The sequence below is a fragment of the Poromitra crassiceps genome (assembly GCF_964638095.1).
Source record: "Poromitra crassiceps genome assembly, chromosome: 21".
Taxonomy (NCBI): domain Eukaryota; kingdom Metazoa; phylum Chordata; class Actinopteri; order Beryciformes; family Melamphaidae; genus Poromitra; species Poromitra crassiceps.
The window spans coordinates 17994478-18064360 of record NC_139638.1 but is presented as its reverse complement, the minus strand read 5'-3'; the positions used below and the strand labels follow the sequence as shown (position 1 = coordinate 18064360).

General features: G+C 42.8%; 4 protein-coding genes across 5 annotated transcripts in view; 3 read left to right on the top strand and 1 right to left on the bottom strand.

Moving 5' to 3' along the window:
* The window catches only part of LOC310795594 (calsenilin-like), a gene marked incomplete at both ends in the record, with an annotated part of 12526 nt that extends 1196 nt beyond the window's left edge, over positions 1-11330 (top strand). Inside the window, 8 exons of one of the 2 annotated variants that reach the window (XM_083657661.1) lie at positions 4429-4531; positions 5884-6008; positions 6955-7024; positions 8661-8731; positions 8916-9023; positions 10007-10111; positions 10247-10309; positions 11283-11330. In XM_083657661.1, the coding sequence (XP_083513787.1) occupies positions 4429-4531; positions 5884-6008; positions 6955-7024; positions 8661-8731; positions 8916-9023; positions 10007-10111; positions 10247-10309; positions 11283-11330 (693 nt within the window). Of the gene's footprint in view, positions 1-4428; positions 4532-5883; positions 6009-6954; positions 7025-8660; positions 8732-8915; positions 9024-10006; positions 10112-10246; positions 10310-11282 lie in introns of those variants that run through there. The other variant, XM_083657662.1, reaches the window with a different exon arrangement.
* Positions 11331-21732: 10402 nt separating this feature from the next.
* LOC310795476 (uncharacterized protein) lies at positions 21733-28387 on the bottom strand. The gene is made up of 3 exons (XM_083657528.1): positions 28314-28387; positions 26934-27400; positions 21733-23502 (listed from the first exon to the last, which is right to left on the bottom strand). The coding sequence occupies exons 2-3, from the start codon at positions 27391-27393 to the stop codon at positions 22598-22600; spliced, it is 1365 nt and encodes a 454-aa protein (XP_083513654.1). The 5' UTR covers positions 27394-27400; positions 28314-28387; the 3' UTR covers positions 21733-22597.
* An 818-nt stretch (positions 28388-29205) lies between these two features.
* On the top strand, positions 29206-48747 carry LOC310795648 (protein phosphatase PTC7 homolog). The gene is made up of 6 exons (XM_083657735.1): positions 29206-29697; positions 34162-34341; positions 37748-37946; positions 43467-43590; positions 43705-43834; positions 44502-48747. The coding sequence occupies exons 1-6, from the start codon at positions 29496-29498 to the stop codon at positions 44558-44560; spliced, it is 894 nt and encodes a 297-aa protein (XP_083513861.1). The 5' UTR covers positions 29206-29495; the 3' UTR covers positions 44561-48747.
* A 1552-nt stretch (positions 48748-50299) lies between these two features.
* Positions 50300-69883, top strand: part of LOC310795463 (TBC1 domain family member 10A-like) — a 20848-nt gene continuing 1264 nt past the window's right edge. Inside the window, 8 exon segments of the mRNA XM_083657514.1 lie at positions 50300-50798; positions 53892-53991; positions 55551-55658; positions 58075-58181; positions 58346-58460; positions 62309-62374; positions 62655-62844; positions 65873-66027. Of these exon segments, the coding sequence (XP_083513640.1) occupies positions 50593-50798; positions 53892-53991; positions 55551-55658; positions 58075-58181; positions 58346-58460; positions 62309-62374; positions 62655-62844; positions 65873-66027 (1047 nt within the window). The 5' untranslated portion in view covers positions 50300-50592.

Here is a 69883-nt window from a genome sequence, read left to right as displayed (position 1 = left end):
CTCTCTCTCACACACACACACACACACACACACACACACACACACACAACTGCTCTTGATTTTCCCTCGATCACGTGCACCTCCTGAAAATGAGAAGACCAACAATTAGGTGTTAAGTTGAGAGCATAATTGTATGGTCTCTGGTCTCAACGTAACACCTTAATTGCTGGTCTCCTCATTGCTCTGCTGTGTGGGAGCTTTAACGACAGCCAGGCCCATTTCGTTTTCCGTTCATCATGTTTATACACGGTATCATATAAGGAGAAGCGGCCCATCCTTGAGATGGAGGAACAGAGTGCAGCTAGTGTCTGCGATGGACTATACCCCCCTGGTATGCCCCCATTTCCTTGGTTCCTCTAAATTATTGAGATTGCTCTTCTGTGCGTGCAGACAGTGCAGACACACTGTGTGCATGATGCACTTGACTGGAGAGACCTCCATTCCTCAATCTAGCCCAGCAGCAACATCATGCTCCTGAGACTCAAGCTAATGTGCCAACAACCTCCTTCTGTTAGCTTGATCAACCTTCATGCAGTGGAAAGCAAGAGTGAGGCCTGTCCTCCATGATCTCCAGGCATCACTTGCAGTTGACTGATTCATCCTCCACACCCTGATTGAGTTCACTGCTGACCTGAACATCGCTCTGGGCTCAGAGACAGATGGTCCGTCTAGCTCAGCCAGGACACTGTGGCAAATGTGATAGAAGACGAGTGAAATGATTTGCTGGTTGAAGATTGGATTTTGATCAGAACATTTCTACATTAGTCAATATACTGTAAATACATCTGAGGCATCATCTGTCCCATCCCTAAATTAATCTCACATTGCATGGGTGCGTGCGTCTGGGTAGTGTAGAGAGGTACAAGCACTCATCTATGGAGACCCGGGTTCAATTCCCAGCAGCGGTACCTCCGGCTTGGCCAGACGCTCCTACAGACACAATTGGCCGTGTCTGTGGGTGGGAAGCCGGTGAGGCATGTGTCCTGGTCGCCGCACTAGCGCCTCCTCTGGCCGCTCAGGGCGACTGTTGGGGGGGGGGAGGGGAACGACCACGCCACACACCACATCCTGCCTGTGAAACTCCTCGCTGTCGGGTGAAAAAGAAGTGGCTGGCGACTGCACATGTATCGGAGGAAGCATGTACGGCTCTTCTGGGGGAATTGGCCAAGTACAATTGGGGAGAAAGTGGGAAAGAAAAAACAGAGAAGAAAAGACAACCATTGTATGAAATCGCTAAAGGGAGATAATCTGGTCCTTATCTCTCATTTAAGAGGCTTTTAACGACAGAGCAATACCACGGGATATAAAGAATTTAATCTCTTTTAAAAGACAAGTCTACAATCTTTAATTCAAGAGACCAATGACAGCGCTGCATTCATATGAACTCAAACACAGCTTTAGATCTCACGAGGTATTTCCATGAGAATTGTTGAACTGCTTAATAATAACATGAGTCCATGACTGTAAGCATCTCCTGCACTTTAAATGAGGTCAGTTGAAGGCCCTGATAACTGTACAAGTCAAGGACGCCATCTACTGGTCAATAGACGTTATGATTTCTCCAGCCGCTCTGTCTTGACACAGCAGACTGGTCCCACACTCATCTAGGTGTATTCTTATTGGGGTGAAAATGTGTGGTGGGAGTGGTGATGGTGCCATAAAGCTGAATCAAATCAGATTTGAACAGCAACGATTCACATTGTGAATCATTAAATACAGCAATTAATCAAACTTTTCCAAGGGCATTCTCGCTCTCGCTCTCGCTCTCTCTCTCTCTCTCTCTCTCTCTCTCTCTCTCTCTCTCTCTCTCTCTCTCTCTCGATGACACAGAGGCTTCATCAGCAGATAAAAATCAAATCCTGTTGCCGTTTTTCATCTGGATTGATTTTGATGTGTAACTACTTTTTTATTTCTTATTTCCGTTTCTGAAAAGAAATTTTTTATTTAAAAAAAAATCAAAACATGGACCATGAGGCTGATTAGGCTACTTTCGCAATGTAGTCAAATCAAAAAATCTTAAGATCTGGTGCTGTTGATGATAATAAGAGCTCGGGGAAATGTTCGGCCCCCGGGCCCCTAGCTTTCTGACTGTGGCCCCCTGAAGATATAGTTGAAAAGCCCTAATTGTTTGCCAATAACTGAAAACAATGAAAGAGATAAATAAGTGAGTTAAGAGAAAGGTTATATTAGGGTGTTTCATGGTAGGAGAACTCGTTATATTAATATTATATATATATATATATATATATATATATATATATATATATATATATATATATATATATATATATATATATATATATATATATATATATATATATATTGTTGTATTGTCTGATTGGTATGGCTCTAAACTATAATGTTGCTCTTACCACAGTCATCAAGCTTGATGGTGAGATTGATGGTTGCACTGCACTGCGTCTCCACACTTATTAAGCCACCTCAGTCTTGTCTGTATTTAACAACTATAGGACCTATCAGCACTTAGGGTGCATCAAACAACAACGTCATGTAGTATTTTTCATGGTGGAGGAGTTACCGCATGAGCTCACACCTCTTATACTGTAGCTTCAAATGTGATTGATTCTTATATTATAGGCAGAATTATAGGCTATAATCCACCCTCACATCAGAAATATTACAAAAATCCACATTAATGCATTAATCGAAACTTGATTCGATTTCTAATTGGACGGTAAAAAAAACTATTTTTTATCACTTCCCTTGGACCCCACATTAATCTCACTGTGTCTTTTTGAGACATTATTTAAGCCATTGTTTGACTGGGACATTAAAGGAACACTCCGCCCATTTTCAACCAGCTTTGTATCATTAGAACATCAGTAGTATATCAGCAAACTGTAAACTGTTTTGAAGTCTGTCATTTAATTTGACAGTTATTGAGTGTTCAAGTGTGGACCAGTGACATCACTGGTCCACACTAACTCAAATTAATAACTCATTAACTCAAATCAACTCTCAATAACTGTCAAACTAGATGACGGTTTTGAAGTAATTCATCTAGTTTGACAGTTATTGAGAGTTGATTTGAGTTCATGAGTTATTAATTTGAGTTAGTGTGGACCAGTGATGTCACTGGTCCACACTTTAACACTCAATAACTGTCAAATTAAATGACAGACTTCAAAACAGTTTACAGTTTTCTGATATACTACTGATGTTCTAATGATACAAAGCTGGTTGAAAATGGGCAGAGTGTTCCTTTAAGGAGCAGTTGTCTCCAACATACATTATCTACATTGTATACACCCTCCTGTGCACTGAGATGCATCTCTGGCCCACTATCACTCCCTGTTCTGAGGCCAATGCTTTACCCCTCAACAATTGATTGATCGTCCAGCAGTCCATTATGGTGTGCCGAGTCATCAGTTGTGAACTATTATACGCTGCTCATCGTCTGTCAGCACGTTTCATCTCTCCCCTCTCTCACGCACTATATTAGCTATACAGATACATTTACAGAAGCTCAACTCCGACCTGTGCAGAGTAGATTATTTGAATTTGAAACTCACCTACACCTATGCATTACTAGTACAATGTGATCAATTAAGTAGCGTTTGCAGGCGGTGAGCGGTGCTATTGTCTTTGTGCTCTGGAGTCCATCTGAGTGACTGACTGTGTCTAGCTCTGACCCGGGCAGACACAAGGCAGCGCCACAACTGGGCTGGGCCGGGGCTCCTTCGTGGCTCTAAGTGCTGTTCATATTCCAGCCATCAGCGGATGTGGATCAATGCTTGGTTTACAGCTTTACATCCTTGGCAAATAAGGGAATGCTTAGACTGTCAATCAGAGACTCTTAGGAAAGAAACTCCTCCGGTAACCTCCCACACACACACACACACACACACACACAGAGAGAGTGGGTGGGGTGGTGGGGGTGGAGCCCCTGAGGTGATGGAGTTGAGAGTGAGAGATCCTAAGGCTGAACATCCCGGGACGTGACGGAGTGGGGATGCGACCTGTACCAGAGATGGACCCACTGGGACTAGCTTTGGATCATTTTGGGGGATTAAGACTCTACCTCTATGAATGTGGTACTTCTTTGCAAGAACACACGGTGGACTTTTTGGACCTATTTTCTTCTATCTGTTAGCTGTTTTCTAAAGGGTTAGTTAAGTGTTTTGAGTCAGAGGTTAAGTTAAGTGAAGCATGAATATATTTGCTGATGCTTGTATAAACAGCTGAGTGGGGGTGGAGGAGGAGGAGAGGGCTGAGGATGCAATGTAAGATTGGCAGCAGTTGGTGTTGATGGGTACAGGTTGCTCTATCAGATCCAGGATCAGTTTAGGTTGGGTTAGCCTACACACATCAGAGAAGCATCTTAGGTCAACTACATCACCAAAGCCTTTTTTTTAAACGGAAGTAGAAAAGGGTCTGTTGCAGAGCCAGTCTAATGAGACCACGATCATGGGTCTGGACGGCATGGAAGTGTTTGCCGTGGCTGTCGTCATTAGCCTGTTTGTAGTCGTGCTCAAACAGTTTGGTATCTGGGAGCCCTTGTCCATGGAAGGTAAGACATGAGAGTGAGATCGGGAACATGCACGTCACCAGTGTGTTTGCAGGAGGTTCAAAGCATGTCTGCACGTCACCAGTGTGTTTGCAGGAGGTTCAGAGCATGTCTTTTCTATGGAGGATTCCTGCTTACTGCGGTTAATATAACATGGCTAGGTACAATTGAAGTCATATGTTATGAAGACCAGACTGTATAGAAAATGAATAGTCTAAAGAAATGGTCGTGTGTAGATTTATTTTAACTGTGTGTTTGAATTTGTTTTCTCCTTCTCATTTCTTCAACACCCTTCCTGACTCTCGTCAAACCATCTTGTCTGTGTTTTGCTCTTGTAAAGATGGTGAGTATAAACCTAGTTTAATTTTGTTTCAGCCATTTCTGCATACCTGCTCCCACCTGTGTTGTGTTGTATTGAACTGGCTTTGTCTTGATTGTCCTGGTGATTCTATCTTTATTTAAATGTGCTTTGATAATAAATAAATAAAGTAACTCAATTTGTAACTTGTTACTTGACAAAGTAACTGGTAAAATATTGCTGAAATCCCATTGCTAATAAGTTATATTACTGAGTTACTGGTAAAAGTAATATATTGCATGTAATATGTTACTTTTGTAATGAGTTACCCCCAACACTGTTAACACAACACACTCCGCAGTCCCACTTGCTTTCATCCATCAATAACTATCTATTTGTGTCCTTCTATAATCACCCGCATTTCTTTACAACACTATGGCCCTGATTTACGAAAGCTGCAAAAACTTTTAGCATGTGCAAAACCAATGACATAACCTCTGATTGGTCAAGAAAATTGACTTGCACCTATCACAACCCCTAGTGCCCGCTTTGAACATTGCAAAGGTTTCTGTGGCCACTAAAGGTTTTTGGTAAATCTGGCCATGTCTCTCCAAGCTGCAACTTCCACTTGTTCATAATTTTTACCACTCCAAATCACATTATTCTTCCCATCTATTTCATTCTTAACCTCTTTCACCTCCTTTTCTCTCTCACTAACACCCTTCTCTGTCTTTTTCAAACTGTTTTGTTCCTGTTAAGATGGTGAGCATTTTTTTGTTAAATCCCCTATATGTGCAGTTTAGTTTCATTTCAGTGCACCCACTATATGTTTTCCCGTCTATTTCATTTTCTTTCTTTCTTTCTTTCTTTCTTTCTTTCTTTCTTTCTTTCTTTCTTTCTTTCTTTCTTTCTTTCTTTCTTTCTTTCTTTCTTTCTTTCTTTCTTTCTTTCTTTCTTTCTTACGGTTCTTCCCTTCCCTATCCCCCTCTTGTCCTCCTCCCTCCTCCCTGGCTCCCTCTGTTCCCGCCTGCCCCCCTCCTCTGTTCCTCTGTAACAGACAGTTGTGACACTGAACTGGAGCTGTCCATGGTGCGCCACCAGCCCGAAGGCCTGGAACAGCTCCAAGCCCAGACCAAGTTCACCAGGAAGGAGCTCCAGTCTCTTTATAGAGGCTTCAAAAATGTATGATGCCCGCTGCTCTGTCCAATTAACCTCTCCACTGGTTTTGATTGGACAGAGTGAAAGGAATTTGTCTGGTTTCACAGCCAATTTTCCACTGTTAATAAGCATTGATTGGACTTCAATATATTGCTATATAAACACTGGCATGTGTGACATAATTTGGAAGAAGCATTGTTTTATTACTACCTCCGCCAAGGAGGTTCTTTTTTCGGTGCTGTTTGTCTGTTTAGGCTAAACCCTAAACTTTAGGGTTTATTAGACCATGCTCAGACTAGGAGGCCAAATCTGATTTGTGAACTTTAATGACCTATTAAATTATTCTATCCAGATTCGTTTCATGAGTCTGGACGCTCCAAGTCTGATTTGTGTCACTTGTCCCAAACCACATGGAGGTCTGGACACACAGATCCGACTTGAACACTTGCCCAAATCAGATTTGTGGCAGTGCGGACACACTCCCAAATCAGATTTGAGAAACCAATCAAGATAATGATGATTAACTCAAGTATTAGGTTGAATCGCTGCTGTCCGCAATACTACATACTATAAATGAGTCTGTGCCACTTCACAGCCCGTGCTGCTGGTTTGAGGGCGGGTCTAAGGGTCCAAATTTAATGAATGACAGGTCGTACTACCAATAGGAGTGTGGTTCATTTTCAAAAGTCAACAGGTTTGGAGAGGTGCCCCAGAGCAGACCCAGAGAGCTCTGCAGCATGCAGTAACGTAGTGTATCAGTGTAAGAACTCTCATGGCTCTGGCATTAAGACTATAGGGTGTTTAGTGACTGTAACATTAAACTGCTTGTAAATACAAAGAAGATACATAATACAGTAAGTCACTATTTTGACAAAGACTACACTGCTCTACATCACAAAGGAAAATCTAATTTGAGCATGTTGGCAACTTCACAAATCTTTGTAAATTGTTTTGATTTTCCTTTCGACAGGAATGTCCCAGTGGGCTGGTGGACGAAGAGACTTTCAAGACCATCTACTCACAGTTCTTCCCTCAAGGAGGTAGAGTATGTGACTGACAGCACCAAGTCTGATTATTACTCTATATAAACATATGGAGGTAGAGTATGTGACTGACAGCACCAAGTCTGATTATTACTCTATATAAACATATGGAGGTAGAGTATGTGACTGACAGCACCAAGTCTGATTATTACTCTATATAAACATATGGAGGTAGAGTATGTGACTGACAGCATCAAGTCTGATTATTACTCTATATAAACATATGGAGGTAGAGTATGTGACTGACAGCACCAAGTCTGATTATTACTCTATATAAACATATGGAGGTAGAGTATGTGACTGACAGCACCAAGTCTGATTATTACTCTATATAAACATATGGAGGTAGAGTATGTGACTGACAGCACCAAGTCTGATTATTACTCTATATAAACATATGGAGGTAGAGTATGTGACTGACAGCACCAAGTCTGATTATTACTCTATATAAACATATGGAGGTAGAGTATGTAACTGACAGCACCAAGTCTGATTATTACTCTATATAAACATATGGAGGTAGAGTATGTGACTGACAGCACCAAGTCTGATTATTACTCTATATAAACATATGGAGGTAGAGTATGTGACTGACAGCACCAAGTCTGATTATTACTCTATATAAACATATGGAGGTAGAGTATGTGACTGACAGCACCAAGTCTGATTATTACTCTATATAAACATATGGAGGTAGAGTATGTGACTGACAGCACCAAGTCTGATTATTACTCTATATAAACATATGGAGGTAGAGTATGTGACTGACAGCACCAAGTCTGATTATTACTCTATATAAACATATGGAGGTAGAGTATGTGACTGACAGCACCAAGTCTGATTATTACTCTATATAAACATATGGAGGTAGAGTATGTGACTGACAGCACCAAGTCTGATTATTACTCTATATAAACATATGGAGGTAGAGTATGTGACTGACAGCACCAAGTCTGATTATTACTCTATATAAACATATGGAGGTAGAGTATGTAACTGACAGCACCAAGTCTGATTATTACTCTATATAAACATATGGAGGTAGAGTATGTGACTGACAGCATCAAGTCTGATTATTACTCTATATAAACATATGGAGGTAGAGTATGTGACTGACAGCACCAAGTCTGATTATTACTCTATATAAACATATGGAGGTAGAGTATGTGACTGACAGCACCAAGTCTGATTATTACTCTATATAAACATATGGAGGTAGAGTATGTGACTGACAGCACCAAGTCTGATTATTACTCTATATAAACATATGGAGGTAGAGTATGTGACTGACAGCACCAAGTCTGATTATTACTCTATATAAACATGGAGGTAGAGTATGTAACTGACAGCATCAAGTCTGATTATTACTCTATATAAACATATTCAATTAATACATTTCAGATCTGTCAACTAGAAATTACTTGTATATCTGCCGGCAAAGCACCCTCATCAGTCAAGTTGATTTCAAAAACAAATTGATTTGTCTATCACCCAGGAGAGGTGGAAGACAAAACCCAAGCTAATCACGACCCACAATAAAACCAGTATAAATAGTTTTAAATAGGTATATAGCAAATCAACCAAAGTCAATTCCTATTTAGATCCAACCCTGTACATCCGTTATTTGTTTCAGATGCCACCACTTATGCGCATTTCTTGTTCAACGCATTTGACATGGACAGAAATGGCTCGATCCGGTTTGAGGTAAGCCAACCAAGGTGCAGATATAGCACAATGTACAATGACATGATGACAATGTTCTCCAAAGTGATGCTCCTCTAAGCTCCTGCAGTCATTTACCAGGGCTGTCAGGGATTTAGTTTTTAAATATAAATGGCATTCCTTTAATAATGAATGCTAGTAATAAATGTCACAATGATGTTTCCAGGACTTTGTGATAGGACTGTCTCTGCTGCTGAGAGGATCTGTCACAGAGAAACTGCGATGGGCCTTCAACCTATACGATATCAACAAGGACGGCTACATTACTAAAGAGGTGCGCGCAGACAATTCACATTTTTGAGAATGTGAGACAATATATCAAGAAACATTTGTTGAATGAATGAATGAATGAGCTTTATTTGTCATTGTCACAAAACAAGTTTTAAGAACAACGAAATTGAAGCAATCCCCTATGTGCGTTTAGACAAGACAATAAGTTAGGTAATAAAGATAATGGTATAAAAGTAACGAGGTAATAAAGGGTAAAAGTGTCTAGTGTATCACAGTATGAGGTAATAAAATAAAAAATAAAAGTAAAAAGTGTAAAAAGTGTCTAGTGCAGGGGTGCCCAATACGTCGGTCGATCGCGAAGGTAGTGTGGTCGATCGCATGGCATTGAGGGAGAGATTTTTTTTTTTTTTTTTTTTTTTTTTTACTGTTTTTCCACTGTTTCCACTGTTTTTCCACTGTTTCCACTGTTTTTCCACTGTTCCACTGTTTTCCACTGTATACTCAGTGTGTATATATATATAAATAAATATGTTTGGTAGATCACTTTGACTTGGTCATTTTAAAAGTAGCTCCCAAGCTGAAAAAGTGTGGGCACCCCTGGTCTAGTGTCAGGTTTGTTCTGTGTACACTCTATATACATTCCACTTACATTCCCCTTAGCATCTTGCACAGTCCTATATACAGTACGTTAAGCATCGACATTGAACTTGGTTCTGTGTGTGCATTCTTGAACATTCTCTATGTACATATTCTTATTATTATTATGTATATTTTATATATATATATATATATATATATATATATATATATATATATATATATATATATATATATATATATATATATATATATATATATATATATATAATCTAATATATAATCTATATCTAATATATATAATCTAATATATATATATAATCTAATAATATAATATTTATATATATATATATTCTATACATATATGATTGCGATGTCGTTATCTCTGTGTGTGGACGCATCTCTCTCTCTCTCTCTGCTTTCTTACAGGAGATGATGGCTATAATGACGTCCATTTACGACATGATGGGCAGGTATACCTCACCCAGTGTACGAGACGATGACCCCTTTCAGCATGTGGAGAAGTTCTTCCAGGTAGGCCTATATGTCCCTTCTGCACCCACCAAACTACACACGCCAACCCCTCAGGTGTCTCAATATGTTGAATTGCCTACAACTACAGAGTCTCCATATGATTTGGTCTAACAAATTTCTATTGACCTTTTTCAGAAGATGGATCGGAACAGAGATGGAGTGGTGACTATTGATGAATTCATAGAAACTTGTCAGAAGGTAAACACCTAAAACATGTTATCAATTAATTTGATTTCACAATTTCATTGCGAGAGCCAACCACTTCAAACCAATCATATACCTTGGAAATGGGGAGAGAGAGAGAGAGAGAGAGAGAGAGAGAGAGAGAGAGAGAGAGAGAGAGAGAGAGAGGCAGTGAACCCTAACCAATCACCTTGGAAATGGGGGGGTATTGTGATTTTGCTGTTGAACATTCTGACATTTTAAGGTGTAAAAATGGCAGGGAAATGTAAAAGTGAGCGCACAATATGAAGACTAACACAGGACGTTTTTAGAAGATTGTGAGGATTTTATATGTTTATGTTGAATGCAACGGCAAGCCATTCTGCCTGGTATGAATCAGAATCAGAATCAGAATCACTTTTATTGCCACAGTATGCAAGTTACATACGAGGAATTTGTCTTGCCAGACATCATTAGCACATTTCAAGGTTTTAAATATAGCGCCAATTCAGCTCACTCTCACATCGAGCAGAAAATTAAACACCTTGAAAAGTCAAGCAGAAAAAACAGACTCAGGTGTTCAGAGAATTCGCCAAGTTCTCACAGACAGTGATGCTGGCATCATATCAAGTGGCATGGTGCAGTGCCCGTGATAATGAGCCAGGTTAGGGTTATGGTTATGGTTATGGTTAGGGTTATGGTTTGGGGTTAAATAGGTTAAAATGTAGACTGTGAACACACCAGGACGTGAACTGCAGTCTCTGTCAGGAGAGGTGAGTGTTTAGTACGAACTCGTGTGGCTCTTTGCAGTACTACAGCCATTTTTGTGGCTCTTACTGTCTGACTGGTTGGCTACCCCTGCTTTACACCCTGCAGTGACTATGATGAACCAATCACAGCCATGCACATGCAGTATGCAAATCTCTGTAACGTATTGAAGCAACACTTGTCCATGGTCAGAGTTATGTCTGAAAATAATCATACGTATTCTTTTTTTCTCTCTCAACAGGATGAAAATATAATGTCCTCGATGCAGCTTTTTGAGAATGTCATCTAGGGCCAAACAGGGACTGTTTCCAGTGCTTCCAGTTACAAGCTTCTTGGCCAAATATAATTTCCATATTCATCCTGAAACACAGAGATGAACAGCGGACAAGGATCTTCTGGTTCTATTTGAGCAGTTTGAAAACAAAGTGGAAACACTTATTTTACAGGAAACGTGTTCTATGCAGAGAAATATGCAGAATTCATCAAATCACTTGAATGGAAATCCTTCTTTGCATGACCGTTTTCTTTTGCACACATCAATTAGAACACAAACAAACTAATGGCTCATTTGTCACTGCCAGATGAGCAAGTATGTATGTTTGCCTGACACTTATAAGCATGTGCAGTCTGTAAACCACATACAATTATGGATTTTGTTGTAAATCACTTAAAAAAGGGGGGATTGCTGCGATGATAATTTCTTACTGTATTATACTGTAAAGAAAACAAGTATGTTTCTGTAAAGGTGATACCCAGTCACATTTGTGGTGTTGAACGTCTCACCTAATGTAAATTACTTATTTGATAGTGACCTACTAAAATAAATGTTTACCTACACACAGTTATGCTTGTTTGCAACTTCTCTGGATTATATTAAGGTGCACAAAGACGGCAATAAATACTATTCTGTTCCTGATTTACCCAGAGGGATCAATAGCAAACGTTTGATCTGATCTTAAAATAAATATGTCTTATTTTGTGTGCCCAAAGATGATGTAATTTGCTAGATTTTTTTTAATCCCACACATCCTATGTGTCTTTATTTTCACTGGGAGAGCGCACACGGTTGGGGTCTGTGGACGTCAATCTCAAATGATCTCCAAGAAGAATAAAATGAGAGTGAAACTTGCACAGAATTTGAATATGATATCTGAGCCTTTTTTGTGTGCAAATAACTGGAGATTTACATTTATATTCCAGTGGGTCCTTTTATGAATTTTCCATGGTGGTCCATTTATAAAATAACTGTCTACACCTACTATTTTTGTTTATAACTCAATAGTCTCGCTGGCCAGCCTCCCCTCCCTGAGGCTGGCCAGCGAGACTAATAAGTCAATGACATCAGTGCAAGCATAAATGTGTCAATAACTCCTGTTCAGTATTATGTCTTACTTTGTGTGAAGTAAGCCGTAGTCGAGAGCCCTGTCGGAGAGACTACAGTATTCAGAATGTGGCCTTACTACAATTTAGCATGTGTCTCAAATGAAAAGTAGGTGGACACACAGGGGCAATTAACCAAAATTAATTTGGAAAGCAAATTCCAGTTGTTGTAGATCTATGTGAATATGTGTGTTAATGTAATTCCTCTTGTGAAAAAGAAGAAACCACACACTCTGGATGCACACGTTTAAAATGTAATGGACAATGTTTCGGCCTGGTGCCCTTTGCCATGTCATATCAAACAGCGGCCACCAGGCTGAAAACGTTGTCCATTAAATTTTAAACGTCTTTGCATCTAAGAGTCTGAGTGTGTGGTTTCTTCTTTTTCGTGGGATTTACCGGCAGCACCTCACTGAGACTCCACTTTGATCATGTCATTCTTCTTGACCATTTACTATTATTGGCTTTATCACTGCATGGTGTTGTGCTCAGGAGTGAACTTCAAAATGAAGCAATACTTCTCAACATTTATGGGCTAAATGTGTGGAATGTATTCTTCCATCAGTAGGCCTATAAACTGATTTGGAATACTGTATAACCTAGTGATTCAGTAGGTTAGGTGCACTTGGAAATCTCTGCGGTTTCCGTATCTGCTTGAAAAGTGATGGAGGGAATATCACGAAGAAATTGTGATCTGTAGTTTTTAAACCTGATATTTGTAAGAAGAAGAGGATTCTTGTAGTCATTATTGCACAACTGTAGGCTAAATAACTTTTCATTCTCAGTATTCTCCACAGTTCAGTTTTGTTGTCTTGGGTGACACCTATGGCGAGCGACGAGTGGTAATTGCAGGTGAGATCCATGGTGGCTCAGTGGTTAGCGCTGTTGCCTCACAGCAAGAAGGTCCCGGGTTCGAACCCCGGTCCGTCCCAGGTCCTTTCTGTGTGGAGTTTGCATGTTCTCCCCATGTTCGTGTGGGTTTTCTCCGGGTGCTCCGGTTTCCTCCCACCATCAAAGACTAGCCTGGGTGAACCCAGCCTCCACGTGACCTGCTCTCAGACCTGTTCTCAGTCACTACAGTGACTGGGAACTCTGAGAGCAGATCACGTGGGGGCTGGCTTTACCTAGGCTAATCAAAGACATGTTAGGGTTAATACTCCTGCCGGTGCACCTGACCAAGGCACTGGCAAAAGAACTGGAGTTGGTCCCCGGGCGCTGCACTATGGCTGCCCACTGCTCCTAGTTCTAGGAAGGTTCCTAGTAGAGGATGGGTCAAATGCAGAGGATGAATTTCCCCATGGGGATAAATAAAGGATAACTTAACTTCACTTAACTGTTCGGCCATAGCTACCACCCATAATGCTAACAGAGACCGGAATAAGGTAGCTTGTTATCCTACTTTGCACGAGTTGTCGGGGGACCCTGTGCCAAGTTAATGCTGCAATACTGAAAATGCAAAGGCTTCCATCACCATTGGGTTAACTCCATATCAATCAGATGTATAGATAGGAACATAACAGATATTTATTTAGGCCTACATGAAAATATTTGAGATTATAACTTTAAGAATAACAATTAAATGATTATATATTAGCTTTTGATCACATCTATACACATCTATCATTTATTTTCATGTTCCTGGGGGGGGGGGGGGCTTAAAAGAATTACAGACCTATATGGTGGAGAGTTGGCAAAGACCTATGGAAAATAACAAGACAATGCAGAAAGCACTTTCTGACAATAACAGTCAGCCATTGCATTTGCTGCTGAATAATAGGAGTCTCCCATCTGTGTGTGTGAAATACAAACATCAGCAAAATCATTCAGCTATACTGTACTATTGATCTGGAACCAATGGCAGAGGGGGCTTTGTTTTGGGGAGGAGCTGTGCTGGGCTGGTTCCCATGGCTGGTTCACTGGGTGCTGGTAAGGAACCAACATGCTGTGCTGCTGAGCTGGAGGTGACATGGTGTGGAAAAAGACAGTTACTCCACAGGCTCTTCTCGGTGTCAGAAAGGTAAAAGATTTTAAAAATATTTATATTACATTTATCTATTATTATTCTTATAAAAAAGTTATTAATTGTAAGAAAGAATTTCTATGAGATGTGTCCTGTATGATTTAAGACGTATAAATGATCTATTTCCAAATTCACTGCAATATCCTATATGTGTAATTGCATTTCCAACACATTTTGATGGTATGTTTGTCCATTGTTTTGAAGTGGCCAGTAAATGTGTAACAAATGCACTATGACAGGGCAGGATAAGCATTGCACACAAAATGCCTGGCTAATCCTAGTGTTGGCAGAGCATGGGGATAGTTCTAGACAGTTTGTTTTGTTACCGCTGGTGAGCATGTGACTTTTGATGTGGGCTGTATCAAAAGACTTAAAGGAACACTCCGCCCATTTTCAACCAGCTTTGTATCATTAGAACATCAGTAGTATATCAGAAAACTGTAAACGGTTTTGAAGTCTGTCATTTAATTTGACAGTTATTGAGTGTTAAAGTGTGGACCAGTGATGTCACTGGTCCACACTTTAAGCTTTAAGCTGGTTGAAAATGGGCGGAGTGTTCCTTTAATGAATGACAGACAACTGATGCTGAGGTGCTGTTGTTCCCTTCATCAACAACAACAACAACAACAAACAACTAATAAACATTAAACTAGAGTGGAAAAAGTCCAATATTAAGTTTGGTAACTCAAGCAATAAACATTTAGGATATTCACCCTCACCATTGCCCTAATAGATTTGTTTTTGCAGGACACAAATCTGCAGTTATGATTGGCCGGCAGAAGCTTCTCATCCTGTGGGTGTGGCTGTTGCTAATGGCAACGCTGTGCCCGGGTGCACAGGGCAAGAGCGGAGGTTTCTTCCGGGGCAAAGGAAAGAAGGACAAGGAGGACAAGGAGGACAAGGATCACAAGGATCACAAAGCGCCCGCGTCCAAGGGGGGTGGTGGTGGCCTCTCCAAGCAGGGCCTGAAGCTGGCAGGAGCGGCAGCAGCAGCCGGCGCCCTGGGCCTGGGGGGCGCTGCCAGCAGGTTCGGCCTCGGTAAGCCGAAGCATGGCTATCACCACGGGCACGGCCAGAAGACACATTCGTCCTCGCAGCAAGATCAACGACTTCACAACCACCAGTCTCCTCACTGGCGACCGAAGAACGCAGCGGCCCACGCTCCCACGAGTAACATCTTCCTCACACTTGGACCTGCGGTGCTCTTCTCCGTCGTAGCCTTTATAAGGGTTTAGTTGAACCTGTTACCCCTTGAATAACAAGTAAGGAGAGAGGGAGAGGCCAATACATCCATGTTATTGAATCCTGTGTGTCAGTGGCATGGATCGGCCATGACAGTCAGCAATAATAATTTAAAAAATCATCTTAAAGAGGAGGCTGAAACTATCAAAAACAGAGACTGTTGTACACTTGGACCTGCAGTGATTTCCTTCATCGTAACCTGTCCTGGACAAGGGACATTTGGTTTAACCTTTTACCACTTTAATAACAAGTGAAGAGAGATGAAGAGCCCAAGAAATTAATTGTTTTTCAAAATAAAAGTGAATTTAAATGAAATGATTGTTCTTCTTGTAGTCCTTTATTGTTTGTTTGGACTAATAGGACAATGATGATTGTGTTGATCCTCCTAACTAAATATGAATAAGTTTGGGGTCCCCTGCTGGAATTGCTTCCTCCGTGACCCCACCTCGGATAGGCGTTGATGATGGATGACTGCATGTTGTGTCATGTGGCAGAGGAAACTCCAGAAAGACACAACATGGAGAGTCCATGACAGCAATAACAAAGAAGATAATATTAACAGAGAGGAGGCTGCTGGCAGGTTGGGAATTTCACGGACACCATATGGTAGCTGTGCCCTGCTACCCACCTGTTTAAAAGCATCAGTGCTCTCAGTGTCAGGTAGCCTATATTATGCAACGATGTGTAATTGTCTCTTTTTAAAAACGCATCTAGAAAAATCGCCCTTCACATTGTCAATAGAGCAGCAGGGGCCTTTGTGCCCTGACATGTGGCCTTGTGTCCTAAAACATTTGTGACACCGAAGGCCAAATGCCCCTTGCCCCTAAAATGATGAAATGCCCACCCTGACTGCTAGCCTATATATACTGCAACTACAGTACTGTATCTGCTGAGGTTAGGCCTTTTCTGAGCAACAGATGTCTTTGAAAGGTGAATGTACAACTTTTGTATTTTAAGCCTGATGGTAGAATTTGAAAATTGATAACTTGGACTCAGTAACTTGGTGGCTCAGTGGTGAGTGCTGTTGCCTCACAGCAAGAAGGTCCCGGGTTCGAACCCCGGTCCATCCCAGGTCCTTTCTGTGTGGAGTTTGCATGTTCTCTCCGTGTTCGTGTGGGTTTTCTCTCCGGGTGCTCTGGTTTCCTCCCACCACCAAAAGACATGTATGTTAGGGTTAATACTCCTGTCAGTGGCCCCTGACCAAGGCACTGGCAAAAAGAACTGGAGTTGGTCCGCTGCACTGTGGCTGCCCACTGCTCCTAGTTCTAGGAAGGTTCCTAGTAGAGGATGGGTCAAATGCAGAGGATGAATTTCCCCATGGGGATAAATAAAGGATAACTTAACTTACTAACTAACTTAACTTAACTTTGGCGTCCCCCTTGAGTCACTGGAAGTGTTTGACATCACTGTCACAAAGATGACTCGCTGCTTGTCCCATGAATGATCCAAGGGGGGCGCTAGAAATGCAGGGAGGGGCCAGGACTGTTGTCAACAACAGGTGATGCTGCACACAGGTAGGCACTGGCTGTGCGAGTGGAGCATCTGTGTAGGCCAGTGGTTCTCACATTGCTTTCACATGAAGGACCCCTAAACTGACAAAGATTAGGCCACGGACCCCCATTTGATAGGATTTTGTCCCACGGTCCCCCCGATAATAAGATTGATGCTTTTAGATGTTTTATTACAGAAAGTGTATAAAACTCACCATGACCAAAATAGTCATTGTGTTACTTATGAATGGAATTATAGTTAAAATAAATTACCCCCCTTTTGGCTGGGGACCCCCTGCAACCCCCTCAAGGACCCCTGGGGGTCCAGGGACCCCCCATTTGAGAACCACTGGTGCAGGCTATTTGTTCGCCTATGAGCAAGTAGATCTGGAGCAGTCATCTTCCTGTTTTGATTGATGCTCCTCCTTTGTGCCTAAAGTCAGTCCTGCACATTTTGTGCCAAACAATATAAATAAACACATAAAAAAGCAACACATATACACAATTGTCTTTTTCTAAAGCCATTACACTGACTATGCTATCAAAATCAATTTGAAATTTAAGAGAATTACGGCCACATGAAAAAGTTAGTCTTTTTGACTTCTGAGATGATCTCGGAATACGGACTTTAAATTTCAAATGATAGCCTATTGAGGTAAATATTCAACACATAGGGGCTTTAAAGGAGATACTGAACAAGAAGAATAGGCTATATGATGATATTTATTTGTGTTCTAACATTATTTAGGCATGAAAAACATCGGTTGTTTGACTTTACAAACTAAACATCCATGACAAACCAGTTACTTGTTAGTTAATTGATATATGAGAATCACAAAAATGTTTACAATTATATGTCAGAACCAATAAATCTAGAAAGATGTCTACATTCCCAACAAAGCACAATGACACAGTCACAGAATATCCAATCTTAGAGAAATAAGTGCACTTTACAGATATTCTACAGCCTATTGTAGGGTTGGGCATCAAAATCCAATTACAAACTAAATCAATTTCTATTTGGATTGCAGGGGGAAGTACCAGAATCAAAATAATTAACAAGCAGATGATCTTCTGTCATTATGGACCATTACAGATGTATACTGCTTTTGTATGTTATAGACAAAAGTCAATCTCTATTAGTTTGTGTTCACACGTAAAGATACTTTGAAAGAGCTAAAGGTAATGAAGTCTAATATTTTTTGAACAAAAAATAAAAAGAGATAAAAAGAAAATGTAATTTTCTTTTATAAAATAATCAAAACTCCCATCAAAATGACCCTGAACAATCTACTGAAATGTGAAGTGGCAGGAAAATCTGAGTTCTTGAGTAGCTAATTATTTTATACTTAAATTATACAATAAAATAACCTAAAACAGAATTGTGTTAGAACTGTGATCAGTACCACATATGGCTCTTGAAATAATAAAAGTCCAATACCCAACCCTACCACATGGTGGAGTATGAAAATACATTTACTGATAGATCAAAATAACATAAAAGAGAAATGTAAGTAAGGGTCAACAAATTAAGAACAATTCAATAGCTGGAACATATTTACAATTTTCACAAGTGCATGGACAGTAATAAATTTTCTTTAAAAATAATCAATATATAGCCTAAACATGCAATGATTTCTTTATATCTGCAATCTAGAAACATTGCCACAACGCTACAGTTGTAAAGCTCTGTTGCAGGAAAGATACATTAAAATGCAAAAGGCTATAGAAGCTGAAAATAAGATGCGAGTGTAATCGAATGTATGGTCATGTTTAACAGCATACTACAATACAACCGTATACTGTCCAAATACTTTTAGCAGACTTAAACTGGATACAATGAATAAAACTGGCAGTCATTTTCTTTTCCCCCTTTAACTTTTTCCCATCTGGTTTTGCTGAAAATCCCTTGAAAATGACATTGACAGCTGCACTGTCTAACCTCATTAAAACAGTCATCCATTGTGTTCGGTGAACGATTGGAGCAAAACCAAAAAAGTTACAGTCACCGACTGTAATGGTCATACAAAGAGAACTCTTATCAATGTGAAGTAAACAAGCTCTGATATCATTATTACTGAGCCGATCAAGCACAGATAGCAGGAAGATGCAAGCAGACAGAGCAATTTACAATGCCACCAGAGAGACAGTCAGAAGACTCGGAACCAGTCAAGAAGATTTATTGTGGTCAAATGCACCAACAAACCGTTTCATTCATGAGATGTGATGGTGCCGCATCATGGGAAGATGCAGTAAGAGGGAGAGGCTGGGAGAAGCTGACCTCGAGCTCAAGACCGGACAGAAGGGCTGCAAAGCCAGAAAACCCCCCATGGGGAAGTTGCAGATGTGTCTCTCCTACACTGATTCACAAGAGCATTCAGCGGCTACAGTGAGCAGCCGTTAGTACAGAGGTTCTCAAATGTTTTCCAGCCAAGGACCCCTTACAAGATAGAAAATATACCGGGGACCCCCCTCATTCTGATTTGTGATTTTGGGCTAAGCTTAATTGTTTTCCACGGTAACGTGCTTGACTTTTAAATTGATAGGTCTGTTAGATTAGAATGTAATCCATGAACCATTTTAGATTTAAAGCATAAAATAATGTTGTTGAACGATGAAGCTTTTGCAACAACAAAAAGTCAACATTAAAGTCTTTCTGATTCTGATTCTGATTCTGATCTGATTCGGAAAAGTTTTTATTTTTATTTTCCTGAAAACTTTTCGCGGACCCCCTGGCAAAGTGCCACGGACCCCTGGGGGGTCCCCGGACCCCCATTTGAGAACCACTGCTTTAGTATACCATAGTGTAGCCATATAGCACGGGTGTCAACTCATGCAACTGTACCTCCTGCTGTAATGATCTGGTCATGCTTTATTTGCTTATGCGATGCAGCAAACTGTTTCACACCAGCTAGCATCCCCTCGAGCATGCTTGTAGGGACAGTGCGGTTTCTGAACTGCCGAGCGCCGGGCAATTTCAAGTCAGAAAGATCGGTTGAGGTTGAGAATGATTGGTTGAGACACTGAATGCTAAAGGTAAGTGGAGGTGTGTTAGTAGGCTGTACAGTATGTGTGATGTAACGTTACAGGAGAGATACACCACGGTAAAGACATTGTACATGCAGGTTGCTCTGGGATCCTATCATTTATGGTGGAAGCCTCAACTTGTTTGGGGTCTAATTCAATCAAATTGCTAGCTGTGCAGAACCCACATGAAATACTGACTCTCACGCACCCCCCTTTGCTCTGACATCCAAGCCAGGTTTGTACAGGTGGTGTTGAACAAAATAACAGAAACCATGTAGCTATGGAGTGGGTCCAGTGGGATCCACCCTTTGCCTTCAGAGCAACTTCAATCCCCCCTTGAGGATTTCCACAAGTCCTGAACTGTTTGTTGTGGGATCTGAGATCTTGTGAGATCTTCAATAAGGAAGATCTCCAGTTCTTTGAGGGATGCAGAAGGTGAAATCTACTTCTGCGCTTCAGAGCTTTCCATAAAGGTTGAATGGTGTTTAGATAAGGTAACAGGGGAGGCCATAGAAGAGAGTATGAGAACATCATACGGGATGTTTTCACCATAAGGGGATCCAATCCTGTAAAATGGCCGACTTATTCCTTGGCCATTATGCGACCACACGGAGCAATCATCAAAACCAATGAGATGGTTGCCAATACCATTACAAATCCATTACCATGTTTAATAGCTGCCAACCCATACTGTGGGTGGACTTGAGTGCATCCGTTTGGGCTTTCTCAAAATGTAAACCAGTCCAAATGTAGACAAAATGGCGTTTGAGTTGAGCTACGAGGTTTCTGAATGGCAGCTCTGTGTCACATAGTTAGCTTGGGGTAAACCCCGCCTCCACGTGACCTCCATGTACTAACAGTCACATAAGACTTTAAAAAACCTACGCTTGACGTCACGTTGAAGGCTGGGTTCAGCCAGGCTATCACAGAGATGCTGATTTGATTTTGTGGTCATTTTTGGGACTGTTGGTTTGTTTGTTTGTTTAGCAACTATATGCTGTAAAATGGTCTTTGACTTATCATGCCCACTGTTCCTCTTTGCAGATACAGTTGGTGCATGTTGCCACATTTGAAAGTTACGGTGATTGTTTGATGTCTTTTTAATCGGACACAATTCTGATTGGTATTCAACTTAATACGACTCGTATAGCTGCCTTTAATTGTGATTTAGTTAGTTCAAGCCCTTAAAAAAATTATAATAATAATTTTCATTTGATGGTTCCATTGAGTTGTCCACCCCTGTTTATAGATGCTCACACAAGTTGAATAGTGTGATCCTGATTGTTAACTTTTGGATGGTACCTGATGAAAATAGAATTCTCCTTTGAGTAGATCAGGGGTATTGAACAAAAGGAAAAAAGAAAGGGGGAAAAAAGAGAAGAAAAAGAAAAGAAATGTAACCTAATGCTATAACATTAATTAATTAATCACATTAAAACGATTTAACTTTCTGTACATACTTAAAACTTAGTGTCTATATCGTGCATTACACACAATACACAGGGACAAACTTTGAAATATATTGACAAAAAAAGAAACACCATGCACTAGCATGAACCTGTTTTTTTACGCATTTAATGCTCCATCATGTGCAGTAGGAATCGTAAAAAGTGCATGAGGTGCAAAATAAAATTCTATCAAAATTAATCAGGAATGTGACTTAGAACACAAAGAAGAGCCAACAGTAGATTAAAAAGAATGACTCCTTCAATTACTATAGCATACACGTTTCTTTACCTTTTGTTTGCTTGTTTTGTGCAGTGTTAATCTTGAGGTTAATTATGGACGAAAGAACGGATAAGAATATTATTACATCATGTTCTGTGTAGACTATATATCAGCAGTATATGGAATGAGTGCAGAGTAATATATAACACTAATATGGCAGTCCCTCCAGGAAATTGTGATTTTGTGATCATCTCAACCATCAATTCAACCAATGACCATCAATTCATCATTAAACCATCAATTCAACCAATCACTATGAATCAACCATCAATTCAACCAATCAACATGGGACTTGCAATTTTTCTAAATTCCCACGATTTCTCAGCAAAAACAGCAAAACGGGTTCCTCAATTTGCGATTTTTGCCAGATCTGTAATTTTACCGAAAAAAAGAAAAAAAATCCCCAATTGCAATGCAATTCTTCAGAAAAGTTGCCATTAGGTAGTAGTTAGGGGGGGAACCATTTTCCCCCTTGCAATTTTTTATCAATTCCCACAATTTGACCGCAAAAAAATCACATAAGGCGAATTGCATTGCAATTTCTGAGGGGGGAAAAACACTGCAAAATCAAGCATTTTTGATCGCCACAATCACACAAAAAAACTCTCCGAAATCCTGGAGGGACTGATGGAGCGTCTGGGACATGATGGTGGACGGTGGACGTTGCTCTCACTGGAGCAGGAGCATGCTACTGAGGAGCGTGAGGATGGAAGTGAGGAGCTGCATCGGCCCGCAGCTCAGAGGGCTGCTGCGGCCGGGGATCTGCTGCTGCTCGGCCGTCTGCTTCTGCAGGAAGCGCTCCGAGTAATTCATGTAGAGCTCGACGCATCGCCGCGACTTCACCTGCTCGATTAGCTCCGGGTAGCCGATCTCCTCGATGCTGACCGTGTCGTCTTCGCCACCGCCCACGGCGTCAGGAGCTGGGGTCAGACTCTGGTCTTTCTGGGGCTCGGTCTTGTTCATACAGTTGTCCATGAAGCTGTCGTAAGACTGCGCCCGTGGCGGAGGGTTGTAGGTGTAGTCGCGGCCGTAGTCGTTCTCGTCCGTGGAACGGGTGCCGTATTTACGGTACATGTAGCTGTTGTAATGTTGCTCCTCTTCGGGGTTGCGGAAGTTGAAGTGTGGTCGAGGGAAGCGCCCCAGTCCGTAGCCTATGGCCATACCTGCCACGGCCCCGACACCTGCGGCCATCATGGCTTTCTTTGCAAAACCCTGCGACTGGGCAGAGGGGTTGTATCCCATAGCGCCAACAGAACGTGAGAAAGGAGAACCTCCTCCCATCCCGTAACCACCCTGTCCATAGCCACCCTGTCCATAGCCACCCTGTCCATAGCCACCATGTCCATAGCCTCCTCCACCGTAGCCAGGACTGAGGATCTTATTGTTTGGGTTCTGGTTGGGGTAACCTCCCATCCCTCCGCCTGGGTAACCGCCAGCGCCAGGCTGACCCCAGCCCTGTCCTCCCCTGCCCGGATACTGGTTAGGGTAGCCACCTGCAGCTGGATAGCCACCTGCTGCCGGGTAGCCCCCACCAGCGGGGTAATTCCCTCTCCCTGGTTGGTTAGGATACCCACCTGCAGAGGTTAATAATATTATGCCTGTGATACACTAGAAGACTTTGAAAATCTTAAGCGATTATGAAAAGACAGGGGAGTTTACACTACAAGACTGGTTCATTAAGATTTTTTTTTATCACAACTGAAAAAACTGACTGAAATGCACTACACAACTGACTCAGATGAGGCAGTACACACTACAAGACTTTTCACTTTGAAATTCAAACATGTTTGATATAATCTTTGTGGCTCCGACTGGCGTCGGGAGGCAGTTTACACTTGAAGACTGGAGGAAGTTTACACTGACAGATTAGAAATCTGTACCCAGTATACACTGCCAGGCGAGTTGTAATATATTGTCATTGTCATGGTGTTTTGGGGTCATTAATAAACGAGATTGATTCTGTTATTTTTCAATAATTCTCTGGGGTAGTGCTATTTTACATTGAAGTCAACGGGGAAAGGCTTGTGTTTTCGCCCTAAAAGGGCAGACAACAACAACAACTGCAGACTAGAGTCAACAAAGACAGACTGAGCCCAACTGGAAATCCCGTGTAAAATCAGGGGGAAAGTCTTGTAGTGTAAACTAGGCATAAGATTTTACTATTAAGATTTGTGATATATGGTCTGTATTGTATGTCATGTTATTTTCGTTGTGATAAGTACCTCATAGTAATGTTGTAAATGTTGTTGTCATGGTGGTAGGTGAACAGTGATGCTTGCCAGGTATGTTACTTGCATTATGATATATGAATGCCAATTATATGATGATGGTGATATTTGTCCAATAAGGTGTTATCCTTATGATGGGAGGGAGGGTCATATGATAGCAGCAATGTATGAATGTAATGTGATGTTTGCCCTATAGAGACACTGCATGAAATAGGCCACGCCCATCACGGGGGAAAAGCTCCGTTCATTTCCACACACCAGTGTCATTTTCCTTGAATTAAACATAGCTAAAAGCTGTTGTGTGGTGGGGCTGCGCAGACAACAAATGTAAAAAATCACCAGTTAAAGTTTTTTTGTACTCCTGAGCAAAACAAGGAAGCCATTGAGAATTGGCGAGAAGAAAAATGTGGATCTAGCTGTCAAGGAAGTAAGTTGGAGTGTTCATCTTCTGTATATACGATATTTTTGTGCAACACGCAACCATGCACGTAACATAGGAGAACGCCAGGATTGGAGGGGGGGTTTCTGTTTTCCCCCGTCTTGGGCGTGGTTTCTGAATGATGACGCGTTACACAGTGTCTCTATATGTAGGGCTGGACAATATACCAATGTTATGGATATTGTGATATGAGAGATATCATCTTTGATTTTTGATATAATATCACAATATGGCATAGCCATAAGTATTGTCTTTTCCTGCTTTTAAAGGCTGCATTACAGTATAAAAGTGATGTCATTTTCTGAAGTTACCCGACTGATCTAGCTATTCTATTATTTGCCTTTACCCACTTAGTCAGTATATCCACATTACTGATGATTATTTATCAAAATCTCATTGTGTAAATGTTTGGTAAAAGCACCAATAGTCATCCCTACAATATTTTCATAATATTGATGTTGAGCTATATTTGGCCAAAAATCTAACATATGTGTTTGTCTGTGTTTGTCTGTGTTTGTCCTCGTTTGGAATTGTTTGGAGATGTTTGATGTGAGCCAACATGTTCAATCTGTTGCTCTGTGTTTGATTAAACAACAGCATCAATGGAATGTACACACTATAGAGACACTGCATGAAATAGGCCACGCCCATCACGGAGGAAAAGCTCTGTTCATTTCCACACACCACCAGCATCATCTTCCTTGAATTAAACATAGCTAAAAGCTGTTGTGTGGTGGGCTGCGCAGACAACAAATGTAAAAAATCGCCAGTTAGTTTTTTTGTACTCCCGAGGAAAACAAGGAAGCCATTGAGAATTGGCGAGAAGAAAAATGTGGATGTTGCTGTCAATTAAGTAAGTTGGAGTGTTCATCTTCCGTATATACGATCTTTTTGTGCAACACACAACCATGCACGTGACATAGGAGAATGCCAGGATTGGACGGGGGTTTCTGTTTTCCTCCATTTTGGGCGTGGTTTCTGAATGATGACGCGTTACACAGTGTCTCTATAGCAACATAATGCTGCCTTCAAATGGAACTCGTAAACTTGTACTACACGGGAAGTCGTGTAGACGTGTACATGACATCATGAACTCAGACCTTTCAGAAAACGTCCACTTACAAAGTCGTGAATACCACATGCGTTCATATGGACTATTTCCGTGAACATGGTAAACACGACCCCATTTAAAGGCAGCAATAGCAGAGAGTAGAACACGAATGGCCCTTGTGTGTGTGTGTTGTGATTGGCTACGTTCTAGCTAACCCTGATTGGTTATTTTGGATCAGCCGAACACAACCAAAATTCTAATTAAATAATATTGTCTACTGCAGCTTTAGGTTTGGCCATGCTGCCTTCAAATGGAACTCGTGAATTCATAGTTCCGAGTTGGGAAGATGTGTCTACGATATGCTTGGCATTGGGGCTGGGCAACATAGCGATATCATAGCAATATTGTAAAACTAGATATTATCTTAGATTTTGGATATCGTAATAATGTGATATGGCATAAGTGTTTTAAGGGTTTTAAGGCTGAATTACAGTAAAGTGATGCATTTCTGAACTTACCAAACTGTTCTAGCTGTTCTGTTATTTGCCTTTACCCACTTAGTCATTATATCCACATTACTGATGATTATTTATCGGAAAAAATCTCACTATATGTATATATTTTGTGAGAGCACCAAGTTACAACTGAACATTTAGCCCACTTCAAATACTGAGATATATATTGTGTATAGAGACACTGCATGAAATAGGCCACGCCCATCACGGGGGAAAAGCTCAGTTCATTTCCACACACCAGTGTCATTTTCCTTGAATTAAACATACCTAAAAGCTGTTGTGTGGTGGGGCTGCGCAGACAACAAATGTAAAAAATCACCAGTTAAAGTTTTTTTTGTACTCATGAGCAAAACAAGGAAGCCATTGAGAATTGGCGAGAAGAAAAATGTGGATCTAGCTGTCAAGAAGTAAGTTGGAGTGTTTATCTTCCATATATACGATATTTTTGTGCAACACGCACCGTGCACGTGACATAGGAGAATGCCAGGATTGGAGGGGGGGTTTCTGTTTTCCCCCTTCTTGGGCGTGGCTTCTGAATGATGACGCGTTACGCAGTGTCTCTATAATACAACTGTTTCGGTGGTATGTGAGTGATAGCATTATGTGTTAGGGGTTGCAAGTTACCCGGGGTATTTTGATATATTTTTCTGCGGTTTTCTTTTTTCTTAGTGTATCGTTATTATAGTCTTATAATATCGTATTGTACCTCATGTATTGTGTGATGTTACTGTCTTTTTGAAAAGGAATACTAATTATAAAAAAGGTTACCCACCTGCAGCTGGATAGCCACCTGCCGCAGGGTACTGGTTAGGGTATCCCCCTGCCCCTGGGTTGGCTCTGCCGGGATACTGGTTAGGATAGCCACCTGCTGCCGGGTAACCTCCAGCAGGGTTCTGGTTGGGATATCCTCCTGGATTGGCTCTGCCTGGATACTGCTGGTTGGGGTAACCACCGGCTCCTCCTTGTCCTGGATGAGGATAACTTCCACCAGCAGGATATGGGTTGGGGTTTCTATCGGGACTCTGTGGCTGCCTGGGGTAGTTCCCCGCCTGGGTGTTGGTATTGCTGCTTGTTTTTGTTTTCGGTCTCTGAGACGGCGATGAGGACGAGCCCTTGTTGCTGGAGGAGGATTTCTTGCCACCACTGCTGCCTCTTTTAGCCCAGGTTGATTCAGTGTTCAGGAGGGACATAATAAGAAGGGACACAAGCGCCACTTCATACAACTTCCCCATCCTGGCCCTGAAGAGGAAAGTGTTGCAGAATGGGCAGAAACAAACAGTTTATGATCATCAAAGCAATTAATGAATGGCTTAAAAAACAAACAGTGCCTTCCTTATTTTCTCATGCATGACATACATTTTTCAGTCAATAATGACCTACATGGTTTAAACGGGGTTGACAACAGGGCTGTAACTAACAACAATTATTTTCATTATTTATCAATCAATCAATCAATCAATCAATCTGTTGATTATCTTCTCGACTATTAGATTAGTCGTTTGGTCTATAAAATGTTACAAAAATGGTGAATAATGTCTATCAGTTTTTCCCCAAAGCACAAGATGACATCATCAAATGTCTTTTGTCCTGATCAGTCCACAACCAAAAGATCATCAGTTTACAGTCATAGAAGACTATAAAGTAATCAGAAAATATTCACATTTAAGAAGCTGCCTGGAACAAGATTTTAGTATTTTTTCTTTTTGCAAATTTGTCCAAATGATATCGATATTAAAAATATGTTGGTGAATAATTTTTTATCAGGTGACTATGTTAACCGACTAATTGCTGCAGCTCTAGTTAACAATATATCAGTAGCCTATTTGCTTCTGTGTAGGACATACAAGACCAAATGTATTCCAACCCTCTATATTAAACCCTAATTAAGTTTCAGTCAACCTTAGGGTGTGTGCCAGCTAGCACTATCGGCCGCAATGAAGACGAAACATTTAGCTATTATTTTTCACTGCAGCTATCTTATCCTCATCCGCCACTGAAATACCCATTATGATGGTGTTTACCACAAGTATTTTACTGGCCCTGATACGTGCGTTTCTCTCATCATCGGGGCCTAACGTTACCCGTAAATTATATAGGCTAAACAAGATGATGACACTGTCAAGCAAGGTGCATTTAATTGATTATTTCTTACCGTATATTGGCGATTAATCCGTTTATTTCGAATATTTGCTTTTAATAAAACGGCTGTTATCCGCTCAGGTCCGTTATGTGATGGGCTTTGGGCTCTGGGCTCTGTCTTGGTTGGTGGTGCCTCTTCTATGGTCTGTGCTAGAATGGATATGCGGGAGGGACGACTCTGCCTCTGATTGGCATGACCTGATATTTTACCCTAAGCTTAACCAATCATCATACTCATACCTAAACCAAACGTCCTCCGGCCCATCCATTCTAGCACCAACCCTGTCTCTGGGTGGGGCCATCTGGCTGGGCTGCGCTCGTTTTGATACCCAGCACGAGATGCATTCGTTGATCATCACAAGGCCAACAGCCGCAAATATACAAACAAAGATCAATAATGTTGTCGGGGGGGAGGGGGTGATGCCCTTTCCTTATCAAGGCGTAGCCTACAACGTAATTAAATATGCGCCATCATCATGTGTCGGTCTGAAATGGTGAGGTAACGAGGTAATGAGTGGTTCAGATCGGCTGCATTTTACAGTCTATTCGTCCATTCAGATAGTTGATAGTATAATAAGGATTTACTCTTACTCTCTCGGCATCCCTTTATGGCCGAGAGAGTTTCACAATCAGTCTCTTAAAGCCATAAAAAACAGATGCGTTGGCTACCGCAATTCCCAAACGCTCGGGAGTATTGTGTGGGAGAGATATACTGGCTTGAGAGCATTTTGAGAGACTAGTTATAACCCCGCCCGCAGCACATGCTCAAAGGCACGCTCCGTGCCTATAACCAAGCGCACACCATGGCATGACATGCGCAGTTTAGATGTGACGTCGTAATCGTAACCCCGCCAAGCCCCGTATGTACTAGCAGCATCCGGCGTATTGGAAGAAAACATGTTGGGAAGGAGAGCGAACACCGGACGAACTGCGCTTATGAGATGTGCCCAAACATAAACAGTCGTGATTTACTTCGGACCCGGCGACGTTTCTGAGTTCAGAGCAAAGTGCTGCTGGGCTAAACGCTACTAGCTACTCGCTTCTGGAAGTCTCTCTTGGGTCGTTAGTCGTGCCGAATGGACGGATAATCAGTGGCAGCACAGGGGGCTTGTTCAAGAAGAAGAAGCGCTAGCAGGGCGGACAGTGTGGTGGGGTTTGGGCTCTGATTGAAGACGGGGGAGCTCGTCCTTGGGTGATGTTATCCGTACTCTCTTATGGCAGACTGGTAGCCAGGGCTGTCCTCGGCGGACTCTCTCAAACCGACGGTCGGGACTACAGCCTGGTCACCGCCAGCTGTGGCTTCGGCAAAGACTTTCGCAAGGGGATCCTGAAGAAAGGCATGTGCTACGGGGACGACGCCTGTTTCATAGCGCCGCACAGGACCGCCGATGTTTTGGGTAAGGTGTTGTTGTCACTTTTCAGACTGTAGACTAGTACAGTCTGTAGTTAATTGATTTAGCTAATCCACGTGCCCTCTCTCTGTGCGCTGCTGTGTGGTCTGTGGGTGACCTTCAGTGAGCTAGCTTGCACGTGCACGGACCACTCGGATGAAAACAGAGAAGCCGGTGTCATGCCGAGTTTTGCACCCCCGCCGAGAATTGCATCCCCACCTTCCGGGAGCATATTGTAATGATTTATACGGAAACTTAACTGTTTAAAATGATATAATTGACTGGGTAGACGTGATCTCCAAGCCAGGGGGTCTGTCCTGGCTCATGGAGACCGACTTAGATGCATTAGATCCGCGTGGAGGTGACTTCCATGCTTGGGGCTCTCTTCTGGCTCATGGAAGCCGACTTTGGTGCTTAAAATCCGGGTACAGAGGACCTCGAGACCTGGGGATCTCTCCTGGCTTTTTGCAGGGGGGTGCAAATCTCGGCGACTTGTACCTGCCGATATTTGCATCCCTGTTTTTAAGTTAAAACAGTCCCAAAATATGGTGGGGGTGCAATTTTCGGCGGGGGTGCAAAACTCGGCATGACAGCCCCACTCCCTCCAGAGATGGGCCAATTTCCTATACGTTTTTTTGTATATAGCTATATTTCGTTATCATAAGGCTAGACGCGAACGTCAACCTATCAGTGCGCTCAATGCAAATGTCATCAAGCCACGATCACGTATAGAAAATAATGTAACGTTATGGATACTCTCCAAGTGGGGACTTTTGAGGTGAAACCGCAAACGACCTTTCACCTAGAAGACGTCCCACCGAAGAACAGTGGCAGTGGGAGCTTCCAAACACTACAAAATGACGGGATCCAAATAGGCTTTACTTAATGAGGCCAAATGCCGCACATTTCCGTCTTAAAACGTCTCAGACTTTAAACCGTACAATGTCTTACAAAGGTCAGAATGGTTGAGCATGGAGGCAGCCATGTTGCTAACAACGTTAGCAGCCTAGCCGAGCGTAAACGCTTTGTCCTACCTACCCCGGTAACCGTTTACCCCTTTGCCACGGGGGGTAAACAAAATGCTTCTAACCACGTGGATCGGCACATTGTATAGGATTGTGTTCCGAACAATGTATGCCGCGTCGTTAACGTTGGGCTTTATGACGTTATGGAAAAAGCAATCAAACTTTGAAAAATGACTTGGTGGTTCACGTGTTAATTACACAGAGAGCGGAGACGCTTGGTAGTAAAATCTGTCTCTGACTGCTGGTAAAACTCCTTATTGGGCTGGGGATGAGATAGAGTAACGTTAGCTGAATGTAGTAAAACGAGCATTTTGCTTGATTCATCTGCATTCAAGTGTATTGGATAGATTGATTGTGTTTATTTCGAAGTGGGGGTCCCCAGAGTGTTGGTGGTGGTCCCTATCTTACTTCAGTCTCTGATGATGAGAGGGCTCTTCCATCCTGGGTTCCCATAGATGGAAAGAGAAACTGACACTGTCACTGATGCCCCTCCAAGGTTATAGTGAAATATCATATTGAAAGTGATTGGTAATAGTACTGTTTCACTCTGAGGTATGTGTTTGAACCTGTGTAATATAAAGGAACAAGATATTGTTGATTTCCCAGTTTAAAGAGGGAACCATAGGAGAAACATGCTCTCTCATTCATTGGTCGTTATACAGTGATGCACAAGACAGTGACATAACTGAGAATTGTATACCATTTTAAAACAAAAAATGTGATTATACTATTTTGGCCCAATCCTCCAGTCCTGACTCTCCTCCACCCCCCCTCTTAAGAAGTCAGCATATGGATGGTGTTGGGTTTGGGGTGGGTGTGCTGTTACAACTGCCTTCTCTGTGCGTCTCTCGACCGGTTTCAAGGAGGAGGTTTTTGCACGATTCAAGATCCAGCAGAGTCTGATATAATCTGAGCAGCTAGATGTGTTTTTGCATCAGTTGATTGATGTTTGATCATGTTAAAAAAGGGAGGGGGTATCTTCTGTAAATGAGGCAAGTGTCATGCTGTGCACTAGGGCTGCACAATTAATCGTATTTTCATCGTCATCGCAATATGAACATACGCAATAAACACATCGCAAAGACTGCCTGAAACGCAATGAATAACAAAAGTGGTTTTATTTACATGCGTAATGCATTCCCACCCAGCATCTGATCATTTTGTCTTGTGTTGTAAATCCAGCGTACACCTTTCCCTTGCAACAGTGCGCTCCGCCCCTCTGCCAAAGCCCAAACACGCTGTGTGTAGTTTCAGCTAGAGAGTCAGTGTGTATTTCATTTCGTTATTCAGTGGGCATAGGCTATGTTTGGGGTCTATGTTAGCATTATTAAAGCAGAAAGACATAGGAACTGCATAGCTAATATGCATACTTTAATATTTGTTATTTATCGCAAGTCGTATAGTCATCGCTATATTGAGCAATCTTATCGCACATCGCAGATTTTCCTCATACTGTGTGCACTGTGCAGCACTTGGTTGAAAGCAGCTGGGTTGTTGCAGTTGTGTGTCTGCAGTCTGTAGCTACTGTCAACTGCAGTTAAACATTTCATTATAATGTTTGCAGTGTGCAAGTGTTTTGAGGGTGACAATGGCAGAGTTCATTACAATACGACTAATTTAACCAGGCACTTTAAAGGAATACAAGAAGTTTGAGCTCACAGATAGGAATACAGAGGACGTATGCGCTCAGGCAGCAGCAAGCATTCATTTTAAGTAACATTTTTAAATAGCTACAATTCTAAACTATCGGATGCACACTTGGTATCGGCAGATCCTCTGTATTTAGTAACCAGGATCGGTTTCTGAGGCAAACACAATTGGCCTAGATTGGGACATCCGACCATAAGCAAAGAACACTGCTGGGTTTTTAGCTGTTGGAAAATAGGAATGCATTGTAGCAAAATGTATAACAGCTTCATCCTAGATTCTAGATGTGCTTTTACCTGTCATTCAAACAACTCAGTTTAAATTGGTTTATTTTTTGGCTCATACAGAATAAACAGTACACTTTACATATTGCTGATATTTATAATGCATTGCATTATAAATATGCATACTAGGCATTAAGCACTAAATCGCGAAGACTGTACCTCTCTAGCCACACCATCCAGCTTTTTGCAAAATATAATTTGGTTTTTTTAATTCAAATCTAATGGACCTTTTCGGGGGATACTAATGCCATCCAGAGAGGCTTCACAGTCAATTGGTAACAAGGCTGTAAATGTTGACAGGCTCAAACTACTGTACGAGTGCCAAGTTAGTTAGCCAGTAGCATCAGTAACTGGAGAGCTAGCCAGTAGTAGCCAACACTAAGAAATTAAATTAGCATACCGGACACACTGTTAAACCTGCTGTCAGTGATCTGCTTCATCAAGCTGATGATGGTGTCAACGTAGTCCAGTATCCTCCCTTTATTATTTATATAAAAGGGAGCAAGTGGACAATATGATCCGTCAATGTCTATGACATCATCAGTGATGTCGTCGGTGATAACATTATTGACCAAAATCAGCTTATGGCATCAAGTGTCATAGGCACTGTTGATGTCATAGGCATTGTGACATCATCAGTGATGCGAAGTTGAGCTGTGCGCGGCTGCACATGCCAATAGAGCAGGCGAGGCCACGCAGCAACCGAGCTGCGTGCGGCGAGCCCAGGCTTCCGACCCCCGTAGTCATTTAAATGTCTTCCCATGGGAATAGTAACGTATACAAAATAGAAATCTGGCTGCTTATTAGGGGTTATTGCAGCACCTCTCTGCCAGGAGATCAGGGACTGAAATACTTAAAGATGGACTGGTTTGAGCTTTTGAATATTGCAGAAACACTTAATGGCACGGAGTGTTGAGGAATATCAATAATATGACATATGCCATACAATAAACATGCATCATAATAACGGCATTTTAAAAGAAGTGTGAATAATGTGAAGTACCCATATGCCCCCCCCCCCCCCCCCCACCATCCCAAACCACCTTCACTCTCTTTCACCTGTGGAACAGACATTTTTGGGATGACACAGTGAAATTAGATGGCTGGAGAAAAAGTATTTTGACAAATGCATTGTGGCGGCAGTTGGTTGGCTTCATGAAAACAAACATTGCTTTCATGCCTGCAAATGCCTCAAAAGGTCGTCGTTTGTCACTGGATTCAGGTTACCAATATCAATATTGTCAATGATGCGCGACCTCGCATGGGTGTCACATTCTTACAAAGGCAATGTGTGTCTGAGAGAATAAATGTCCAGGGTTACGACACACCAGCAGGACAAATGTGATCCGTGTCAATATACTAAATATATCTGATGGAGGCAAATATGTGCTGATGACGTTAACTGATGTCTGCTGCGACGAATATTCACCGCCAAGGAGTTTGGTTGGTGGGGAGGACGCGTGGATGCAAAAAGCAGTTCATTTCAAATGTTTCCTCTCCACTTTGTCCACCAGGTGTCGCAGACGGCGTGGGCGGTTGGCGTGACTACGGCGTGGACCCGTCTCAGTTCTCCGCCACCCTGATGCGGACGTGTGAGCGGCTGGTGAAGGAAGGCCGCTTCACACCCAGCAGCCCGGTGGGCATCCTGACCTCCGGCTACTACGAGCTCCTACAGAACAAAGTCCCCCTGCTGGGTGAGTGTATGCATTACACGCACCGTCGCACGCACACACACACACACACACACACACACACACACACACACACACACACGATGGTGTATGCAAGTGATAGTCAACTTGCGGCATGTGATGGAATTGATTTTTTTTTTTTTACAGTGCACCTGAACGCAACATGCAAGATACCCGCTGAATAAAGGCGCTGACAGGGTTCTGCGCAGCCTCGACTTGGAGGAGGCGACAGCGAGACTGTGCATACTCGAACGTAACTCGGGGCGTTGGCTGCGGTACACGTCCAAAACGTTATCGTGTCGTTTACCAAGAACTTGCAATCATGTCGGTGGGGGGGACATTTTATTGTCCCTCCATTTTAAAACTCATTCCGGTGAGCCTGCAGAAGGCTTTGCTAGATGAGGGACAAGCACGTTAAATGAGGAAATGGCATTTCCTCATTCCTCACAACTTGACGCCGCAGAGTCACATTTTCGAGGAGCTGCACGCCCCCTCCGCCGAGCTGCGGCGACCCCCTCGGCGCAGTCAGCGCCGGCGATTTCGCTCAAGCATAATTTGCGCTCAAGTGTCCAAATGTTCATGTCATTCTGGCCAATACTCCAATTCTGTTATAGCATTTCAGTCTGGAATATGGAATATCTTTCAATAATCTATGATTTAGCTGCTAAATTGTCAAATACCGCCGTCCGCTCGCTACCCAGGCACTTATGTATACTATGTACTTAACCTAACTAACTATCCGGTGTACACAACATTGTCAGCCTAAACTCCGGCTGACACCCCAAAAACCTACAATCCGCTACAGAAAAATTTATATTGTTTGTTTATTAACTGGCCCCTGATCTTCTGTCATTTCACGAAAGTGGCCCCCGGGCAAAGGAAGTTGAGTATCTCTGCTGTATGCAAAGTTGTTGGTGGCGGGAGTCACGCAGGTTTCCATGTGAATAGTTGTCTCACTATTATCTCAAGCAATAGAGAGGCAAAGTGACCGCCTACTTCCTGCTTCAGCACTGTACCAGAGATTTTTATCCGCCCTTTATTTTCCCATAGACATTTCATAAAATGCTTATAAAAATAGTTTTACTTGTTCAAACCAAACGGTTCAGATATATTTACAATCGAGAGAGACCATAGAACATTTCACTCGGACCAAAACTACATCGAAAACATATTTTCTTTAAATCCGCGATTTTTTTTACCTTTTTTTTCCCAGAGTGAAATGTTATGCGGTCTCTCCTGTTTCTAAATATATCTGAACCGTTTGGTTTGACCAAGTAAAACTATTTTTATAAGCATTTTACAAAGTGTCTATGGGAAAATAAATGGCAGTACTGTCTTTCACCAATGTAAACAATTCTTGTTTCGCTGTTTCTCTCAATTTATTTTAGTTTTTATGTGTTTTTTTGAGTGAGATGTGTAAAAAATAATCCACAAATAAGGCTTAGACCAGCATCCTATCGAGTCCTGTAATAGCCTGTTCCCATGAGGTAACTAATAAACTTGATCAGGCTGTTTTCTTACACCACTGCTCAGAGACAGAGTCTCCATGACATCATGGGTCTAAAACATTTCTCCCTCCTAGCAGAGCAGCCAAGAGGCAGAGAAGCCAAATGTAACTGACACTGCAGGGTTCAGGGTTCACAGAGATTTTCAAAGCTGGACAAGATTCTGACATGTCACATATGAGTGACAGGTTCACATATCTGCAGGGACCTGACCTACAGCCAGCGCTGCTGTTAAATATGGCCTAATTTTATTTTGGGACGCCGTGACAAGGTTGTGTGCTTGACCATCCCTGCTCAAGGTTACCTGTGACTTAGGCTGTCAAAGAATATTCTATATTCGAATATTCAAATTAAAAGAATATTCAAGTATGAAAATTTATATTAGATTTTATTATAACAATGTTTATGTTGAAATTTAAAAGAAGTGTTTATGTTCAAATAAATATACCAAGTGGTTATATAAGCTCTCTGGTTGTATTGATTTGCCTTGCCATGAATGCAAAAAAAATATTTGTATTCAAATATATTCGAACTAACGTTTTGTTTAGAGGGAATATTCGAATATGATTTTGGGCCCATTTTGCTCAAGGTTCTTTGGGATGCTGGCTGCCCATATTACCAGCCGCAACAACGTGTGTGTGTGTGTGTGTGTGTGTGTGTGTGAGTGAGTGTGTGTTAAACGTGACCAGCGTGGAGACACCCACTGTAGTGGGAACTTAACTACCCCAGAAGTGGTGTTGAGTACTTTGCAAGTGTTTATATGTCTGTCTGACAGGTTTTGTCAACGTGATTAATGTCACAACCGTGCAAGATGCAGTCATGAAAGTTTGCAGGTGCGTCACAATAAAGGCAGAGGTGGAAGATGGGTGTGGTCCGAGCAGGGGGGGGGGCGGATGTAGCTCCTCCCATTTTGCGCTCCTGGCCCACATTCATTTTGAAGTCATTGGTATCGCGGCGGGTGCACACATGAAGCACGTAATGATCAGGTGCATCAACGCTCTTTTATGGTTGTAAGACACGTGTCTGTCAACAGTGTCGTAAGACACATACTGTAAGTACGTCTGTCTTTTTTTACTTACAGCATTTTTGTCTTAAGACACTGTCGACAGACACTTGTCTTATACAACCATAAAACAGCCTTAAAGATGGCAGCATTCTGTGCTTCAGTGACTCCCTAAAGTGAAAAACTGAATATGCTTCATCTCTTCCTCACTGTCCACACTGGAAAGAATGGATGTCGACTTTTTAACTGTGAGCTAAGTATGACTGAAATGACTGATATCAAACCAGAATGTAGCTGTCCTATAGTGCCTTAGCTTAACATGTAAGAAAGAACATCTTTTTTTCTTTCATTGTATTTATTGCACGACGTCTCACGGGGTACGGTGGTGCAGTGGTAAGCGCTGTCGCCTCACAGCTCGAAGGTCCTGGGTTCGATTCCCACCTGGGACGCTGTGGGCGCTGGAGTTGTGACCCCCCCATATCTTCAGTGCCTACTGCCCAGGTGGGCTATCTCGTCGAAAGGGCCTTTCTGTGTGGAGTTTGCATGTTCTCCCCGTACCCCCCAGGGGGTTCCTCCGTACATAACCCCCCACTAAAAACATGCAGAAGATCGTCATCCGACCAGTGACGACAACATCTGAAGTTCGTCCAATGATGGTCCAATGAAGGTCCCCGGGTGCTGGAAAGAAATAGCGACCACTGCTCCTGGCCTGCCCCCTGGAGGAAAGGACAAGCCTGGATGGGTCAAATGCAGAGGACATATTTCACCGGCCACCGTCAGCATGAGTGTGTGTTGTGGCCGCATGCATGTGTTGTAGTGTGTTCGTGTGACAATAAAGACGGGCTGCCGTCTGAAATCGTGTTTTTTTTAATCATCTTTCTCTGCTCCGCTCTGTCTCTAGGGAGCAGCACCGCCTGCATTGTGGTTCTGGACCGGCGGAGTCACCAGCTCCACACGTGTAACCTCGGCGACTCGGGCTTCCTGGTGGTCCGGGCGGGAGAGGTGGTCCATCGCTCGGACGAGCAGCAGCACTATTTCAACACCCCCTTCCAGCTCTCCATCGCCCCTCCGGGGTCAGAAGGGGTGGTGCTCAGCGACAGGTCAGTGCTCTCCACAGACTATCAATAGACCTGAACAAGTGAAAAGTCGATTGTGTCTTTGACCATAGCCACCCGATGTGGGGCCCGTGGGCCACGTCTGGCCTGCACGTCCTTGGTTTTGGCCCACCAGGGATTTGGCGAGCTCATTACAACAACAACATCGTCCATGGCCGACATGACTGTCTTTCTGAGGCTGTAGCGGGCACATTTTAAAGGTCGAGTTAAGATCCTGGTATCATATGAAACTAAACGACGTAAGGCAGCCATTGGTACCAAGCAAGTCATGCTAACTTGTCGGAAAGGCGGCTAAATAGCGCTCCAAAAATTTGGCGAGGAAAAAACTGGCATGGCCATTTTCAAATGATGACTGATGTCTAATATCGGAGTCTCAATTAGTGGAGATCAGAATCTAATCTCATGCTTCTTCTTTTTTGTGGCTTTTCCTTGTTGTTGCAATCAACAACTCTGCAAATTAATCAAATGACTGTTAAGCCGATAAAAGAGCAGTGTTTTTAATCGTTACATTTTATTTGAGATTTAGAATGTAAATTGTCTATAAAATAGCTAGAATACATTTTAATGTAATGTCATTTCACATAATATCAACATTTGTTTTTGGCCCACGGCCCTCTATCCAGATTGATTTTTGGCCCTTCATGGGAAAGAATCTGGATACCTGTGGTCTTGACAAATTCCACTACAAAAATGAAAAATAAGGCCATACCTATCTCACTGCTAGTACACAGAAGAACTAACATGAGTGCTAACAAGGGCTGGGAGTCCATTCCAAAAAGAATCAATTCTGTGATTGAACGCTGCATTTTTGGGGAATTGAGAATTGAAAATGAAGAAAATGTGAGTGTTTCCAGAGCTGAATTCCTCTCTGCTGATTCTGATCAACTGTGTGCAAGTGGCTCCAGTTTGCCCAGCAACAGAGAGACAGAGGGAGAGATTACACCAGGTATTGGACATAGAAAATGCCTAGTTCTACACCACACATTGCCATTGGCACTTTGGTTAAAGAAAGTATGTAAGATGTCAAATTTGCAACAAAAGGCTTAGATTAAAACAATGTTGCCGCCAGTTAATATCACACTTGTTATTTGACAAGATCTGTTTGCATCCTGCACGTTTAGGTTTTTGGAATCAACAAAAACATTTTCTATCCAGAATATCTGGAATGCAACAGCCCTACTGCTAACATACACTCAAGCAGGCAGTATGTACAGTACTTGCTGTGGAAACAAGTTTGGCAAGTTCTTCTTGGAACCTAAAGGACATGTTTGTGGATCAAATAAAGCCCTGCTTTGGCTTCAGAGTGCACAGTAGGACAAGATCAGTTCACCTCAAATAAAATAAAATGACTAGAATTGACAGAAATGAGTCAAATATTTATTCAAATTGGAAAAACTGAAAGCAGGACACAATGAAGAGACAACGTGTTCAAAACAGATTTGTATTCTAGCCAGAGTTGATTCACCTCATACAGCCTTTCTGTTTACTGTAGCTTCTTGAAGGCTCTGAGTAGGTGTTGTGCTGAGTCTTGTCTTTGACCAAGAGGAATCCAGATCTCTTCCAGACGTCATAGACTGGTTGTTTCTTGTCATGATGCCACTAGCAAGCATGTCTGTGCTAAAAACAAACTAGCAGACTAACAGACGAGATCACAAGATATCACAACAACAACAGAGGATGGACCCACAGCACGGTCGGGGAGCCAATTATGCATTCACTAATTGACTTTAAATAAATAAATACAGCTTTTTTTGGTGCATTTGATGGTCAGGTTGGCGCTCAAATTTATTGTGATTTTTGTTTGTTTTGCCATTTGACTGAAATTTGAATATTTAAATTGCTCCTGGCAGGCAGCCTTAAGCTTCTGGCATACTCTTCGTGCCCAGCCAAGCGCATAGGGCGCGTGGCGATTATGGCGTCATCGCACGGGGCGTGTCGGGGGGCGAGGCCTGAGCGCAGCGCGGCGCGTCCATGGAGATTTTTCTATCAGCGCGTCGGGTTTTGCTGCCTGTGCCTGTGAGATCTCCGTGGTAGGCTATCAGCGGATATCTGCTGTCAGTGATTGAGTCCTCACCGTCGTAAAGTCGCCTTTGAAGCATGACGTTCGATTATAACGAACTAGTTGTGTGGCTTAGCCTTCCCAAATGTTGAGGGTCGTTTTTTATAATTTAATACATAGAATTGGGAACGTTACATTCAATTTCATTCAGACTGCCTGGCGCCTGGAGCTGCGCACTGAGTATGTTCTGTTTTGGCCCGCGCAGAGTGCGCGCGCCCTCCTCGGAGCCCCGCCTCCAGCGCGTGCGCGAAGAGTATGCCAGAAGCTTTACTCCACAGAGTGCACAGGCTTGCAGGCAGGAAACAGTCCAGTTCTTTGCACACCAGCATCCCGCTGCCTGATCGTCTGCAATTGGTCTAAAATATCGTGTTACATCTCAATGCTGGTAACATCTTGTCTCCTGGTTTGATTTAGGAGATGATCACGCCATCTTTTTATTTTATTTATTTTATTTATTTTTTCAGTGCAAGATATAATAAGTCTCCTCCAGACCAAATCCTCATATTCCCTCACCCGGCTTTGTTGCTTCTTGTTGTTGTTGTTGTTGTCGTGGTCATGTGTGAGTTTTGGTCACCGGCCGCTATCATCAGGTTCCACAGTGCTGCTGCACTAAAAAAGAGCTGCAGGACGAGCAGTAAATCACAGCTAGTCTGTAAAGGTCACTCACTTAGCACTGCTGCTTCACATATGCATCAAGAACATACTGACCCAACATACAACTCAGTGACATTAGCAGCAGCAGCACCTGTACAAATACCTGCCAGCATCGAAAAACGAGTTTAGGAAATGCACAGTTCAATGTGATATCGCCAAATTGTTTGGATGGTTTTCAACTGAAGTTGTTTGGATTCATTTGTTGTTACATGTTAAAAACAGTCAAAGCAGGTGAAACGCACACCTGTCCTGTAGTGATGAGGTCCTGGCTGAAGAAAAACAAGTATGAAAAATCTCAAAGTAGTGGCACACTCGTGGGTTATTAAGACGATAACAAAACCCAACGTTTCAGCAGCTACGCTCCCTGATGGGCGGCTTAGCTGCTAAAACGTTGTTTTGCTAGCAGTGTTGGGCAAGTTACTTTCAAAATGTAATATACTACATATTACTAGTTACTTACTTTCATTTGAAAGTAATAAGTTACGTTACAATATCACTGTCTGTGTAGAGTAACTCCTTAGTTATTACACTACTTTTGCGTTACTTTCACCAAAACAACAGCAGTAGTATAATGACATCGCCGCACTGGAACCATCCTGAAAAATGAATTAACCGTCTTGAAGTCAGTGTAAACAATCCAAAATTCTAAATTTGGATTTTCCTTTTCCTTTGTTATTGTCATCTATAGTGGTTATTTGCATAAAAACAGTTTGATTAGGAAATGATTGTATCTCTATTTAAATATGTGCTTTGATTAAAAAAAATTAACTTAATTTGTAACTTGAGTTGCTTGACAAAGTAACTGGTATAATATTACTGAAATCCTATAAGTTATATTACTGAGTTACTGCTAAAAGTAATGTAATATGTTACTTTTGTAATGAGTTACCCCCAACACTGTTTGTTAGTGTCTTTAATAAACCTTTGCATGGGAGCTACGAGTGTGTGGCTACCTTTATGTTTTTCACATTTAAAAACTGATCCATCAGAGCTAATCTGATGGTGCTTTATGCTCAGCATTCTTGCATATGTATGTATGTATGTATGTATGTATGTATTGTATGTATGGTATTAGGGCTGTGAATCTTCACTGGCCTCACGATTCGATTCGATTACGATTCATCTGTCAACGATTCGATTCGATTAAACGATGCATCACGATGCATCGCGATGCATCTTAAATCGATGCATTACTTTTTCCGCAATACATGATTTATTTTTTCTCACTTTCTTTTTTCTCACTGTGTGGCTACTTTTAAAATAAAAGTGCATTTGGAATTGCATTGTATTATGATCCATAATTAAAATAAACAACTGCATGTACTTCCATTACATTTTATTTGATATATATATTTTTTTTAATAATCGATTTTTGATATTTGTTAATCGATGCAGAATCGTGCACGTCCGCATCGCGATGCATCTTATAATCGATTATTTTTGACACCCCTATATGGTATGTATGTATGGTATGTATGTATGTATGGTATGTATGGTATGTATGTATGTACCGTATGTATGTATGTATTCGTCACATGATTCTGTGACCTCATTCCTGTGGCCCCAAACAGCCTCAAGCAGTCCTCTACAACGTGGCCTGTAGAACGCACGTGAGCCATGTGACTGCAGCCAGTCACCTCAGCTGTTACATACAACAGCTACAACAGTTGGTTGTTAAACACAACAGTGTGTGTGGGGCCCCACACATACACAACAGCGTGTGTGGGGCCCCACCACACATACACAACAGCGTGTGGGGCCCCACCACACATACACAACAGCGTGTGGGGCCCCACCACACATACACAACAGCGTGTGGGGCCACACACACATACCAAAGGGACAAACAGAGGGTGGTGGTTGTTGTGACATTCTCTAGTGTAAAGCTGTGTTCACACCGAGATATTTATTTTTCTCTGTCGCTCGATTCAACCCTTTGGAATCGCTCTGTCGCTGTGTTTAAATCGCTCGTGAACTGTCACAAGAATTGACGGACATCTGGGGGCTATAACGTTACGCAATGTCATGATGTTTGTCCACTACGAGCCACCGTATTTGTTTATAAGCTGAGCCTATCAGCGTGCTCCTAACGCAAGCTTGTGGGTCTATACCGGTAGTACAGACTTCACTTCATGTCAGCTGTCAGCCTGTCAATCAGCTGTCAATGTGGTTTGTTGCCACACTAATAAACCAGCGGTTTGTTCCAAGCCAGTGTGATCCTTGACTCACTCTCACACGGCAGCCGATCAGCGTTGAACAGCGAGCGACTGATGGCCAGCGTAATTTAGCTCGAGTTGGGATATTTCATCTCGGGCGACGAGCGTATTTTCGCCCTATCGCGCTGTCTCTGTCGCTCGGACGCCCAGCGATTTTCCCCCTGGGCGAATATACGCTCAATCGCTCGTTTGCATTGACTTTGTATGTAAACTCGATGCCAGCGAAAAACTTTAATAGGTCGGTGTGAACGCAGCTTAAGAGGACAGATTGTCTCCCCTATATTTTGATTTAAATTGTTAAATTGTTAAGTGCTTATAGTTAAAAGCATTGACACAGACCATCCTAATATTACTGGGCAGCTGGCAGCAATTACATATGTAATGGATAGCAGAGTCTCTCACAAATGAGAATTATAGTGTCTGGCAGAGACAGACAGGGCAGGCTGCTTCCGTCAGCTGTCGGACTAAACACCCACGCCCCACCACCACCCTCAACATGTGGTGGCGGTGAGTGACCTTTGACCTAGTTTGTCCCGTGGTGGAAAAGCTTGTGACTGACCTCTCTGTCTCCTCTAGTCCTGAAGCAGCTGACAGCTCCTCCTTTGACGTCCAGCTGGGGGACATCATCCTGACGGCCACCGACGGCCTGTTTGACAACATGCCAGACTACATGATCCTGCAGGAGCTGAAGAAACTCAAGGTGTCACTGAGATGTCTGCTCATATCCACACATATCTGGCTGTTACATCTGACGTCCATGTAGATACCTCCTCTGTGATGTAACTGTTTTTTGTTTTTTTTGTGCTCATTTCAGACCACCAACTATGACAGTGTCCTGCAGACTGCACAGAGCATCGCAAAGCAAGCTCATGACCTCGCGTATGACCCCAACTATATGTCCCCCTTTGCACAGTTTGCCTGTGACAATGGCCTGAATGTAAGAGGTAAGCATGCCATGTTTGAGGGGTTCTATTTTTTATTCTTCTGTTCTGTTTTTTAATACATTTTATGTATTTATTTATTTATTTATTCATTTATTTATTTTATTTTATTTGAGACTGACACACCAAGTCTTTAAAAGAAAATAAAATAAAGGGGCTATCGTTTGAAAAAGAGTTTGTGCATTTTGGGAGCAGACTACAAAATTGGGGACTTGGTCAAACATTCGATTAAAATGTATTAATGGCCCCCAGATCCTTGTCACGTGTTCCTCAATAACTAGAGCTGAACGATATTTGCAAAAAATCTTAATTGAGATAATTTATACAGAATATTGAAATTGCGAACTGTGATTCATATCATGACTTTTGTTCTTGTTCTTGTTTTCATTTTGCTTAAGAAAAAATATGTCTGTGTGCAGGATTCACTGATTTTTAGTATGATGAAAGGTTTTCACAAATATTGAACTTGATCCATGGACCAAAGAATAACTTCTTTATTTTGCACTTAAACAATTAATAGCAGCCTCTGCGATTTGAAAATAGCAGACGTTCATATTGTATTTGACACTGGAGGGCCAATGGCCTTGCACCTGCAATGCTGAAATTCCAGCCTGGGGTGTGTTTAGAGTCAGCAAAGTTCCTCACTCTGTTCTGTTGTGTCGTTCTGCAGGTGGGAAGCCAGATGATATCACGGTGCTGCTGTCCATCGTGGCTGAATATACAGACTAAGTGTGTGTGTGTGTGTGCGTGTGTGTGCTTCTTCTGGGCTGATGCTCCCTCCCCCCCTCTGCCTGAGTCTTCCACCTGCAGCCCTCCCAAATGCACTGCCCCCTGTGGGCTGACAGGGGAGGTGCACCGGCACGACGCACACTCCTCCTCGCTGTGGGACTGACGTCCGCCCGTCTTCATGGTTTTCTTCCTTCCGTTTTAGTTTTGGTGCTCCGACGGTCGAGGGGAAGCAGGCAGCTAGGACCTTCTCATGTTGATCATGATGCAGGAGGAGCAGAGAGCAGGGGGACGCCTTTAAGTCTCCCGTGTCTCATCGCCTGGTGTCAACACATCCTAGGTGATGTGACTTAAGGGACGGTCCCGAGTGCAGGGTGGGGTGGGGTTGAGGGATTGACATTCTGTCACCCTCGTGTATAAACGGTGATACTGTAAGAGGAGTAAGCCATGCGTTTTGGAGTCTTTGAAGAGTAGCGGTATAGTGTTGCCTGGTGAACCCGACTGTCTCCGTTGTTCTTCTCATTCTAGTTGTTGAACTATCCGTTCCATGTTGTAAATGTGTGTGTTTGAAAAGGTGGTGGGATTTAGATGGACGTGGGCAGGTCTGATCGCAGGGTGAAGAGTAAGGCTTTGTGCTTGCAGGCTCTCGGCCTGGGAATGTGCATGCTGGAGGAGCTAACTAGCAGAGATGGGGAAAGTACACGCGTTCTTTACTTAAAGAATGTGTATTTTGGCATTTTTAATATACTAGTAGGCATCTCGCGCGCTACACGCGCTTGATTCCTAGCGCCGAGCTGGCCCTGCAGCTTGGACACGCTGCGCGGGCTCACCTGCTCCTATGACATCACCGATGACCACTGCGCGTTGCGGCCTCGCCTGCTCTATATGACATCACTGACGACATCATCATGGATGACATCACTGATGACATCATCACTGGACTTATAGCCTCAGCCACGCTGTTCGTCTTTTTTTCCTATCTCATTTTGTGCTCAAAGTTCAAATAAATAAGCCGTTTCTAAAACAGGTGATGATGACAGACATGATAATGGTCTGACGTATGATAGATAATACAGTAAATACAGTAGCTAGCTAGCGTTAGCCTCTGGCGTAAAACGCCACTGAATGACCAATTTGATATAACTGTTAACCAGTTCGAGTTATGCTCTTTCCATGAAGCCCATCGGTTTTGTGTGCCGTGCATTAAAACTAAAGTAACTGGCCTGTTTTGAAAATGTAAGCAGTAGAAAAGCATGAAAAAATAATAATAATAAACTGTAAAGTACAGATACCTGAGAATCCTACTTAAGTATAGTAACAAAGTATGTGTACTTAGTTACTTCCCATCTCTGCTAAATGGTATTTTCCAGCTAAGCTCACATTGAAAGAAGACATATCGTATAGTAAAGAGAAACGGTCAATGTTACAGCCTGCTATAGTGATGAATGGTTAATCAGGTTTGATCAGTTGGCTGAGGAATCTGTCTTGTCTGTGCGCACACCTTCACGAGTTGTACATATTTTTGTGTGTTTTAAGGGGTATGTAACTGGCCTTTACATTGCCTTTGCTTTGGTTGTTCAAGCAAAGAGTTATTGCATTACTGTTGTGGAAGATGTTCAGATGCATTAATAAAAAAATATGATTAATGCATTGTTATATTTTTCTCGTATACGATCGAATGTTGACGTAAGCTTTATCAATCCCACACTTCCACTTGCTGAGATGAACAAGATGTTTGCTGAGACTGGTAACTGCAGCAGTAGTGTGGTAGGGTCTAGATGTGTGTGTGAGTGTCGCGTAATTGAGTGTAAGATGTTATTTGTGTGTGTGTGGTATTAATGTTATTTGTTATTTCACAAAGCTAAAGCTAGCATCTGGGAATGCTCAGAACGGCAATGATAGGTCAGGCGTGAATTGAAAGAAAAAGATGTATTTTTTTAACTCCGTTATTTTGTTTTAAGAGTAATATGTAATGGATGACAAAAGGATTCAGCTATCTTAAGGATCAGATGTGCGATGATGAGTGTGAAATTGGTTTTGAATTTTTGTTCTGTTCTTTATTTCCCGTCAACGTTTATTCGCTGCTTCTCTTTTGTAATTTGAATGTCTGTATATGACGACATGATTTCTATGAACATGGTCACCATGATTGTAATGAGTGTATTTAAATGTGTGTGCTGAATTTCATGAATTTGCATTCATCATCAAAGACATTGATAATACTGTTCCGGTCTTGGTAGTCTGTCCCTCTAAAAACTTGCCAGTGGTTTGGACAGTGTTTTTGTTTTTAACAGTTTAAAAGCAGGTGCACCAAAGACACACTTTGTTAGTTTGTGTGTAATATCATTACGCTTTGTTGGTAAGAACAACATACAGCAATACACTGTAAAGTTCCTTGTGCTCGTATTATATGATCACTGGTCAACTGGTTGCAGTCTGGCATGTTTTTGGTGGAAATATTCAGAGGGAGAGGGACATTCAAATATATTTTCTATGCCTACAGTTGTTTGCTCAGAACAACGTGTCATATTCTTGGTTGTAGTTGTATGTGACTGGTTATCTGTAAGAAACTACAAGGCAGGTTTTATAAAAAACCAAAGAAGGAAAGCCATATAAACAAATTATTCGGGCACTGTTCTGTAAGTGCTCCTCTAAAGATTACATTGTGTTGATGGAGACCAATATTGTCACTGTGTTATTTCATTAAAAAGAAAAACATGTTAATATATTAAGTTCAATAAATCATAGTGGTTGTCATTGTGGAAGTCCCCCACCCAGCATCTACCTTATATATATATATATATTAGGGCTGGGTATTGGTTCAAATTTCAAGAATCGATTCGATTCCGATTCACAAGGTTCCGAATCGATTAATCCCGATTCGATTCAGATTCGATTAATTTCAATATCGATTTGGTTAGTGATACTAAAACATGTTTTTTGAGCTGTAACCTGAATTACATGACTGTCCAGTTATGTAACACAGGGGTTCCCAACCTTTTTCGCGCCAAGGACCGGTAGATACATGGGGGGGAAAAAGTTGCGGACCAGTTGTCAATTTTAAGTTTTAGTTACACATATATTTAGCTACTCACCAGGTGGTGACAAAGCCAAAGGGTAAATAACAGCCTTTTCATCTGTCAATAAAGACACTTTCACAATTATGCACAGTTATTTGATTTCAACCTATATAATTTCTAAAAGTAGATAATGATCAAACATTTCCATTTATGTAGCCTACAGTATTTATGTTTTTGTTTCAACTACAAACAAATAAACGTCAACTTGAAACTATGTTTCAACTACCACACACAGCCTATAATATTATAGCCTGTGTTTATTTTTTTATTTTTTTTATTAAAAAAAATCGATCTCTGGACATATGAATCGATATCAAAGGATTAAAATTAAAATTGGAGAATCGATTTTTTTTTTAACCCAGCCCTAATATACATTATATATATACTTCTCCCATGGGGTGTAGCATCGGTGCAGCAAACGCTAAAGTGGGAGTTCTCCAATTAACACATTTAAATGATTCAGATTTAACTAGTGTGTATTCCTTGTACTCCCAACGGAGACAGTTTTATGAGTGTTCTCTGTCTTATTATCTGGATTCTCTCTTACTGCATGATTTCTGTCCTAGCTGTTGGCATCGGTGTCTCATGCACAGTAGTATACCAATTTGGCATCACCCCAAAACACCTGTCTGATGATGCTGTACTACTTAATTGATGGGAAAACCATATTTTCACATAATTCTAGCTCTATTTTTCTTGTGCGCGTATACAGGTTCAATACTTACTAATCTACCTAAAATGTAGGCCTGTGTTTGTCAGAACGATGTAACCTATATTAGCAGAAGCAGGGGTGTTGAGATGTGGTGTGTGGTGCCGTTAAGTTACGAAGGTGAGCACAGTTTCTCAGCCTTAATGAATAGCTACACCTGTAATCAAGAGACCTTTCCTGGCATTTGCAAGCTTGTCTTGTTTTGGTCACATTGCTTTTGTGCGTAATGTCTGTGAAATCACCCCCCCTTCCCAATACCTATATTTCTCTCATGTTCTGTAAAGCAGTTTTTCAAAGGTGCTTCTGCAGTCAGTACACCTTGTACTGATCATTGTCCTTTCCAGCAAGCTGTGTGTGTGCGTGCGTGTATGAAAGACACACCTATGTCTACAGTGTAACAATGCAGGTCTAATTTCTGTAAATATGTTTTAAAATATGTACAATATTTAAATAAAGAATCTAGTATTTATACTAAATGTGTTTTGATGTGTGTTTATGAGGCAGGAGCTGGTAATATTCCTTCTAACCAAAGTAGTGGTAGTACACAATTACAGTACATATTTGTTTTTAGCTTCTACTGTTGATGTAAATATAAAGGAAGGCCAAGAAAATGTAAATGTTATGTAAATAGTACAGCAGGATGTGCACAATGTTTACAGCCTTCTCTCTGGGGGGCTGGATTATTTTATTATTTACTTTTTATGGCCTTGTCAGGTCTTGAAGTTGTATTTTGTGATTGGCAATGGCCAGATATTTTTTTAAAAAATGTTCTTGAACATTTTTATGGCATAATGCAATTTCTTCTCCTGACTATACTGTGTGTATAGCGGTCACTATACAAAGCTTTCATCAAGACTATTACTGCAGTCAGATGTTTGTGGTACAACACCCCCCTAGGATGCTGAACAACCCACATTGCTAATATTGAAATATTAGCAATATAGCCTATTGTAATAGTATTCAGAAGAAGCATCCATCAAGAGGCCTCTCGTTTTATTCTTTGTGTCTTTCCCCACAAATTATTTGCTTAATTTGGGATCAATCTTTTGGGCTCAACATGAGTGCAAGAGAAAAATCGAGAAGATACTGATAATTCGGCTGACTCCAATTCTAAGCAGTACAGGCCCTCCTCTCATTCCAAACCTTAAATGGGAGGACAAATGTTTCCACAAGCATCCATAAAAGAACGAGAGAGAGAGAGAGAAATCAGGAAACAGCTAGTGATGATTGCAATGCCAATTCAGAGAGACAATTTTAGATTTGGGGTAGTTGGTTCACTTATTAAGGCGTGGTACTTGTTAACTTGGTGTATATTTTTGACCTCATCACTCAACCAAGCATATGCAGTCATAATGGTAGGGTTTACAGGAGACAGACGTCTGACGTGTTTACCTGAAGAAGGATGCAAGGAAAAAATTAAATATCTGAGTTAAGAGTCAAGATAATTACATTGGCTCATAGTGAGTTAATTGTCCTGCTAGCTATGCATAATTAATAAGATATTGATATCATGGGTGTATAGCTATAGCTAACATGGCTGTCCACGGTTCATTAATGTTAACTAAAAAAAATGCCATGAAAGTATTTTTTTTAACTGACAGTTGTGATTTCACAGACGAGCAGGCAAAATGACCGCTGAAGGGTCACACCGGGTGGTTTGCACCAGTAGATGGCAGTAGAGAGTTATAATGGATGTTGGGTGTTGTGTTTACCTAATCTGTCCCTGCTCTCCTTGTAGCCACTAGCTGCTAGCCTGCTACCACTAGCTAGTTACTTAGCTGACAGCAGAGATTCTCGCGAAAGGTGTGTCAGCTGACAGTTGTGTGATGCTAGTGTGATTAGCTTCGCAGATAGCCCGCAGCTATAAGCTGCTGCTTTACTCGACTAGATGGTTTGCGTTTTTTATCCGTTTAGCTAGCTAACTAACGTTAGTGAACATCTTGTGTGACTATATAACATTATGTCTTGACAGTTGAGGGATAATAGCCATGATACGAGCTAGCAGCTCTAGGAAGCGAAGCGACCCTTCCTAGCAACTGTAGTTAACGTTTGGTTAACAGTTAGCCATTAGCGCGCTAGCTAGCTAGATGCACCAAACAATCAACGTTAGCTAATCGTTGCTAACAAGCGGGGGGGGGGGGGCGTCTTCATGGAGACTTTAACTATCTTAAGGAGCTCGAAAGATACACCGTGAGGGGTCAGTGGAGTAATTTAACGGCAATCTGGCGAATGTTAATGTTAGTTAAATGGCAAGAATCGAGCGGGGCAATGGGCTTGTTAGTTCAGCAGAGTCCAGCAAGAGTTTGCGAGGCACCACGGAGACTCTGACAGAGGACGGAGGAGGAAACTCGGACGGGTCCGACTCGCAGGTGAACGGCTCGGTCGTCTCTGACGAGAAACAGGTGGACAAGTATGGATTCATCGGAGGAGCGCAGCAGCATTCGGGACGATCGTAAGTGGCGTTTCAGGAGGACACACAACTTCACTCATGGGCGTTTGAAAGATATGCCATTACTGTCACGTACCTGTCACAGGTATGTCAGGTAACAGCGTGTAATCGAGCGGAGGGTTTGTCCTCACTACTATGAATCATTTTCCCTGAAAGACACACAGACACAGACACAGAGAGAGAGAGAGAGAGAGATGTTTTTTTTTACACTTTCCCAGGGCCAGAAACAAATACATGTCTTCAGATAGACCTTGTTTTATGTATTTGGTGTAGTCTGAAGTATATCGAACAGTAATGGCAGGCTATCTAGTTGTTGAGTGTCTATGGGACCAAATAACACAATTATGATCCCGTAGGCATCCAATTGAAAAGGGAATTGGAAGGGTGGGGGGGCTTTTCCAGGCTCTGAGGGAGGCGGAGGCCCACAGTCTCAGAGTTGAAAACCAGAACATTGGAATGCAGCCAGGTGGAATGACACCGATGCTGGTCTGGGATGTAAAAGTAATCTGATTACCCGATTGCAGCATCATTTGAATAATTGTATAGGGGAGAAGGTAGGCAGACAAGCAGACTGACCGTGGTTGGCTAATGAGTTGAGAGAAGTCACTGTTGGTCATTGTTGTGGTGTCTTTCGATTTAACTAGGTGGTGGACGTTATATTTAAGCAATATAGCATGAGAGCAAGTGTGTTGTGGCGAATATATCCCGCTGATAAGCTGTTAGGGATAACAGCTTATCAGCGGGATATATGCCACAACACCACGCAGCTCGAGTGCTATATTGCTTTTATAAAACGGTTTCCAAGTATAATAATATAATAATAATAATACTATAAGTCCGACTGGCATGGTATTCTGATAGAGTCAGTTGAAACACTACTGTAAGGCGGGACCGCAAGAACGTGCGGGTGATTTGATTGGATCGTTCTGGAGACTGAAGTTGACATTGGCCAATCCTGGCGCTTGCTGAGAAGCTGAGAGCTTTCTGGAAAGCCAACAGGCAGCTCGAGCGCAGCGCTGCATTCTCAGCGCTTGCTGAGAAGCTGAGTGCTTTCTGCAAAGCCCGACACCAACTAACGTTACGGGGTTAAATGCGGGGTTAAATGCGCGGTTAACAGCCTTTTTTTTGCAAAGAAGACATTAGCCCGCATCTATTCTTGTACAAAACATAATTTTCTGCGAAGTATTAGTAAAGTTATAAGCGAAGATCGATTCACAAGGATCTGACAGCTGTCTCCGCCATTTGTTTTTTTTGAGGTAACCAAAGGCTTTTAGTAAGAGAGTTGCCATGGCAACCAATAACCCATGGCCATGGGTTATTGGAGTGGGTTACTGGATTTATACAATGGCTGTGATTGTGAACCAATCAGATTGCTTGATTTGAGAGAGCCGTTTTATAATATACTGTAAACAGACGTATGTTTATGTACAGCGAGGCTTCAGGTAATGGTAGCCTGATATCAGACTGCATTGTCAACTCGTTACACTCCATTTAGAAGCCAAAACTCTACTCTCAGGGGAGTGGGTGGATTGGAAGGTCTGTGCTGCCCAGGCAAGGTTGATGATGGGCTCCAGTTTCTTCTTCCCTGTTTCAGTGTTTTGTCCTCCTGTGCCCGAGCAACACCTGAGGCAGGTGCTTCCTCTATTCTACTTTTTTATCAGCCTCACACTTCAATAGTTGACCTATTTAATTGCCGTAGTAGGTTATTCATAATTGTGATGTGCTTGTGATAATAGTTTTACACGTCAATGCATTGAAAGATAGTTCATAAAGAATATGGGCCGAGCAAACGAGAAGAAAACACAGCGCCGGCATGGCTTCTTTATAATGCAAAAAACACTTTGATAGTGTCCACTATGAATTGTGTGTGCGTGCGTGTGCGTGTGTGTGTGTGTGTAAAAACCACACAACACTGACTACACACACTGTTGTGTAAGAGCGTGGTGGTGAGATACTGTTACATATCTCTTGTGTCGGAGGCTGTAGAGAGCAGAACTAGGGGAAAGTTTTCTCTCAACTTCCTGTTTTCCGAGCGCTTCACTGACGGCAAGTTGTTCCACTGTTTTGTCTGAGGGGAGGTTTCTTTCCTGTGTGAACTCTGAGGAGGAAGAGATCGACCACTGTCCCGCCCCCTCCCCCCCTGTCCCGCCCCCTCTGTCCCGCCCCCTCCCCCCCTGTCCCGCCCCCTCCCCCCCTCTGTCCCGCCCCCTCCCCCCCTCTGTCATGAATACCAGGAAGTCATCGGATGCGGTCACTATCCACTTGTATGAAACTCTGTCAAAATGGAGAGAGCATAACGATGGCTTCTGTGGCTGTTGAATCTTCAGAAGTTGAAAGGAAAATGTTTCATTGTGTTAGCTATCTTATTTCTTAATTTGGAAACGCAACCGCTAGTCTTGTTTGACCCACAGGTTACCCCTCATTGTCTTTTCTCCACTTGGCATTTCCTTGGAATGAGTACAGTATATACTTTAATGAGATATTACTGTAATTAGACGTTTAAAAAAAATCAACATACCAACAGCAGCACCGTCGTCAGAGGCTCAACAATGACATGCAAGTGTATAATAATATGTTTTTAGTAGCAACACTGTCTGTCTTGTCTCTGTCTTGTGTCTGTCTTGTGTCTCCACAGTGCTGCAGAAATGTTTTTAGTAGTGACACTGTCTCTGTCTTGTGTCTGTCTTGTCTCTGTCTTGTGTCTCCACAGTGCTGCAGAAATGTTTTTAGTAGTGACACTTTCTGTCTTGTGTCTATCTTGTGTCTGTATTGTGTCTCCACAGTGCTGCAGAAATGTTCTTTTGTAGTGACACTTTCTGTCTTGTGTCTATCTTGTGTCTGTATTGTGTCTCCACAGTGCTGCAGAAATGTTTTAGTAGTGACACTGTCTCTGTCTTGTCTCTGTCTTGTGTCTGTATTGTGTCTCCACAGTGCTGCAGAAATGTTTTAGTAGTGACACTGTCTCTGTCTTGTCTCTGTCTTGTCTCTGTCTTGTGTCTCCACAGTGCTGCAGAAATGTTTTTAGTAGTGACACTGTCTCTGTCTTGTCTCTGTCTTGTCTCTATCTTGTGTCTGTCTTGTGTCTGTCTTCCACAGTGCTGCAGAAATCCCCACTGACGTGCTGCGGCAGCGCGAGGCCAAATGGCTGGAGATGCTGAACAGCTGGGACAAGTGGATGGCCAAAAAACACAAGAAGGTCTGGAGTCGATCATCTCACGTTCCTCGTCTCCACGCACAACATTTCACATGTGTAGCATTGCAACAGTGTGTCGTTCATTTGACATTTTGTCCAAGGCTTTGACCTTATTGTCTGACTGTCACTGGCACCGACACAAAGATAAGAATACTGTCGTGTTGAAGACATGACAGATGATTTTAAGAGCACAATATTCCTGGAATGCAAGTTTAACTAAACAGTTACATGTCCTCTGCATTCTACATAAAATTAAGATATTACGGGTTGTTTTATTTTGTATGTTACATACTTATTGACCAAGTTATGTTCAATTCAGCCAGGGTACAAGAGACTGAGTGTAGGTGGCCATCTTTTCAAATCAAGTAGAATACCATTTAGGAAATGGCAAGCTGCAACAATAAGTCACGTTAAACCGGACCTTGTACGCACAATTATTTTTTACAGTGGGGCATTCAAAAATAAGGTGGATAGGATTTAAAGGGATACCTCAATATTTCTAATTTTTGTTTATTATTTTCCTTCACTGGACACCTGACAAATTGGGCCAAAAACATTGATCTTTCAGTTTCCATGCATGTTAGGAGTTTCCTCAAAGAAACCAAGTGAGTCACTCCCACACAGAAGCACTGCTGTGGGCCACCGCAGTGTGTCTGTCTCTGGCCTGCAGAAATGTTGACACATTATTAAGAGATTGACAGACAAACACAAGATTTACTTTCCCTACAATTTGACAAAATGTCTGGTGAAGATGAAGAAAAACTGAAATTCAACTGAAAAAAAGTCAAGGTACATCTTAGAGTTCTCTGTTTCCAATTCCATCCCACTCTCCCTTAGAGCTGCCACGATTAATCGATTAGTCAGTCGCCCGAAAATTAATCGACAACTATTTTGATAATCGATTAATCGTTTTGAGTATAATTTTAAGAGAAAAGGTCTAAATTCTCTGATTCCAGCTTCTTAAATGTGAATATTCTATTTACTCCTGTATGACAGTAAACTGTTATTATCTTTGAGTTGTGGACAAAACAAGACATTTGAGGGGCGTCATCTTGGACTTTGGGAAACACTGATCGTCATTTACTACCATTTTCTGACATTTTATAGACCAAACAACTAATCGATTAATCGAGAAAAGAATCGACAGATTAATCGATTATGAAAATAGTCATTAGTGGCAGCCCTACTCTCCCTTCTGACAGTCTCTGTGTGGCCTGGCTGCTGCAGGCTCCTGAGTAACAGTGTGAGTGTGTTGAACAGGTGAAGCTGCTGCAGGCTCCTGAGTAACAGTGTGAGTGTGTTGAACAGGTGAAGCTGCTGCAGGCTCCTGAGTAACAGTGTGAGTGTGTTGAACAGGTGAAGCTGCGCTGTCAGAAGGCTCCTGAGTAACAGTGAGTGTGTTGAACAGGTGAAGCTGTGCTGTCAGAAGGCTCCTGAGTAACAGTGAGTGTGTTGAACAGGTGAAGCTGTGCTGTCAGAAGGCTCCTGAGTAACAGTGTGAGTGTGTTGAACAGGTGAAGCTGCTGCAGGCTCCTGAGTAACAGTGTGAGTGTGTTGAACAGGTGAAGCTGCGCTGTCAGAAAGGGATCCCTCCCTCCCTGCGAGGCCGGGCCTGGCTCTACCTGTCTGGGGGCAAAGTGAAGAGGGAGCAGAACCAGGGCAAGTTCCAGGTCAGTCCATCCATGCCTGAGAAAATATTAACAAAAAACATATTCACTCATGCTACTATAAGGTGTTTTTGGCTAAAAGCACAAACAATTCTGTTATTATGTAAGTGTCTATTCATCTAATTTAATCTTTATTTGAGTAGGGACATTGGCTCATTGCCCCTGCATGGTACTGCATAGAATAGGGTAGTAGTATAGTGTACTATCAACTCATCTGTATTTGAAGTCTTATTGATTTATTTTACACATCACTGACGACTATAAAGTCTCTTGCAAAAACATGCAAGCAGCATGGAGCATAAATCATATGTTTCAATGTTGTTTTCACAGTAGCAGGCTGTCATAATGTAATTATGATTGAATAGCCTATATGATGTTTAGAATGACGCTTTAACAGTAGCTGACCGTTTTTGGACTTTAACCTCATATAGTGTACATATAGTGTACTGGAATCAGGAATGCAAGTTTCATGGATTTACAGCAGTCATAACAAATATGTCTCTGCTGTCCCGATACCTAAACCACTGACTCTAAGGCCATGTTCACATTACAGGCAAATCCGATTTGCTGCTAAAGTCATTAATTATCATTATCTTGATTGGTTTCCAAAATCTGATTTGGAAGTGTGTCCACACTGCCTGCCACAAATCTGATTTGGGCAAGTGTTCAAGTCGGATCTGTGTGTCCAGATACAATGAGCCAACATACAATGTTTCTGGCAGTGTTTGCATGTCTGCTCTCTGCTCTTCAAGTCCCCGCCCCCCTGCAAAAGACACTCTCAAATCTGATTTGGGTGATCAGCGCGTCCACACTGAAGTCACATCAGTCACCTCCATATGTGGTTTGGGACAAGTGACACAAATCAGACTTGGAGCATCCAGACTCATAAAACCAATCTGGATAGAATCATTAATAGGTCACTAAAGTTTACAAATCAGATTTGGCCTCCTAGTCTGAAAATGGCCTAGGTCCATGCATGCTGTGTTTCATAGCTAAACCACTGACTCTAAGTCCATGCATGCTGTGTTTCATAGCTAAACCACTGACTCTAAGTCCATGCATGCTGTGTTTCATAGCTAAACCACTGACTCTAAGTCCATGCATGCTGTGTTTCATAGCTAAACCACTGACTCTAAGTCCATGCATGCTGTGTTTCATAGCTAAACCACTGACTCTAAGTCCATGCATGCTGTGTTTCACAGCTAAACCACTGACTCTAAGTCCATGCATGCTGTGTTTCATAGCTAAACCACTGACTAAGTCCATGCATGCTGTGTTTCATAGCTAAACCACTGACTCTAAGTCCATGCATGCTGTGTTTCATAGCTAAACCACTGACTCTAAGTCCATGCATGCTGTGTTTCATAGCTAAACCACTGACTCTAAGTCCATGCATGCTGTGTTTCATAGCTAAACCACTGACTCTAAGTCCATGCATGCTGTGTTTCATAGCTAAACCACTGACTCTAAGTCCATGCATGCTGTGTTTCACAGCTAAACCACTGACTCTAAGTCCATGCATGCTGTGTTTCATAGCTAAACCACTGACTAAGTCCATGCATGCTGTGTTTCATAGCTAAACCACTGACTCTAAGTCCATGCATGCTGTGTTTCATAGCTAAACCACTGACTCTAAGTCCATGCATGCTGTGTTTCATAGCTAAACCACTGACTGTTAAGTCCATGCATGCTGTGTTTCATAGCTAAACCACTGACTCTAAGTCCATGCATGCTGTGTTTCATAGCTAAACCACTGACTGTTAAGTCCATGCATGCTGTGTTTCATAGCTAAACCACTGACTCTAAGTCCATGCATGCTGTGTTTCATAGCTAAACCACTGACTCTAAGTCCATGCATGCTGTGTTTCATAGCTAAACCACTGACTGTTAAGTCCATGCATGCTGTGTTTCATAGCTAAACCACTGACTCTAAGTCCATGCATGCTGTGTTTCATAGCTAAACCACTGACTCTAAGTCCATGCATGCTGTGTTTCATACCTAAACCACTGACTCTAAGTCCATGCATGCTGTGTTTCATAGCTAAACCACTGACTCTAAGTCCATGCATGCTGTGTTTCATAGCTAAACCACTGACTCTAAGTCCATGCATGCTGTGTTTCATACCTAAACCACTGACTCTAAGTCCATGCATGCTGTGTTTCATAGCTAAACCACTGACTCTAAGGCCATGCATGCTGTGTTTCATACCTAAACCACTGACTCTAAGTCCATGCATGCTGTGTTTCATAGCTAAACCACTGACTCTAAGGCCATGCATGCTGTGTTTCATAGCTAAACCACTGACTCTAAGTCCATGCATGCTGTGTTTCACAGCTAAACCACTGACTGTTAAGTCCATGCATGCTGTGTTTCACAGCTAAACCATTGACTGTTAAGTCCATGCATGCTGTGTTTCAGGAGCTGGACAGCCAGCCAGGAGATCCTAAATGGCTGGACGTGATCGAGCGAGACCTCCATCGACAGTTCCCCTTCCATGAGATGTTTGTGGCGAGAGGAGGTCACGGGTAAGCAGCGCTCTGGAGGCCGTTTGACCACGCCCATCTCTGTGTGTTAATGTGACTGAAGTGTGTGTGTGTGTGTGTGTGTGTGTGTGTGTGTGTGTGTGTGTGTGTGTGTGTGTGTGTGTGTGTGTGTGTGTGTGTGTGTGTGTGTGTGTGTGTGTGTGCAGGCAGCAGGACCTGTTCCGTGTGCTGAAGGCCTACACCCTGCACCGTCCAGAAGAGGGCTACTGCCAGGCTCAGGCTCCCATCGCTGCTGTACTCCTGATGCACATGCCCGCAGAGGTACACACACTCATATATACACACACACACACACACACACACTGACCAGTTTGTCAATATGCATAGAATCCCTACTAATACTATGGCTAACCTGTCCAGTGACTGTCTCTACGCGATCCAATCTGTGTTTAAACACACACAATGGTTATTAGGGGTGTCAAGTCAAGTCAAGTCAAGTTTATTTATATAGCCCTAATTCACAAGCATGTCTCAGAGGGCTTCACAGAAAGTATGTCTAGCTAACAGTAGCAAGAATATACAGAATAAAGATAACACTTTGAACAATTGATAGAAAATATAGAAATATAGGATAGAGCAGAGGAGAGAGCAGGAGAAGGGAGGAGAGCAGGGGGAATGTGAGAGAGTGATGGGGTGGGGAGGGAATGGGAAATGTTGGAGAGTATTCACCTTATTCACCACGCCCACTTTTTCTCTCTTCCGCGTTCAACGCAAACGTATTTGTTCTTCCGGTTCAGTGCTAGTTGCGAAGGCCACTAGTGGCTAATAATATTAGCCACTAGTTAGTTATGTTATATGGCAGCTAAAATGCCACTGAATGACCAAATTGATATAACCGTTAACCATTTCGAGTAACACTGATTCCATACGGATCACCAGCGTTAGTTTGTTGTTTATAACGTGGCTATATTCATAACGTTTCTATCTCGGATGCGTTATTTCGAATCGCACATAGGTTACGCAACCTAACATTGGTGCGCAACCTAACGTCCACTCCACTAACGTCGTCTTAAGAGCACAATATTCCTGGAATGCAAGTTTAACTAAACAGTTACATATCCTCTGCATTCTACATAAAATTAAGATATTACGGGTTGTTTTATTTTGCATGTTACATACGTATTGGCCAAGATATGTTAGTTTATGGCGGAGTAATTCTGCCAGTTTAAATGCGGACTGTGCGCAGCCATCTTGCCTGCGGAGTTTTTGGCAAGTCAAAACGGAAATACTATTACAAAATGACGTAATGCGGAAGCGTCCATGTGTGAGCAAAGAATAAGGTGAATAGGAGGTGGGGAAGGAGCAAGAGGAGAGAGCAGGAGAGGGGAAGGGGGGCGTGTGCGGGAGAAGAGAGCAGGGGGAGGGAGGAGGTGGGGAGAGAATGGGAAATGTGGGAGGAGAGAGCGCATGGAAGAGTATGGGAGTATAGAGAGAGTATGGGAGACTATATGGAGAGAACAGGGAAAGGAGGACTAGCTGACACAACAGTAACAAATTACAGTAGTAATAATAACACATCGAACAATTATATGATAGAGAAATATAGACACACATTTTGCAAACGGACATATGTCGATTTCTTAGCAACCAAACTATGCTTAATTTAATTGGCTGCAAGCCTTTAGTAGTGAGTCCCTTTGCCAAATAAACACATGTTCACATATATAGCTTATGGGTGCCTCGCTTTAGGGTAGAATGGATGCCATGCTTTAGAGTAGTGGGGCAAGGAGGGAAGAGGAGAGAGCAGGAGATGGGAGGAGGGAGGGAGAGCGGGGGGATGTAGGGAGGGCAGGGAGAGGGAGGAGGTGGGGAGAAAATGGGAAATGTGGGGGAGGAGAGAACAGAGAAGGAGAGGTGGGAGGGTGCAGGGGAGGGAGAGCAGGGGGAATGTGAGAGAGGGGAGAGCAGGAAGTGGCAGGGAATGGGGAAAAAATAATCGATATTATAAGATTCATCGTGATGCGGACGTGCACGGTTCTGCATCGATTCACAAATGTCAAAAATCGATTATTAAAAAACAACAACTATCAAATAAAATATAATGGAAGTACATGCAGTTGTTTATTTGGATCATAATACAATGCAATTCTAAATGCACTTTTATTTTAAAAGTAGCCACACAGTGAGAAAAAAGAAAGTGAGAAAAAATAAATCATGTATTGCGGAAAAAAGTGATGCATCGATTTAAGATGCATCGAGATGCATCGATAATCGTAATGGAATCGAATCGTAGCCCTCTGAATCATAATCGAATCGAATCGTGAGGCCAGTGAAGATTCACAGCCCTAATGGTTATAAAGTAAACCAGACAACTCCGTTAGCTACGTTTGCTCACTAAGTGTTCACCAGGCTCAAAACGCCGGCAATAATAACTGTTCACCAGTTCGCTCTTTCCATAAGCCCACCATTTTGGAGATGTGGGGAGACTGTCATGGCGGCATAACTGCTTCCTGTATTTCCATTGTGGGGGCAGACAGAGGTTAATCAAGACAAGACGCGCAGCTGTTCTGCTTTCTTTTCTTCTTCTTTTTACAAGCAGCGCTGCAGTCTCAGTCCTTATGCTGCAGTAGTGGAACAAGCTGTTCGCCTTTGGTTCTTATCAATATAAATTCTTTGGCGCGAATGGTGATGTGTGTTTATACAGCGCCGTGCGCTCATGTACAGTATGTTTTCATAGGAAACCAGCTGTTTATACAGGGAGATAAAAATGATTGGAGGGGCCTTTAAGCTCATTCTGAGCCTTGCTAAGGCACATTTTGGGAGACAAGTGCCCACGTTATCCTCCATTATCAATCACAGTCCAAGTGGGACGTCCCGTGTGAGGATCCGCCCCCTATCCAACCATAGATGGTCAATGCCAGCTACCACATGACGCATATAAATGAGCCTGATTATCAATTAAACAGAGAATTTGCATGCAGATGTGTGTGTGCACAGTCACTGGATAGGTTGGTCATTCTTTTAGTTAACCCTTAAGCCCAATTTATGGTTTGTCTAAGCTTCTCTTCTTTTCAGTAGAAGGTGACCTTCTACTGAAAAGAAGAGAAGCTTTTTGGATTTTTCATTTACAAACCCTATCGCCAAAAGGCCTAAATGATGAACTCCTTCTAAATGTCATGCTTTGAGTTATATAATTATTATTATTGTTTCCATATAGCCTACCTTTTTTCTATTTTTTCTATTTATTCCAGGGTCTGTTGTAGACTATCCCTTTAATACTGTATTTGTAATTGTGTCACACCTGCAGTTATTTGCACTGATTTACTCCATGGGTCTTGACATGATTGCCTTGCTCCCATTGGATAATTGCTTTTGTCCTGGTTCCTATAAATAGGTTCCAGTGTTCTGCCATACCATATGCCAGATGAAGATCTTGTGATCGAAACGTTGCAGCATTATTATTAAAAGCCTTGAATGGGAGTCAGTGTGCGGGAGTCCTCTTCTTTCATTTGATCCTGCCTTTTCCGACGCACCTGACGTACACGGTTGTGCAGAGATTTCCTCTCTTTGGTTTTCACTCGATTGAAATGAAGGAACGTGTCTCCGCTATTTTGATCAGCCTGTCCTTGATGTATGACTTCGTGAAAATCACAAAGAACGAGAGAGGAGGTGAGTTGTGTGTCGTTTATATGCGGCTGAAGTCAAGTACGTTACATCTTGCCTCCGAGGTGGTTTCACTGTGCCTTCCATTCCCTCTCTTGCCTTGGCTGCGTTCAGGTGTCACGTGACCGTTGAACCGAGGCGAACATTCACTGAAGTATAAATGCAACACCATGAGCGACACTTTCTTTTTCGTCTGCGACCATGTGCTGAGCGACACTTTCTAATAAGTATAAATTAAGCTTTAGTAGGGAACCTACGCATGAACAAATCGCTACTAGTCCTTGTGATATGACTGGCAGCCTGTCAAGGTTGTTTTTCCCCCTTTTTGCTTGCTGTGATAGACTCCAGCCCACCATGACCTGTAAAAGAACAAAGTGTGCAAAGAAAATGATTGAATGCGTTTCTAGACCTTTAAGACTGAATTACAGGCCGTCCGAATGTAGGAAAGTTTCACTTTGACTTGAAATATCATCAAAGCCATTTTTGCTTTCTTTTCCGTACTGTAGGATGCATTCTGGGGTCTTGTCCAGATTTGTGAGAAGTACCTTCCTGGATACTACAGTGCAGGACTGGTAAGGCTGCTGACACACGCACACGCACACACACACACACACACACACACACACACACAATCTTTTTCCACACTTGTGTTGTCTCTTAGCCACCACTACAGCATGTGGCTAGTCTCACGTGGTCAGACCATCAGAAATCCTGTGGCGAAGTCTGATTGGCTGGGCTGTTACGGAAGTCTGCTCTCTGTCGGTCACGCCCACCCGGCCCGGCCCCGCCCATCTCTCTCTCTCTCTCTCTCCCACTCCCCCTGCTGACTGCTGTTCCCTGCCGTGCCAACAGGAGGCGATCCAGCTGGACGGGGAGATCCTGTACGCTCTGCTGCGGCGCGTGTCTCCTGTGGCGCACTACCACCTGAAGAAGCACAAGCTGGAGCCCATCCTGTACATGACGGAGTGGTTCATGTGCGCCTTCTCCAGGACGCTGCCCTGGGCCTCCGTGCTGCGCATCTGGGACATGTTCCTCTGTGAGGGTGAGATATCACAAGAGCACAATCATCTACTGACGTGTTTTTACAAGATGAATTTGGGGGGGGAAAATTCATAAAAACATGGTTAGGGCCCGTGTCCACCTAGCGTCTTTTCATCAGCTCCGGCGTCTATTTTCAGTTGTTTCTAGGGATGCACGATATATCGGCAATCATATCGGTATCGGCCGATGTTAGTCATTTTTTTACATATCGGTCATATCGGTATCGGTCAGATGTTGCAATGTTAATATCGGTTATCATTATCAGCCAAATTCTTCACATTTTTATCTTTGCAAATAAAGAAATGCATAACTTTTTCAAATTCAGTGTTAACATGTGTTTTTCAGTATGTACAAAATGTGATGATCATAAAAATGTGGTTTTATACAGATCATATCGACATCGGTAAATATCGGTTATTGGCCATAACAGCAATGTTAATATCGGTTATCGGCATCGGCCAAAATTTTCATATCGGTGCATCCCTAGTTGTTTCCAACGGGGGGAGAGCGTATGCGGGCGCACACGGACGTCTAGAGAAAGTGCGCAGCGCCCAGCGTCTATTTTCACAGCGCTCCGGCGTTTTTGTGTGCACGACTCCCAGCGCTTCCAGCTGAAAATATTTTAACTTTTCAGAAAGACGCTGGTGTCGGGTGCTCCTTTTCCGGCAACTAATCATATGGAGAAACTATCGCAACAGAGACAGAAAGGCTCAATTGTGGGAGCAGATTGGCTAGACACTTAATATTTCTGGCGAGTGTTGAGCTAAATCACTGTATGTGTGTTGTTTGCTAATGTTAGCTGTCAGCTATCAAGCTACTGCCGCACTGAACTAACGTTAGTTCCAGATGTTAATAGACTACTTGCACAACTCCACTACTTCCTGAAATGAGTAGGGCATCTTGGGCCGTTTCTCAATAAGCATTCTTGTGTGTTCTTGCGTTCTTGTGTCCCTGTGAAACGTCATCAGTCGCAGCCCAAGTACTGTTCGAATACAAAGTTCACATTTCGCCAAGAACGCTTAAAATTCCCGGATGTGTTCTCGACACGCCCACTTTACCGAGGATGCTCTGGTTGGTGACTTGTGTCAACTTGGCAAGGCAGATATCCCAGCATGCATTTCGGCATAAGCAGAGGCAGAACGCAGCAGAGAAGACGCCATAAGCTCCGGAATGTTTTTTACAATTTAAAGTTTTATTTCATCACTAAATTAATTTCTGATGACTTTTGATGCCTACAAGCAGGGTAGTAGGTTTCAATAAGTGCCACTTTACGAACATTTATGGCGAAAAATGGCAAAAAGTTCCAGAGCACAATTGGCTGCATCTACATCAGCTGAGCTTTTTATTTGTGTAGTACTGCAGGCGGCCTCTGCGCTGGTATTGCGCAATACCCTCAAGAACGCATCGTCTCAAACTGCCAACAGCGTCATGTGTGCTTGTGACCTAGCAAGTTCATTCTTCCAAGAACGACTAGCAAGAACGTTCTCCCCAAGAACCCAAGAACAAGAATGCATTCTTGGTATTGAGAAACGGCCCTGGTTTCCTGTCCTACCCTATTGGATGAACTGATTAATGTCAGGTGTGCCTGATCACTGTTGTTGTGACTGCAGCAGTCAGGCACACCTGACATTAATCAGTTCATCCAATAGTGTAGGACAGCCGTTTCTCAATACCAAGAATGCATTCTTGTTCTTGTGTTCTTGGGGAGAACGTTCTTGCTAGTCGTTCTTGGAAGAATTAACTTGCTAGGTCACAAGCACACATGACGTTGTTGGCAGTTTGAGACGATGCGTTCTTGAGGGTATTGCGCAATACCAGCGCAGAGGCCGCCTGCAGTACTACACAAATAAAAAGCTCAGCTGATGTAATTTAGCCAATTGTGCTCTGGAACTTTTTGCCATTTTTCGCCATAAATGTTCGTAAAGTGGCACTTATTGAAACCTACTACCCTGCTTGTAGGCATCAAACGTCATCAGAAATTAATTTAGTGATGAAATAAAACTTTAAATTGTAAAAAACTTTCCGGAGCTTATGGCGTCTTCTCTGCTGCGTTCTGCCTCTGCTTATGCCTTGCCAAGTTGACACAAGTCACCACCCAGAGCATCCTCGGTAAAGTGGGCGTGTCGAGAACACATCCGGGAATTTTAAGCGTTCTTGGCGAAATGTGAACTTTGTATTGGAACAGTACTTGGGCTGCGACTGATGACATTTCACAGGGACACAAGAACGCAAGAACACACAAGAACGTTTATTGAGAAACGGCCTTAGATGCCCTACTCATTTCAGGAAGTAGTGGAGTTGTGCAAGTAGTCTATTGTGCGCTGAGATCAGCACTTCTCAGCGTACTTCCAGCGTTTAACGGTTGGAAAAAGATGCTAGATGGACACAGGCCCTTACTCCGACCTTAGCAAGTCACTCTGAAAATGATGATATGGATGTAGGTCACCTAGAATGTGTTTCATTGGTCCAAATCAGTTGTTACTTTGAGTACTTGAACATCAGCCTTGTTTGGTGGTGAAGGTGAGAATTTCCCACTCGAATGTGGCTTCAGAGCAAGCGACCACGCCCTGGTTGCTTCACAGGAAGCGACCACACCCTGGTGGCTCTCAAAAAGTGCTCTAGGCCAGGGGTTACCAACCTTTTTTGTGCCACGGACCGGTAAATGGATGGGGAAAAAAGTTGCGGACCGGTTGTCAATTTTAATAAAAAAAATAAAAAAACATAGGCTATAATATTATAGGCTGTGTGGTAGTTGAAAGATAGTTTCAAGTTGACGTTTATTTATGTTTGTAGTTTTTATTTTTATTTTTGGACCGGGCTCGCGGCCCGGTACCAAATGCGTTGCGGCCCGGTACCGGTCCGCGGCCCGGTGGTTGGGAATCTGTTGAGAATGTTGGGAATGTTGAGAATGTTGGGAATCATTTGAGAACCTCTGCTCTAGGCGGTGCTTTTTCCACATAAAAAAAGGCAGAAGAACACTATGTGGACACCACGGCCTGACTTGCTGTCTGTGATGCTTGTTCTCTCAGGAGTGAAGATCATCTTCCGAGTGGGCCTGGTTCTCCTGAAATGCACGCTGGGCTCCCGCGAGAAACTCAAGTCCTGTCAGGGCCTGTATGAGACGATGGAGCTGCTGCGTGCCATAGAGCCACAGTACATGCAGGAAGGCTTCCTGGTGCAGGAGGTAGGCTCATACAGCACCACCAACACAAACCTGGTGCAGGAGTTAGGCTCATACAGCACCACCAACACAAACCTGGTGCAGGAGGTAGGCTCATACAGCACCACCAACACAAACCTGGTGCAGGAGGTAGGCTCATACAGCACCACTAACACAAACCTGGTGCAGGAGGTAGGCTCATACAGCACCACCAACACAAACCTGGTGCAGGAGTTAGGCTCATACAGCACCACCAACACAAACCTGGTGCAGGAGGTAGGCTCATACAGCACCACCAACACAAACCTGGTGCAGGAGGTAGGCTCATACAGCACCACCAACACAAACCTGGTGCAGGAGGTAGGCTCATACAGCACCACCAACACAAACCTGGTGTAGGAGGTAGGCTCATACAGCACCACCAACACAAACCTGGTGCAGGAGGTAGGCTCATACAGCACCACCAACACAAACCTGGTGCAGGAGGTAGGCTCATACAGCACCACCAACACAAACCTGGTGTAGGAGGTAGGCTCATACAGCACCACCAACACAAACCTGGTGCAGGAGGTAGGCTCATACAGCACCACCAACACAAACCTGGTGCAGGAGGTAGGCTCATACAGCACCACTAACACAAACCTGGTGCAGGAGGTAGGCTCATACAGCACCACCAACACAAACCTGGTGCAGGAGTTAGGCTCATACAGCACCACCAACACAAACCTGGTGCAGGAGGTAGGCTCATACAGCACCACCAACACAAACCTGGTGCAGGAGGTAGGCTCATACAGCACCACCAACACAAACCTGGTGCAGGAGGTAGGCTCATACAGCACCACCAACACAAACCTGGTGCAGGAGGTAGGCTCATACAGCACCACCAACACAAACCTGGTGCAGGAGGTAGGCTCATACAGCACCACTAACACAAACCTGGTGCAGGAGTTAGGCTCATACAGCACCACCAACACAAACCTGGTGCAGGAGTTAGGCTCATACAGCACCACCAACACAAACCTGGTGCAGGAGGTAGGCTCATACAGCACCACCAACACAAACCTGGTGCAGGAGGTAGGCTCATACAGCACCACTAACACAAACCTGGTGCAGGAGGTAGGCTCATACAGCACCACTAACACAAACCTGGTGCAGGAGGTAGGCTCATACAGCACCACCAACACAAACCTGGTGCAGGAGGTAGGCTCATACAGCACCACTAACACAAACCTGGTGCAGGAGGTAGGCTCATACAGCACCACTAACACAAACCTGGTGCAGGAGGTAGGCTCATACAGCACCACCAACACAAACCTGGTGCAGGAGGTAGGCTCATACAGCACCACTAACACAAACCTGGTGCAGGAGGTAGGCTCATACAGCACCACTAACACAAACCTGGTGCAGGAGTTAGGCTCATACAGCACCACCAACACAAACCTGGTGCAGGAGGTAGGCTCATACAGCACCACCAACACAAACCTGGTGCAGGAGGTAGGCTCATACAGCACCACCAACACAAACCTGGTGTAGGAGGTAGGCTCATACAGCACCACCAACACAAACCTGGTGTAGGAGGTAGGCTCATACAGCACCACCGACACAAACCTGGTGCAGGAGGTAGGCTCATACAGCACCACTAACACAAACCTGGTGCAGGAGGTAGGCTCATACAGCACCACTAACACAAACCTGGTGTAGGAGGTAGGCTCATACAGCACCACCAACACAAACCTGGTGTAGGAGGTAGGCTCATACAGCACCACCAACACAAACCTGGTGCAGGAGGTAGGCTCATACAGCACCACCAACACAAACCTGGTGTAGGAGGTAGGCTCATACAGCACCACCAACACAAACCTGGTGCAGGAGGTAGGCTCATACAGCACCACCAACACAAACCTGGTGCAGGAGGTAGGCTCATACAGCACCACCAACACAAACCTCACTGAATCACAACTTCAGCAGATTAAACATCTCTACAGGACAGTGTTGTTGTCAAGGTTGTGTTGTTTTTCAACCACATAGAGTAAAGAGTTAAAAATGTGATGATTGTTTGGCTGCTTCAGTGCTTGCACATAGATCTAAGTTGCTTATTCTAACACGGCCAACCGCTGGCAGACAACAACAAAAACATTGTAACCTAAAATCTCTGTTAACACATTGGGTGCCAGCCATGTTTTCATTCCTGTAGGTAAGTTGTGCCAGGGGTGTTTTTGACGATTCTGGCTCATTTTAGAACAGCCGAGGATTCTTTTCTGTTAAGAATTCATGAACAGCAATCATCTAAAAATAACTAATAGAATGTGTGCTTTCTCTGTCTAAAAGAGTTAGTTTGCAGAGTTAGTAGTTATGTAGATATTAGCCGTTGAGTACAGCATGGTTTCAGCGTCTGGAAATTTATTCAGAGATAAATGGCTTTTTGTGAAACAGTCACTTTAACCATTCATTTTTGGCATCAGTAAGACCGTCAGACATTCTAAACAATAGTTTTGAACAGTAATTTCCTCCATAACAACAGGAAACACCCCTCTCATTCAAACTCCTCCCTCCGTGTGTCTTCTCCTCCTTCCTCCTGGCTTCAGCGGGCGTGTCAGAAGCGTGTTGTGCTGCCTGCCTGTCTGTCTGCGTGCCTGCCTGCCTGCTTGCCTGCGTGCGGGGACGAGTCTGAAATGGATTACTGTAAAATCGCCAAGCCATTTCCTTGAATGGCTTGCTCCCGCGGTGTGTGTGTGTGTGTGTGTGTGTGTGTGTGTGTGTGTGTGTGTGTGTTCGCGCGTTGATCCGCGGCTCTGGGGGGAAGGGATCTCTGTCCGTTCTGTGTGTGTGTCTCGGGCTTCTGACTGTAAAATCGCCAAGCCATTTCCGCGGGAGGCGGCTGCTTTTGGGTCCCGTGGCTGTGACTTCTCTCGGTCTCTGTCGCCACTTAGTGGTCGGTAAAATAGAGTACACACATGCTCTTGCTCCAAATAGTTATCTCGAAGATGTAAAAGGGGTTGATTGATGTCCCACCGTCAAAAAAAAAAAATGTTTATGTAAGACGAGTTAGCTCGTCCTTGGCACTTAAGCGCTGGATTATGTAAGACGAGTTAGGTCGTCTCTGGCACTTAATGTGTTAATAGACGATCAGCATTGGAAAAACCCCAAAAGCCTCACAGTTGTAGCATCAGTCAATCCGAAACAGTGTTTCTCCACCAGGTGTCCACCCCCCCCATTTTTTTTGTTAAGTCACTGAGAACTGACAAATACTAAGGTGTTTTTATTTGTGCAAGTTTAGCATGAATAAATGTTACCTTTTGTCTTAGGTTTGCTTTTGTGTGTGCTGTGTTTACATTATTGCAATCAGTTGATACAACTTTTTCAAATAAAAACAACAACAACTTACTGTAATCTTAGACACTTTATTCTGCTTTCATGCCATCATTTGCTACGTCGCCTTTCTTAGCACACAGCAGACTGGTGTAGATTCTGATATACCCGTACAGTATGTACTGAATCAAGAATCCATTTTGAATCGGGAATCGTTTTGGATCCAAAATCGATTTTGAATCTAATCGCCACCCCAGGAAATCGAATCATGAGATACTGAAAGAGTCAAAACCCCTATTCCTCTCTCTCTCTCTCTCGATCTCTCTCTCTCTCTCCTCTCTCTCTCTCTTCTCTCTCTCTCTCTCCTCTCTCCCTCTCCCTCTCTCTCTCTCTCTCTCCCTCTCTTCTCTCTCTCTCTCCTCTCTCTCCTCTCCTCTCCTCTCTCCTCTCTCCTCCTCCCTCTCCCTCTCTCTCTCTCTCCCTCTCTCCCTCTTCTCTCTGTCTCTCTCTCTCCTCTCTCTCTCTGTCTCTCTCTCCTCTCCCTCTCCCTCTCCCTCTCCCTCTCTCTCTC

Excerpts from the sequence above, each read along its gene's own strand:
- LOC310795476 (XM_083657528.1), bottom strand. The coding sequence starts at position 27,393 with ATGGGGAAGTTGTATGAAGTGGCGCTTGTGTCCCTTCTTATTATGTCC. Across the intron at positions 23,503-26,933 it reads AGGTGGCTATCCAGCTGCAG|GTGGGTATCCTAACCAACCA; the intron begins GTGGGTAACCTT and ends TAACCTCTGCAG.
- LOC310795648 (XM_083657735.1), top strand. The coding sequence starts at position 29,496 with ATGTTATCCGTACTCTCTTATGGCAGACTGGTAGCCAGGGCTGTCCTC. Across the intron at positions 37,947-43,466 it reads GGGGTGGTGCTCAGCGACAG|TCCTGAAGCAGCTGACAGCT; the intron begins GTCAGTGCTCTC and ends TGTCTCCTCTAG. Across the intron at positions 43,835-44,501 it reads CAATGGCCTGAATGTAAGAG|GTGGGAAGCCAGATGATATC; the intron begins GTAAGCATGCCA and ends GTCGTTCTGCAG.